Here is a 72,089-nt window from a genome sequence, read left to right as displayed (position 1 = left end):
AAGCCTTCAGTACACAAGAAGGCAGTATGATCTGTACTCGACCATCTTTACTTCTCCAACTGTATATTTAGGTGCTGGTAGCTCGTTTACAGCGAATCGGGAACTTAGGACGCAATGTGAGTGTGTACTGCACCCCTTTAACCTAACTTAACATAAATAACCTAGACGAACCTAAAGAGATCTAGCCTAGCTTTTTAACCCTAACCTAACCTAAAAAGCCTAGTCTAATTTGACCCAACTGACCTAACCCAAGTACTGTAGTGAATCATGACTTAAACCTAACCTACTGCACGAGTAGCTCTCCTAGTTACAATAAAGTGCTGCACAATCATAAGAAAACATAAAGTTACGTTAATTGAAAATATTTGAAAAGAAATATCAAATCAGCTTCAACAAACACGATACATACATCCTTCTTCAGTACTAGATGAGAGACCGCACCTAACATGGCAGCAAAGAAAATTCGACGCCATTATCTCATTTATTTTAAGGCTGCAATAATAACAAAAAAAACTGATTAGAGAATATGTAAAACCTACATTTGTTTACGCCTAATAGGGTGGAAGAGGAAGGAAGAGAGATGGATGAATGAAATTGAAGCTGCTGTCCCAGAAGAGATGCAATGACCAATACACAAACTAACCACAGCTAACTTAACTAAATTTGGCCTAACACACCAAATCTAACGAACCCTAACATTAACCTAACCTAATCTGCACGGAACAAGCCTCACCTGACAATACTATATTCGGTTATACTGTACCTGTATTAGTAATCACCACGTTAACGTCTACAACAAAATAGAGAGATGAATAGATAAATATTACGTTCACTTGACTACATTTACTACTTAATGGAAACAAGACCTATGGTGGCTTTGTTAGGTTGTTCTTGGTTGTAAATGTACTTTAGTTTATCCTCTTCGCCACTGATCTTGTTGTGTACCATTGTTTTGTGTAGCCTCTATGTGTTCTTTGTATACTTGTCCTGTCTATGTACATTTTATACTTGCACTCTGTACATTGGATGTCTGTACTGTCTACGTATACTGTACACTTGCATTGTCTACAGTATGTAAATTGTGTACGAGCATTGCCCATGTACGTACATTGTATACCTGTATTGTGTACATTGTATACGTGCATTATGTACACTATACCTGTACTGTCTATATACATGCTGAATCATTAAAATTTATATGGCAATTTTATTGAATTAATATCTTTCTATCTATATATCTGTTTGAGTCCAGTAGTTAAACAAAAACCCTGTATCTAATATTCCTAGTATTACGAAAGCCCTAACTAGTTACTGGGCAAGTTATGGCATGAACGCGCAAAGAGGGGATGGGGGGGGGGGTGCTGAGGGTGTTACAGTACCCTAATATTTATGGTATAAGGTGCACCAGAGAGCAGAATTAATAGTCAGCAACCGAGGGTAAAATTTGGTTCCCACGGTACTAAGTTATGGCCAAATAAAACTTTACCAGAGAGCTGTTGAGTAATTCATGGGTAGTCTTACCTAACATAGTTTCTAGGAAGGTTTGACCCCAAGTTTACACAAAAAAGACTCGACCAAATCTTACTTAATTTCAATAGTCTTTATAGCTTACGACTGTTTATGAATTGCTACATACACAAACACTCCCAATTTAACATAAATTATACATTTACTTAGCTTCCTGTAAGTTATTTTAGGGGTTTAGCTTTCATCACATACCTCCATAGTTAGCTGTGGTTACATGAGTGTTATCCTGGTACGCTCGTTAACAACTGCTACTACTTCAAGCTAATAACCTACAAAGTTATCCATCCACCACAGTGCTCAACCACACGACTTTGTGGCGCTGGTGTCGAACCAACGTACTCCCTCACACCACTAAGGCCGCCTGCCAACTGAACACTCCCTCAGTGACTCCAACAAGTGTCTGTTTACGGAAAGCTAAAATGAACCACCAGTTTGTGTTCTAAGGAAGAGACCCGCACCACATCTTTTTCAACTTTATTTATTTACTCGTGTCTACGTATTATGAGTCTCTGACACTGCTGATGTTAGAATTTTTTTTTTTTATATATTTCTTTAAAATGATAAAAGAGGAAGGTTATTTTTAGGTTTTCGGACGAAGATATGCCTTCAGGAGGTGAATGGACCGCGACCCACAACATCCGCCCTGGACCTGCGGGTATTTGACATTAGATAGACAGTGAAGTTAAAAGTAAGATAAATAGATAGAAATTCAGCAAAACCTCCATGCATATATTGTTAGATTGATAGACATTTATTTAAATCACCACAGAAGTTTACAGTGACTCACAATACAAAAACAGTGCAGGTATACAATATACAGTATATAATACGGTATAATATCAAACAGTAAGCTGATTCAACCACAGGCAACCCAACAAAGTAACCATGTGCAGATTACCAGTATAGTCATTTGGACTTGTATGACAGTTTTATTCAATAATCACCTGTTTATCACGAGACACATATAACATATACCCCGATCACCTTGTCTAATGTTACACGAACAAACTAGCTGTGACAGATTCAAGGTGGAACAATACTACACTATATTTCTTAAGTTAAATGTGATATTACTCATATTGAAAACTTTACCCATTTTAACCTAAACATTCAGACGAAAATTGAGATTTGTTTATCATAAACTGCAGTTGTTTTCAGTACAGTACGTATTACTGTAATTATTTGTCACCAACGCATGAGAGTTAACTGTACTACATCTACATAATGGCCATCCACTAAGTTAGAGGTGGCCATGTAGAGAATAGATCAGTGGCCTGTGTAGGATCCTTCCATTGTTCTTGATAATTTTGTCAAGGGCTATTTTGACCCCCAGCAGTACTGTTAGTGACTCCACAGCTTGGGCTGGTAGACCGTTCAGTAAGTCTATTACACCCTGTATGAAGAAGTATTTCCTTATGTTCTATATGTTAATTCACTTCAAAATCTTGCCTGCTAATGCCTGGATATTAAAGGCTAGTCGTTCATGCGGGACTTCATCAAACGCCATGGAAAAATCCATGTATACATCACATCCATTGGTAATCCCTGGTCCACGTAGGCTGTTATCGTTTCAAGGAACCAAAGTTTGTCAGGCAAGATTTCCTTATCACGAAACCGTGTTATGATAAGTTTGAAATTGATACGAGTCGATAATGTTGACCTACCTTAATTTGCCTAACAGCCACCCACTAGAGGTGGCCAGTGACCTGGTAGGATGATAGGATCCCGCCATTATTCAATTTAGATTCTCTAGAACTTCTAGATATTTTGTCAAGGTTTATTTTGTAATGAATTTAAACAAAAATAAAGAACGATAGATATCTAGTTGGTATAAATTATCACGTAAGTTCACATTGGTCCAGTATGCCACCCTTGAGGCGTACTGAATTCAAATTATAAAATATATACTGCACCGTATACACTACAGTAAGTACAGGTGTGCACGAATGGCAAAGGTATGTCGCTGAAAACTCATTTCCTAACGTTTGACGTTGACGTTATAATGCTGTTGCTACGCTTCAACAATTAAAGTCTTTAAACGTGTTACAAGATTAGTAATCGCAAGAGTCTATCAACTATTAAAATTTATGAGAAAATTCCTAATGAAGTATGTCTTTCTAAATAGAATTCTCTCGTGCTCTTCAAGCACTTAATATATATCTTATAGGTACTGCAGTAGTTTACTGTATTTAGTTTATAAACTTGAGTTAATAATCATAAGTATGTAATAATCAAAGTAGGAAAGTTTAAGTAACTAAGAAAAAACATAAATTTTATGCCAGCTATCTTTATTACGTAATTTCCGTGTTAAGTAAAATGTAAAATAAAGTTATTTATAAAAAAAATTTTTAATTGATATAAATTTATATTTTATGAAAATAACTGTTGTGTTTTACACAATATTTATGATAATAATTACCGTAAAGTGATAAAATAATAATAAACATATGAGGGGAGCACCATACCGCAAACTTGGTATAGTGTTGGAGTTGACGTGTTTGTTGTCAAAAATCATCTGACGGGTCGAGAGGCTGATGGCAACTCCGTCTGGTGTTACTGAGAAACAACCCCGTTGATCTGGCCATTTGTTGTCCCTCGTTTAATAAAATGGCAGACCAACAGAAATATTGTGAGAAGGTGGCGAGTCTGAGCTTCCCGGCCTATGCTGTGGTGGCTGTGACTGGCAGACATGTTGTGGTTGGTGGTGGAGGAGGCGCCGCTAAGACTGGCATAAGGAATCAGTTTGTAAGTAGTACAGTGTTTGCTGAATGGTAAATCTATTGAAATAAACGATACAAGTGGAGGAGACAGTTATAACCAGAAGGAGTTTATAAAATTCGTTCATTTTTCCCAGAGATGTTTGGATGATAGCATTTAGCCTCATGCAATTATGGTTTTATTTTCCATTAGTTATCGTAAGTTATGTGTTTGTTTAGGATCAAGACCATCTTAAGGCCCCACCCACCTTAATGTAAATGTAAGTATCGTTTTCTGTAATGGAGATCCGGTTAGCAACTTCATATAGTTAAACAACTGTATATAGTTAGCTACGGTAGGTCAGGTTCTGTGCATTGATCACATTTTCTTATTAATGCAGTAGCATGCAAATAACATCTCCAGAAATGTTATTACAATTCTAGTTATAACCATCTCCTCCACCTTTACCAATAAACTTCTAACAGCTTTTGGTAATTCTTTACATTCTTCCACACCTAAATGCCCCTGGCTAATTTAAATGTTTTGATATAGAACTAAAAAAAATTTCCTTATCTGAGAAAAGCTTATATCATTCTCAGCAATTGTAACTTAAGTATTTCATTATGCTAGAATTTAATGTTCAAGTAGAGTTGCTAGTGCTGAATATCTTTCTCAACATTTTATAACTTATTTAAAGGCTTAGTATTTGTTTTTACATAATGATACCCAAATATAAAATTTAGAATAAAAATAATCTTCCTCAATTCCTCTGTATGAGTTGTATTCATAACAGCCGTTAGAGTGCAACGTTAATTCATTCATTAAACAATAACCAAACTTAACCTGACGATCTTAGAACATTTTGCAGTTAATTAATTGCTGCTCTGCCAGGTGTAACATTGTGTACTATACAATGTTTCATAACAGGTTGGTACATATGGTAAGTTCAACCATTTGTAAGATATTTGTTTCAGGACTATTACTGTAATAACTCTTAAAACTTTCTTCTTTTCACTTTTGAGGATGTGTTGGAGCTTTATCACAATGGGACACAGACAGTGGGTGAACGTGTCCTCTCTTATGATGTCGGCGATGACTGCATCTCCAACATGGTCGGGTGGCCCGGAGCCATCACTGCAGCTTCAAACAGAATGACGGCACCGGTCATCTCTCTCGCAGTGGGACTAGAGGAAAAGTGTAATATTATGAAACTGAAGCCAATCCTACAGACTGTTAAAAAAGATGACCTACTCTCTCAACAAATGCCTAAGGCAAAGGATAAAGGTTAGTTTAAATTTAAATTTTATACAGATTCTGGATCATACACACACACACAAGGTACAGTAATGTGAATTGACAGATAGATACAAACACATGGGAAACATATCAGGCTTAAATTGTTGTATCTACATTTTTGGTTCAGATATACTGTACAGTAATGTTAACTGTAAGACATTCATGTCCAGAATATTATTTTTTTCGATATTGAAAGGAATTAAGTTGTGAGAGACAAACATGGCACCAACTTGTTCTTTATAAACAAATTCAGTAAAAAGGACACAGCTTAATGACAGTGTCACGAACCATAATTATGATACCAGTTGGTCCCTTATGAGAATCACTCTACTTTACTTGTAACGAACAAATGAGTAATTTTACATTACCTTTGAAATACTGTAATGAAATTTGGATTACATTGTGAATGTGTGTGTGTTGTATTGTCAGCTACTACATGTATTAGATTATGACACAATTCCTTATGTATGACTTATACAGGCACCCTGTTTATGGTTATTTGTAATGTAATATATTACAGTATTGTATTTAGAAAACAGGTAGAAATTGGCTTTTAGTAGATAGAATGACTGAAGTTGGCTCATGTTGAAGGCCTTGGGCTGGTGTTGAGTGTAGACATTCATCATTATTGAAGTATGGTCAGCTGTTGTTATATACAGTATTGTATTTTCTGTGGATTAATATCATGCAGCTTCAGTACACATTGATACTGTTGACTTTCTCACCAAGAGTGCCTGTGATCTTGTTGTCCCTGATTCTAGACCTATATCCTCCTGTATGGTCTTGTTTTCCCTGATCTAGGACCTTCACCAATGTTCGAAGTTGAATTCTAACATGGCCATGCAACAGTCACTCAAGTGCCACTTATAGTCCAGTCAAAATATGACAAATAGGGGGTCAACCCACCACAAATTGCATGAGAGGGAGGGCGAGGACAATCACCGGCTTGCACTTTGTAAACAAGGCTCCAGGAATTTAATACAATGTAATGACTTATTTGGGTTGGGCGAGTGATTTTTTCAGGAAAGTTGATTATTTTACTATAATATTTTTGTGATGTAAATAATTGGAGAATTATGGTGAAATTGCATACTGTCATGTTGATTGGGTTGAGGGGGAGGGGGTGGGGGGAGTTGTCCAGCCACCCTACCTCCCACCACCTATCCCACACAATTCACTTCACACTCTTAATTTTTCTTATTTTATACTGTAGTTTATTTTATTTATTTCTAATTCGCATTAGAGCACTGAAATTATATTTCCACAACTTTTTTGGTTTCTTATGTAACAATGGCACATACACATCTTTCTCACAGCTTATATGTTGTTACCTAGAATGTGTTTAATGTAGTTTAATTTGCCAGGTCACAGTGGAATAAGGAGGAGGAGGAGAACAACCAGTGAACGTAGTGCAGAAGAAGGCTCAACAGAGAAGGAAGATATAAGAGAGGAAAAAAAGAGAAAACGATCCCTTAATACAACTCTTCGTGGAAATAAATACTTCTCTTTTGATGTGGAGAAACTCTGCTCTACAATCACAGTTGTTAAGTAAGTTTAATTATTGTTTAATGCAACAATAACTGGCCTTAAACGTGTTTATACAATTTTTAGCTCAACAAAAATAGACAAGTACAGTATAACCTGTATGTAAAATAATGTTTTACCTCAAAGGACAACTCTGGAGGAAAAGTACTTTGATTTTTCCTGCCAATAAATAGTGTAGGTTAATCAGCATTAATTTGACGCCTCCATTCATTTATTACAGGAAGAAGTCTGATGACGAGGCTTACCAGAAGTGTTGTGGAATATCTTCAGATAATAAGTTCCTGGTGACTGGCGGTACCGACGGTCACCTTAGGTTTTGGAGTATACCAGACATGACGAAAATAAAAGAAATTAAAGCACATGAAAAAGAAGTAGATGATTTAAATATCAGACCAGATGGCAAACAGGTACAGTACAGTACTTTTCTTTAATAATGATATGTACTTGTATTGTACATGTAAACAAACAATACCTTGTACTGTATAGCTTTTTATGCTCAGGAACTCTGCAGTACCACAAATAACTAAACTAACCTAACATATAAAACCTAACCTAAATAAATTTTTATAGAAGCTGCTTTTTTGTGTTATATCAGATTGCATGATGATCCTGAGACTTGTGTTTTTGTCAGCTGTTGAGTTAGAATTTAATGCTAATTTTATAATATTAAATATTTATCTTGGACTTGTGTTTATTATTTTATTATTACAGTGTACTTTTAAGTCTTCTAATACCAATTACAGTACTGTATACACTTAATCTCCCTTCGTTCATTATTATTAATTCATTCTTATTATTATGACAAGCATGTTCTGCTGTGGTTCTCCCTTCCCACAACACTACCATAAAAAGCCATCTGGTTTACTCCTGTCACCTCACATAACTGTACATTACCCCTCAGCAGCACATCTGTCCCCAAAAATCATGACACAATGATCACCATACATTTATACACACTACTACTTCCTGTGCATCCTTTACCCTACCCTTCCATTTCCTTTGACTTCCCCTCTCTCCTTGACTCATCTTTCTCAGAATTATATACTTTTTTGTTCACGTACACTATCGGCTCTCTCATAGTTCACCGTCCTCTAAACTCTTTCCCTAACATTCATTTCTAACTTCTCATTCATCTTGCCTATAAGAACAGGGTCATCTGTAAACAGTAACTGACTCACCACCCAATTGCATTCTATATCATTATTCACCAAACTTACACACCCGTCTCATTCTGTCACTTGCGCTGGCAACATTACATCCTTAATGTAGTTCTGTTTCCATTTAAAACGAGTTTCATCATTCTTAACAAATTATGACATGTTTCACTCCCAAACAACACTAAAAAAATATCCCTTTTACCGCTTACAGTTTCAGTACTAATGTTTTATTTATTTTGTTCACTTATGTCTGTATATTCAATGTTTTTTCTTGGTTCTGCATATTAGAGTCATTGTTGTCATCATGGTTAGCAGTAAAATATGTAAATTTGTTTTCAAAATTAAATTTAGTAACTCCTAATCTAACTCACTTTATATTTTAGATGTAATGTTATTGTGTACAGCAGGTGAGCCACATTGTCTTCAGCCATTGCTTGCTTGTACAGTTGGGGAATGCTCTGTGTAAGACACCAGGCCACAAGTTTGAACCTCTGAATGTTAGACCTGTGGTAGCGAAGCAGTAGCCAGACACTCGCCTACCTGGTAACTGTGAAAGAGGGGGGAGGGGTATCAGAGTTGATTACATCACAATATCAACAGTCAGTGATAGTGCTTAGAAGATATAATACCACATAAGGTGGTGAAGCTCACCAGAAGTTACCAGTTTGGTGAGTGTCTGACTACTGCTTCACTACTGTAGGTCTCACATTCAGAGGTTCGAACTTGTAGCCGGGTGTCTTACGCAGAACATTCCCCAACTGTACATTTTGTACTGTGACGTGTGTGCTTAATGTCTAGGTATTTTACAGGTAGTGTCCGTGTGCAAGCCTACTCGAGAATGTTGTGTCTGGAACGTCAAAGATGGCAAGAAGTTCATCCAGGTGGCACTACAAACAAATGGTGTAAAATACAAATGTTTTCGTGCCAGGTAATGTTTGTGGAATTATAGAAATATTGTATTACAGTTTAGGCTCGTGTTTGTATGAGATTGATATACAATATACAGACACTCAAAAGTACCTGAATTATCAATCTAATAAGTATATACTCTGTAACTTAGGATTGTATTTAATTAGTATGATGGGACATTAGATTCATCCTAAACTATGTAACCACAGTTCACCTATAAAAGTTCCAAAGTATTCAAGGTAGGTAGAGTAGAGTATTGGGGTTAACAAGAACTGGTAACGAGAGTTACTAAGGTTAGACTAAAGAAGAAAATACAACAGTAATACAGTATACTGTACAGTATAGTGGTCAGAATGTATAGAGAATGTAAGTGAAGGATGTGTGTGTTACTTCTAGTTGTTGTCTGAACCTTTCATGATGCATCCTATACTTGTCTTCCCCCCTCTGTATCCCTGTCCTTTATGGTTTCTATACACCTTGATACATCCTTCACAAGGGTGAGAGAAGTAAAGATAAATAGATAGGTATATAGCTAGATGCTGTGGTTAACTTTACACAATGAACCAAAACATTTTTCACTAGAAGTTTAGCCTCCCCCTATTTTTATTTCTTTGGGAGAACACTTTATAAGTTACCATTCTAACTTGGAACTGTTCACACTTTCAGATATGGTACTGTCGAGGGAAGCCCAAGCAAGACTCGTCTTTTTACAGTCAGTAACCCTATCGTTGGCACCAAAAATCCTGCGATTGTTTCCAAGTGGTGTGGTAAAGCATACACCCAAGAACGGACCCAGAACTTAACTGGGTCATTGAGCAGTCTTTCACTCAGTGATGACGGCCGTTTTCTTGCAACTGGTACTATGAGTGGGACCATTTATATCTTGATTGCCTTCAGTTTACAGGTAATACAGTCTCAGTAACCATTAGGTTGAAAGTTTAAAATTAGGGGCGGGCCTTCTTCCCTTAATTTTGTTCTGAAACAAAGGGGTTGGATCAAGCTTACTAAGTGAGCTGCTCTGTATAGTACACATTGCCAAGGAATGAACACTGTTCTTCAATAATTTTTTATATTTTATCTAATTACTGAACAGTCATTATATTGCAATATTAGTTTGATGTCAGTATATGTGTGATTAATAATGCTTTCCAAGAAAGTTCATTCTACATACAGTATTACAGTACAGTACTGTACGTATATGTGTCACTAAACTGTCTCTCACGTCGAAAAATCTTTCCAGCAACTGCGCATAATAGAAGATGCCCATAGTATGTTCATTACTGGACTAGAATGGCTACCAACAGAAAATAAAGAGTCACAGATGGTGCGAGGATTCTCTGATGCCTCAGTTCTGTCCATTTCTTGTGACAATTCCCTCAAAATTCACCACATTCCTAGACAAGGTAGGAAGACCTTTAGAAATATTTACCAGGAATATTTTCAGTTTGTATATCAGTGCATGCATCCATCCTTGTGTACACACATGAATACTAGGAACAAACACAAGCCGATTCAAATGCTTTCAGGATTATTCACATCTTATGGAGCTTTGTAGTGTATGTGAACCATACTTGCTGAAAATATTAATACAGTAATCATGAACGTGCTAGTACCTTTTTGTTTGTTTCCCAGTGGTCATCTGCTTATTAAATGAATCACTGGTCCTCTGTGATTTTGGGGGGGCTTGTATGTGTGCATGCATGCAATTTTTTTCTACAGTATACATGTGATTTTATTGTTTACTCGAGTGTAAAAATTTAAAAATAATAGATATATTGTACATACAGTAAAGTTCAGAAAGCAACTTCAGGCCATCCTGTCAATCATGTTGTATAAAAAGGCAGTAATTTTTTTTTTTAATTTTTTCTTTTTTTTCTTTGCATCTTATACATTCTGGAGAACTTTTTCCTTCTTTAAAAAGAACTGTTGCTTTAGAGAAACAACACTAACTGCTGAGTCCTTACTATATGTTTGACATGGCTACCATGATCAGGTTTTAATGAAACACCATTCTTGGGTCACCAAAATTAGTGTTCAATGTTTTCAAGAGCTTTTGTAATGTGTCACCTAATTCATAAACAACATATGAGCTAAAAAATGTACTGGATAGCAAAGACTCACAGTATCATTATTATTATTATTATTATTATTATTAACTGATGGTGTGATTTTTTCAGAAATGGTGCCAGTGTGGGTGGTGGCCATCCTTGCTGCAGTTATATTGTGCTGTGCATTTCTCTTAGCCAACTTCTTAGGACTTTAGATCATGTATACAAAGATTTTTTATTTATTTTTTTTTCAATATTTTGTAATAAATTTGTAACTCTTCCTACATATATTTACATATTATATTTTGAACTGTGTGAAATATTGTACTGTAAAATCACAGTAGACTGCTACAATGTGCTGGTCATTTATGCTTGGTTGTATAAGGAAGTGCTCAGCTAAATCTAAGTAGACCTATTAGCAGCCTTGTACTACTTGGAGATTTTTTTTCAGTATTACTCTATTGTTCTTTGTTCCTTTGACATTATATATAACCTATGTCAATTAAGTATACAGTGGTCCCTCGGTTAACGAACGGTTCGATTAACGAAATTTCGGTTAACGAGTTACCTCCCACAAGGATCTTCAATTCGGTTAACGAACAAAACTTCGATTAACGAAATCCTTACGACAAACACGTTTTGTTGTGAGCATCAGCTGATCAGCTGATGGACTAGTCTGCCAATTCAGTAATCTGTTCTATGTTTACATTTGTTTCCAGATGGAGTAAATATCAAGAAAGTTGTGCTCTTTAATATTTTAGCATTTTTTATATTAAAATTATTAGTCATTTTAAAATTTAGTTAACATATTGATAATATATGCAGTACAGGGAACTAGTTCTATGTGTGCCCGTCAGCCGCTTGACTCACCCACCAGGCGTCAGTGTGGCTTTGTTTACAGTGGATTGAACATCAATTTTGTTGGTGTCTTGAATATTTTTGCATTTTTACATTAAAATTATTGGTCATTCTGAAATTTAGTTAACATATTGTTAATATATAGCACAGTGCAGTGTTGATTTAAATAAAATAATCTTGGATTACACCTAGTGAACTTAAAATTTTATTGGTGAAATTAATGCATCAAGCATGGGTCCCCTGAAAGGTGATTTCTCCTCCATCCCCACTTCCTTCACTTCTCCCTTCTCCTCCACCCCTACTTCTAATTCCCATCATCAACCAGGAACCTTCTACATACACACCTCAAAGTAAGTGTACTTTACTGCATTTTTTTTTTTACTTGGTATGTACTTTTCTGTGAACTGGAATCAATTACCCAATATCCCATTGTAACAATGGATTCGGTTAACGAACGACTCTGTGGAACGAATTGTGTTCGTTAACCGAGGGACCGCTGTATTTAATTTTTTCTGTACCTGTGATTGTTGATTATAAAATTTGGGGTTAGACCAAGGTTAACGTAAGCATGTGTGGCCATTTCTTTTTCCTTAATATTCTGGGTTGTGCAGTTGGAAGAAATAGACTTAGAGATGGCCAGTGTGTAATGCCAAATATAGTACACAGAGTGACTAGCTCTGTCTGGGCAGGATATTATTTCTAGTTTATGGAAATTATCGTCCATTAAAAATAAGGTGCTGTTTAGTTACTATGCAGAGAGCCCTTGTCGTATGCCATACATGTGGTCCTGAACAGTGAAACATTGAACAAAACAACACAATACTGTGGTTTTTGTTTTAATCTGAGGCACAACTGTCACTAATTGGACATACTGTACTGTATTTCACTTATTTTTATGAAGGTTTAATACTATTTTAACAGTGAAAATAAAGTTTGCTCAAAATGAGCCAAATTTTAAAGTTTTTAAAGATAATTGAATATGTTCCCAAATTCATCAACAAAGTATATAAGTGAAACATGAGGTGACCTGCAACAAGGATTCGCTGTACTTATACAAGCATGAATCAATAAGATGTGAGTCATATAAATTAAATTATTCATATTTATAATACCTGTACTGTATATAGCTCTGGTAATTATGGTACAGTGTGGAGTGTATGTGTAGATTTTAATTAACTTGTTGATTTTGTCCAAGTCAAAATATTACCTCTGGAATGTTGATAAGGTTTTTTGGTGCTTCTTGATGTGTATGCACAGTATTTACTTCATCTAACAAATTTTAAATTGAGGAGCTACAGGTGTATGTATATTCCGTCATACTTCACTTGCTCCACCAATGTTTATTAATACTGTACAAAACTGTAGCCCACTCTACACTGTGGACAGTCATGCCTAAGAGACCCACATTCACTGTTTTGTTATTATTATTCTTTCCATTTAATTTTCCCTCGGTAGCTTTAGTTCTCTGTATCTATAATTTTTTTTAATTAATGTGGATTTTGACTCAGGATAAATGAACATCAAGTTGACTTTTAACAATTCTAGCTTCTCTGGGTCTAAGGATATGGGCATAAAATGCAGCTAGAACAAATTATAGATAATTGGTTGTCTCAGAAAAATTACTTTGAGGATTTAGCATTTGTTGTTTTCGAACAAAGAAATATCAAATTAAAATACGTATGTTCAAATATGTGAATAAGATTTTTTAAGATATGAGTGACAGTTTTGATGTATTTGTTGTGCATATCTAGTGACCATCAGAATATGGAGAAATGGCATTGTGATGAACTGATTGTAATAGAATGGTAATAAAGAATTGTAACGTCAACACAGCACCGTTGTTACACTGAATTATATTGTAAATTTCATTTCCAAATCCCAGATTTACTATATATTTAACCCTTCTTTTTACAAATTTTTTGTGTGTGGCAAATATTTAACTGTCTTATTAAAAATGAAAAAAAGCATTGTTATTTACACTGTCCCCATGATATTATAGGTTGCCAACCCCTGAGCAAGAAAGGATTTATGTAATCTGGGTCTTTACATGACAAAGTGACCAGTTCTGTGTAGGTTAGACTGTTACCTCACCAAACCCCGCCAGGCTGCACAACGAAACTTTTCATGCCATGGTATAATTGTCCACATTATTGTCACCTGTATTGTCTATTTTAGTGAAATAATCATAAGTGATAATCTAGAATGTTTATTGTAAACTAGCTAGATATAGTAATTCATTTATTTAATTTTCAGAATATGACTCGCATCACTTTGAGTCTTTGAGAAACTTTTTGGTTGATTTTGTTTCTCTTTATATATACTGTATATATATATATATATATATATATATATATATATATATATATATATAAATATATATAAATAAATAAGTCTTATAGATTTAGTCTTTCATGATAATTCTTCTAAAATTCAACTTTAAGTTTGGAGACTCACTTCCAACATGAAACTTAAAACACACTAGTGCTTAAGAATGTTGTTTTTTAATGTTTCTATATAAATAAATATTATACTGTACAAATTTTTGTGAGGAGAGAGGGAAAGTATTCAATAATACAGTGAAAAGTGTGTTGTACATGGCACCTACAGTATGTTATAACCTGGGTGTGATACCGTAATCAGTCCTCTCTCGTCTAAATTTTGTGGTATTATTGACATATATATATATGTATATATATGCTGATAACCACAAGGAAAGAAGAAAACACGAAGTTCCCAAACGCTTTCGTGTAATTCACATCTTCAGGGGTGAGTACAGGTACAGACTGTACTCGCCCCTGAAGATGTGAATTACACGAAAGCGTTTGGGAACTTCGTGTTTTCTTCTTTCCTTGTGGTTATCAGCATATATATATATATATATTTTTTTTTGTGTGTGTGGGAGGGGTGGTAAGAAAGTGTTTATGTGAGATAGTATTCCATTAGTGCAGATAAATAAAAAATATAGAAACATTTGATTTTGAACAAACTTTGAAATGTCATAAGAGTGAAACATTACAGACAATATATAGTGCACAAAGCGATGATCCATCCATTTTATAGACATACACTATGTTAATAGTCATGTAATAATAACATGCGAGTGAAATAAGTGATCAAGAATTTATCAGAAATTGCAACAATGTCTGGTGGTCAAAAAGTTATGTCAATGAGTGAGTCAGTCAGTCAGTCAGAATTGACACAGATAGAGCAAGGTGATACAGCTACAGTAAGAGTTTATAGTCATCTTGTGGAGGGGCCTTTGCTGAAGTGGCCTGGAGTAAGAGTAGTCCTACAGAGAGAAAATAATGTTCAGTAGTATGACTTGTTTGTGTTTATTCTTCTCCCACTTTTGTGAGACAAATCAAGGTGATAGAAACCTCAAAGAAGGGCAGAGAAACATGGAAGTGCAAGACAGAGATAGCAACAAGGAAAGGATAAACAAGAAGTAATCTAACTTATAAATACAGTATAATTTAATCCATTGGGATGTCCTGTTGGTAAAAAGTAAGCTCTCGTAAATCTCTTAATGCTTAATGACAAGATGGCTTACGGTACCTACAATGTAAGAAAATTTTACAGCTTTCACAGTTAAGGATGACAGGTGCAGTGTTTGAGTGTCACCCTCATAAATATTACAATGATCACTAACTCTTGTTCTTTCATGTCATATCTTAGGAATACAGTCGGAGTTTGAATGAAATGTGTTTAAATGTCACAGAATAAATTTGAATCGGGGTGAGATCAATTTAAATTTGAAGAAAATATACATGACTGAATACAATTTATTAAAAGTGGAAACTAGATAGCTCCTGTACTTCTGTCCTCCACAATATGAAAGTCCCCTAATATAAGATTATCATAACTAACATTCACTGCATAAGTATTAGCATTGTGCAATATATATACTGTATACTGTATATATATGCAGACACTTTTGGTATCCTTTTTTTAACTACTAGTTCTCTATCATGATCACTGTATGACAGCCAAACCAAAACATACAGTTCTTTAGCAAATAACTGTAGACTTGTATGGCTGTACCAAATGACTAGAATTGTTGTAGCAAATGTGTGTGTATACCATCTAAAAAGAGAGAGAGAGTGTGTGTGTGCCATTCTGTGTATATGATCAGTATACCATGTTGGGTGTGCACCATCTTATTTGTATATTCGCACAATAAAGTATCTTCATGGCCGAGTCTAATGAATTTAAAAATTAACACTGTGACTCCTGTTGTCTCAGTTGGGTTTTCAAAATCCTTCATTCGCTGTGTCATATTCTCACACAAAATTGTAAAGATACTTTTTTGGAGCGAGTGTACATTACCAGAAGGTGTGTTCAGGACATCATCATCCTACTTAAACACAGTAAATATCACATTGATGGACAGATAAGGAAATACTGTAATACTATTCTATAGTGTTTGAACGTGTGTATAATAATGTGAAGAAATTGTATTATTAGAGGAGCACAAGTAATGTTTGGTAATTATTGCTGTCATTATTATTACTCTATAGGTACTGTATTATTAATATTGTTATTATTACTGTGCATTATAATTATTACCTGTACTGTACTGTATTATTATTTTCAATGGTCTTATAATTATTATTCCAATTGAATTCATCACATACTGTACAGCTGGCCAAAAGTTAAACTGAGCATAACTCTCATACTCCTGAATGAGGCTCTGCTCAGTACAGTATTATGTGATTGATGTTTCTATAGTTATTTATTTACATTATCCTTATTGGACATAATGTATTATTCACAATGTATGACTGGACTAAAGTTAAAACGGACATAACTCTCACATAGTTAAATTAGGTTAAATATTTATTTTTTCGTGCTGCTGAATATAGTAATTTATTGCTGTGTATGCAAATATATACAGTACTTTATATGTATGTAATGATGTGAATCAGGACTTACGAAGAGGCAGATGGTAATTAATACTGTAGGTATTATATGATCCAGTTTGAGACATTGTAATTTGGAGTTCCTTATATACAGGGTAGACCTGTTTTATTTTGCTTATTTGTTTGTTTTACTGTTGGTCTCTCTAGTGAAAATTGTTTACTGTACTGTATGCTGGTCAATACTGAATAGTGAAATTTATTAAATGATTTATTGGTTCCCAAATGTTGTGTACTTAACACATTTAGTGAATATTAAAGTTATTTAATCCTTGGTGTGGTGGGTGTTAAGAAGGACAGTATAGTACGGTACATAAATATAAATTATGTAGTCGAGAATATTTGCAAATTTTGGCCTTTATGAATCACTTGGAGATTAGCCCCAAGTGCTCACCTGAAGTTTTGCCCCACAGCTTAACGAGCCTAACGTTTTACCACTCAATAATTAACTGGGGACTAATCTTCAGGTGATCTACAAAGGCTAAAATTGTAAATGGTTTCAACTACATCACTGATATACACTATATATACAATGGCAATTTGGCAATTCTATTCATAAACAAACAGAATTGTTATTTACAAAGTTTACTATGTAATACACAGCTGGCTAAGGGTATGTGTGACTGTAGCTGCTGTACAGTATAACAACTAAACTGCAAAATAGGCAATTTATTTAAATTTTAGTGAAAATCATAGAAATTGGTTAAGATTCTCAACCAAAGACATTAAAATGTTTTTTACAAGTAAAGAAGTAGTAGAAGACACTGTTTAGGTACATTGTTTGTATACCTGCATTATCTATGTACAGTTGCGGACAAAAAAATATTAGGCAGGGAGGGTTAGGGGGTAGGTGGAGACTCGGCAGCGTCACATTGGGGTGGCGGTGAAGTCTACTCAAACATTCAACTTTTTACAGCTTTTTTGGGGTTGCTTTGGTGTACTGTATTGAGTTACAGTATTAAGAACACATTGTTAGTATAAGTTGTGCCTGCCTCATAATTAAACTAAAAAAATCAATTTGTGGTGTGAAAAGAAAATCACAGACTTTTAACTACCATAAGATGATGGTTCACTCCAATATGAGAAGCAGTTCACCCCTGACTGGCGCCGCCAACTGGCTACTAAGTATAAACAATAGTTGGCAAGCAAAGAGTAAAGGGAGGGACATGAATATTTTGCTTGTTGAGGGGTTGGTCTTTGGCTAGTTTGAGCCTCTCGGCTCAGTAACGGTTGAATACAATCCGTAAGACCTTCAACAGCAGAGGTAGGGACAGCCTCGGCTCTGGTTATGTATGCTGGACTAGTGTCACCCATAAGGTGAGCCTCATGGATGTTGTCGCTGAACATGAGGGAACAGCCAGCCTACGGTAGCATCCAATCAAAGCTGTAAACATCGCAGGAAGCGAGACAAGGATGTCCCGCGAACAGCCTCAGCAGCTCTGGTGCTTTAAACGGGGATGTCTCAAGTGAATTGTCAAAATACTAGATATGTAATAGCAGATCACTTCTTTTGGGCAAACAGAAAGTCAGATGTACAGTAGCTAAAACAACTATCTGTGCAGCTGGGGGTCGATATGCTACGAAATTTTACGTGTGACTAGTGACAGTGTGGGGTATGGGGATGTTTGGTGTTCACTCAGGATGGAATGGCGAAAGGAAACTCACAATGTGCTCTCTGTATACATGTTGTATTGGATGTACAATGCAGCTTGGTGCTGGGAAGGCAGCATGGTTACAAGCGTGATGTAGAGAGAGCTGGTTGGTGAGGGTGCTCAGAGGAGGACAGCTTGTGGGTCGCCATGCTCGCCGGCGGGAGCGAGGACCGCCAGGCAGGCGGAGGAGGAGGAGGTGTTGCTGGCTGGTTGGTGTAGGTAGAAAGAGAGAGATCACCACGAGGTCAGGTCTTAAATAGCGGGGGGTAGGCGTGGCTTAGTAGTTGACCCCCGCTCCGTGGGCGGCGCTGGTTGACCTAGACCACGAGGCACACTGTGGAATTCGTGGGGTCGGCTACTCAGCGACAAACAGCGTTTGTAGGGGAGAAATCCACTACAACAGTCCTCACATACCAAAATTTATCATTCATGGTCTCATATTGTTTCCCGCAAAGTATGTACTGATAGTTGTTTTAGCTACTGTACAACAACCAACTTCATTCTTATAGATCCCACTTTGTACACCGAGTCCTAGACTATCACTCCCACCTTGCTGCCCAGCCCTGCGGGGCAATGCCTGTAGTGCCTGATCAAGTTCCAAGGAGGGTGGGAACTGATTTCGAATTTTCTCATCATTTAATCCGCATAACCCCAGACTCTAGTGCGCTCTAAAGGTGGGCCGGGGGCATAAGACTACGTAAGGAGCCGACTGAGGTGACATTACCAAGCGTTGTGCCTCACGCCTTGCAGCCAATCCCATGACAAACAAATACATAGCACCTGTTAGCTGCCAACTCCCTGGTGAGCATGACTCACCTCCTGCCTTAGGTCTACTGGCGCACCAACATCACCTCCCTGCCTTACTAAGTGGCGTATGAGGCAGTAACAAGATGCAATCACGTTTTGGTGTGAGGAACCGAAGTCAAAGAGGATTGCTCGAATGACACCTCAGTCAACTTTACATACACACACGTCACCAGGCTAGATGCAGAGGTGAAGGACATTGTGGTGATAGCTGCTTGACAGTGTTGCCCATCTGGATATTCTCAACATGCTGTAAAGAGGGGAGCTGGACGATCTCCCTGAACATCGTGTCATCCTCATTCTCATAGCAGTGTTTTAGGATCCACCTTTCATGCCCAACGTTAATCACAAAATTGTGGCCAGAGGAACCTGCGCCCAAGTACTCGGTTCATCATCTTGCCAAAGACGGTGGCGTCGATGATGGCCACCCAATGGTTTCATACATGCGGTCAAATGGACTCGTGGAAACATACGAATACGTGAAAGACATTTTCGTGTTTTTATCAAAATAACGACTTTCCATAACACCTGAATTGAAAAAATCAGAAAATTAGGTTTCAAGAAAATAGATGACTTGACTAATATTACACTATGACGCCATCAACACGTTAAAAGTAGTGGGGTAGTAAAGATTAGAAACAAATGATGTACTGTTCTGATGATTAAGAGTGATGTACGGGTAGTGAAGATTAGGTGACATGTGGTGGAGATGTGGTGGAGATTAGGTGAGATGTGGTTAAGATTAAGTGAGATGTGAAGGATGTAAACACACACCGTGGTAATACTTTAATATCCATTCCATAATTGGAGATATGTTCTCCCTGAAAAAAGTCCCACACTCGACCACTGATAAGTTATTTTATCATACTAAATTCCCGTTGCTTTGTTAACATGGTGTGAATTAGGCTGCCCTCAGTCAGCTGACACTACACTCCCGTTTTATTACCGACAATATTCACACCTCAAACTTTTGTTCACTTCCAAATTGCATGTTTTCTCTAATAACTTTCTACCTTTAGTGTATATACATAATTAGCATATGAAATTTAAGAATACAAAAACAGTAAACACTACGTCAGTTTAACAAAAGAACGCAGTTAATTGCTCATTTCCATTGTGCTACAGTAGAAGCATTGTGTGTGGGGATCAACACCTGCTATTGTACAGTACTAAATGCTTGGATGTTTAACTGGTATTTGTGAACACTTATTATGAAGCAAAAACTCCTGAGATGACACCCTACAATTGTCACCAGATGCTAAATTTTCTCACAAGGTGATAAAAGAGGTAGGGAGGAGCACTTCATATTGTATCCAAGTGGATATTTTGTGATTGGCGCCGCTTGTTCTGTATCATTTGTGGGACGTGTGCATTTTATCTGTTGGTGCTGTATCATAGGTGGGAGGTGACAGCAGATGCTGAATACAGTATATTTCATTTCTAAGTTTTCAGTGAAAAGTGAAGATGTGGCGAATAGTAATAGTGGCGGTGGTTCTCACTTTCACTCGTCAGGTAGGTGCCAATCCTCATGGATTCCTATTGTAATATTGATCCCCTAGAATAACAGAACATGTAATGGCCACCACACCTAGAGGTGGTTAAAGACTGGAAGTCAGTGGCCTGTGTGATCCCCCTATTGTTCTTGATATTTTGACTGCGATTTACGTGTCATCATGGCTTCCAAAGCTTATGATTCAATCGCTCAAACTTCTCCGTTTATTTTTTCTATTGATAATTTAATTGATATACTGTAATGATTGGCCACATGAAATCCACTTTACAAAAATTTAAGTAAACTAAAAATCATCATTCATCACACACATACAGCGAAAATCAATAATTATTTCCAAGTTGAAGAGTGCTTAATTACTAGCAAAATTTTTTTCCGTCAGGCGATATTTTAGAGAGAACAAATGTACTTGTCAACTTGGCAGGTACATTTATTTTTTCTTGTATTTGCCTTCCCACAATGTGTGGCATCTTTATACATTCTTCAATACCTGTACTTTAAACCATACTTTTGGCACTGTTGAATATACCATTAAAGCCCTCCCCACGTTCTCGAATTTTGTCTAATATACTTAATACGTGTGAACAGCAGGCACTGAAATCACAATAAACGCTTTTTAATGTAGTTGGAAAGGATGTAAGAAAAAAGTTATGCAATTGCATCCTGGGGAAGATCGAACTGGGCCTTTATGGCAGTAACTGAGCTACGAGACTGTCTTCCAATACTCTAAGTGCGTGTACTGTCCAATTGCTACATAAAGTTCCTTGAAACGAAGGACAGAATCACGTCTTTCAATCCAGGTGTCACATAAAGGAAGTAAGACAGCCGCGCTCTTTAAGGAGAGGAACCCGAAAAAAAAGGTATTAAACGGCCCCAATCGTTCCCAAGCAGTTGCGTATCAGTGGTATGCCGTACTACTTTAATACAACAAAGTTTAGAGAATGTGCTCCACAGTCCTCTACGGTATAAATAGAGCCTTAGTTTAGTACAAGTGATCGCGGGCCCTTCGTGCCCGGTGAAAGTTTGAATGCTCGTGACAGCGTACAGTGAATGAGGGTGCGCCAAGTGTATAGACTTGCATCGTTTTCTATCGTAAATAATATTGTTAACTAATGCCTTCCTAAGAAACCATCGACATGGGACCAGGTTTGTTCCACTCTACGAATTTTTTGCGATTTTTCCACCAAGTTTGATGAAAAACGATTGTGCCGTTTCGGCTGCCCAGGACACACACACGCCTAGTCCTATAGTATATTAGATACTGTGATGTACTATTGGGACGAACTCCGTTCAAATGCTCACTCATGGAAGTTGCACCGTTATATCCTTGTCCAACCAATTTTTCTCAATCATGGTTAAATTTCAACGTTTCGTTCATATATATATATATATATATATATATATATATATATATATATATATATATATATATATATATATATATATATATATATATATATATATATATATATATATATAGTAGCCTATACAATCGTTTTTCATCAAACTTGGTGGAAAAATCGCAAAAAATTCGTAGAGTGGAACAAACCTGGTCCCATGTCGATGGTTTCTTTAGGAAGGCATTAATTAACCATTTTATTTAAGATGGAAAGCTATGTAAGTCTATGGACTTAGCACAGCCTCATTCGCTGTACGCTAGCCAAAAACGAGCATTCAAACTTTCACCGGGCACGAAGGGCCCGCGATCACTTGTGTGTGTTTGTGTATATAATATATATATACAGGGGTGTGTGTGTGTGTGTGTGGACTCGTCAATCTTTTACTTTATCTTTGGAACAAATCATTAAATATCACATCCTATTCTGTCAATAATTTGCTAGGGTACTTCGCCTTAGAGCAATTCCAAATTTATGTTCCCTAACAAGTTAACACTCGGCAGTACCCTCCTAACACCAGTTAATATATCCTCGCAATGAGCCACATCACCCACCTGGTTTTGGACAATCATTCAATAATGGAAGATCAGAAGAGGAGCGTGTCACCACCCAAGGTCCATCCATAACAATAACTTTTCCTGCCCCTCTATCAACTAACCAATCACAGGCCTTCAAAGGCTGACAAACCTCTCCAAGACAAGTGCCTAACAAGCCATTACCAATAGTTCCAGCTGTTCTATTAAAAGTTAAACCAAATACTGACACAATAGAGGTTCACTTCACATTATACATTTATTCCATCATCTACTTCAGAAGCTCCATTTACAAGATTTATACATTATATTTAAATAACAATTATCACGGGTATTTAATAAGTTAACACTTTTCATCAAAACGTTAATATTATTTCTCATTTAACAATATATCCCTACTTAAAAATTCACAACACAATTATGAATTTGTGACTGAATATACTGTAAATATCGTCAATATTTAGGGAGTTTACTAATTACCAGTGTGTGTTGCAATGTGTGGGGTGGAGGGAGAGAGAGAGAGAGAGAGAGAGTCATACTAAGCACAACCCGCGTGTCTTCCAGTGTGTAGAGGGGCAGGAGTGCCCGTGTGAGTTACGCCAGGCTGACCCAGTCTTCCCAGGGTCTGATGGAACTCGCTGGGACTGTGAGTACGTCAGTCACGGACTCTCAGAAATCCCCACCTCCTGTTGGGCACTCAATCCTGACGTTACCCAGGTGAACGCCCGCACGTTACTTACCTTTCTCTAATTTAATCTAGCTTGATCAGGTTGTAACTCCATCTAACTTTGATTTAATATGACACAAATTTTACAAAGTAATAGTTATTTTTTTATCCAACTTTAACAAAAATTATTGTTAACCTCATCTAAACTAATGTTCAGCTAACCTAATGTAACCAATCGCAATCTAACTTAACATAATTACAAGCCACATTATATTGAAGGAGACTTACATTTATCAATTTATTTATTTGTCCTTTTGAGTAGATCTTCCTGGACTACAACAGTATAAGCCAGGTGACAGGTGACAGCTTTTCGGGGCTCACCAACTTACGAACTCTCTCCCTCAAGGAGAATAATATTGCCACCATCGACAACGGGGCGCTGGCTGGTGAGGCAACTTGTAATACTGTACCTGGAAAATGTTACTTTTGAACTTGTAATGTTTTTAAAGTGTTAATAATGCACTTATAATATATGTAAAATGTTAAAAGTACACTGATGACATAATTAAATATTTATATGTAAAATGTTAAAAGTACACTGATGACATAATTAAATATTTAAAAGTTAAATAACTACAGTATTGGCAACAATCAGATGTGTTGGTCAGCGAGGTAATTTTTTATTTAAGAAAATGTTGATAGGGAACTAATAATACATTTATGGTATCTTACCAATAATAATTTAAGAATAATAACAATGATAGTAATATTAGTAGGAGTAAAATCCTAACAATATAACTTCGAAAAGGGGAAAGAATAATTGTGTTCCTGTAATTAGTTAATAATACCATGGCTGCTGGACTAACGTATAATACTGTACAGTGGTATTCGCTGATTCAAGTTATTTCATCAATATATTACTTTCAGGTCTGAGTCAGCTGGAGTTCCTGGACGTGTCAGGTAACTCACTCACTGAGCCGCCACCTGAGATATGGAGCTTGACCACCCTCACTCAACTCTATCTCGGTGACAACCAACTCACTGATGCAAACAATTACGGTATATCTAACTTGGTGAGTCTTGTCTACCCGTGTTTTTTTTCTACCTCTGTACAGGATGTGACTACAATCTTGCTCAAGTTTTAAAAAAATATTACAGCAAACCAAGGGAGACCAGTATTTTTTTTTTTTTTTGGGTGGGGGGGGAGGGCGAAGGAGTGATTTTGATGCTTAACATACCAAGTTTTATATGTTCTTCAGTGTGCACCTCAAATGTACCGTTAGCGAACCGCAACACAACCAATCGATACTCCACTGCAGTCCAACACATCTTTCGTCACTTTTGATGCCATTGGTTATCCTTGTGGAAACGTTTCAACGTTAGTAACTGGGGTCTGGAAAACATCATATTTGACATACCTCCACAAGAAGATATCTAAGGTCGTAATGTCTGGAGACAGTCGGGAGGCCCAAAGACGGGCCCATTTTGTCCAATTTCCTCAATCCATCTGCCAGGGAGGTTCTTGTCAAGGAAGTTACGCACAATCAAATTCCAGGTTGGAGGCACACCATATTGCTAAAAAAAAACGAATGGTTGCAGTTCTTTCAACTGCGGGACCACATAATTGCCCAGCATTTCAAGCTGCACATGAATCCACGATTCATGGTAGTTAACGCATCCAGACATGTGAAATGTAGTTTCACCAAAACAAACCCTTTTTGAGTACCCTTTATCTACATGGATGGTGTTCAGCATGGAACATGAAAACTCATATAGCGACGGGGCTTGCCATTAGGTGAAAGGTTTAACTTTAAAGCTTTGACTATTTGCACTTTATATGCGAAAAGGTTCAATTTCTTGTGTACAACTTTGTGCACCGTTGACCTTGGTAGCCGCAGTTCATTGAAGTACTACAAATGTAATTTCTAAGGCTGCATTGGAATGTCATTTTGGACATCAGCAACAGTTTCTTCTTAAACACCTGGACCTCCACTTCGAGGCAAGTTATTCACACTTCTTTCTCCCGAAATTTGTGAAGCAAACTCCTAAAGCTGGGTTTAAACGGAGAGTCCTTTCCATTTAAACTTTGCAAACCAGATGGTACATTGGGCGCCCTCCTGTGTAGTCGCCATCTTCATTCAAGTTTCCATCATTAGCAATTGGGCACTCGAATTACAAAATGTAAACCAGAAAAAATCATAACTTAAGCAACAAACTACAAAAATACGGAATGATTACAAAAAAAAGGCAAGGTTAGATTTAATGAGTCAGTGCGAGTTGAAGCAGGGCAGATAAGGTCAAATTGTTAGATTGGGCCAGATTAGGTTAGACTAGGGAGTCATAGTTAGATTAGGGCACATTTTCTTAGACTAAAGTTGGTTAGATTATGTAGAAGTCTGCCTTACAAACAACACTACTGCATGTGTTGTGGTTCCCTTTACAGGTCAACCTAGAAGTGCTGGACCTACATCTTAACCACCTGCCACATATCCCTGACCACATCCTGGAGCCTCTTACCAAGCTTCGGAGCCTTCACTTGTACTGGAACATGATCACTGAACTGCCCATACTGACGGAGAATTTACAGCTGGAGGAGGTGTTGGTGAATGGCAACGCCATCGATGTGTTTCCGAAATATGTGTTCGGCGACCTCACCAAGCCTCTTACCTACCACTTTCAGGCGAGTCAAACTGTAATTAATTACAGAAAGCATAAAGCTTCGTTTCCATGTTCAATCGGTGCTGAAAGCAACATCATTTCAACGTCAGTGTTCAACAATTACCACTGAAAGGTTCTAGCTTGTCTCAGTTTACAAGTGAGGATTATTCTGTGAAAACGTGGCTGACATGCTTTTCACATATATTTACACATACACACATTACAGAATAATGACAATTTCTAGAAAATATTTATGCATTATCTGCAGGACAACCCGGCCTACGACATATGGGCGACGATGCTGCTTCCACTACCAGTTCATAGTCACATCATGATGGGTTATGACGTGTTTGTATGGGCCGAGGATGAACAGCAGGCAAAACTGGTGTTGCAGGGGGCTGAGGGGTGGCTGGTGGTGGATGGTCTACAAGAACCCATTGACCTCAGCACACTATTGAGGATCTGTGCCAATACTACGACACCCAATGTGCAAGGTCGCATCCCTCCATGTTGAGTCATACAATAAAGTTTCCCATAAAAAAATGGGTTTGTACGAATCCCTGAATACAAGGTTATTTGATCACAATATTCCATGGATGCAATCAATTACACTACTGTGAAAATTTGAAATTAACAGAAGTAAAAAAAAAAATGGAAGCAGCAGGTATGAGTACCTAGACGAAACAGAGCAACAATATTGATGCCATAGGAAGATCTAGTGTACATGCCGACAGTACATAGCAATACCAACAACCAGCCGAGAAAAAAAAAACACTGGATGAACGAGGGTGCCATTGAGGTAAAGACCAGCAGGTCAGCAAGTGACTTAAATATTATCCTGCCACTAGGGCACGGACGCGCACTTATCTTAGTTCAATGAGATTGCATCAAGTAATTTCTTGGTCAGAATAAGTGAGAGGTCACAGAGCTTGGCATCATCACTCCTCCAAACCACTTACATAGGCACCGAGGTCTATGTAGGAATGCAGCCGAATTATGGGCTTTAAACACTCTGGACACAAAGTCCTGTCAAGACATTATAATAATATTAATAAATCTAGCGTAAAATTATATCACATGGTAGATTGTGCTTAAGAATAAGAAAATTCTTATAGAATTAGATGGTAGACTTCTGCCATTAAATCCGACACACACACACCTCACATATCCCTTCCGTTAGCTCCGTCCCTCAAGTTTGCCAACGGTGTCAAATACTGCTTGTCCCACAGGTTAAGTACGTAAATGAAAGGAAAACGTTTGTGACACAAAAACATGGGTGTAGTGACTCAGGGTAAAACCTCAGCGTCACCAGGGTTTGTTGACACGCACTCACTGTGAGGAGTGTATGAGTCTGAACATAACGGTGTTCAGGATGATGCAGAAAGTGTTTAGTAAAAAAAACTGTTGCTGGTATAACCAAAGTAAACAAGACTATTGCAGATTACAAGGGAGATACAGTAATAACACGAAAATAGGTAAAACCGGATCCTTAATGGGTGCCAAACTAAAAAGAAAGTTTGGAATGAGATCCTTACCAAGACTGAAAAAATACCCAATACGATAGAGGAAGTAGTTAAGAGGAGCTCTGCTCTGGTAGCAATAAAATTTTAAATGCACTCTATGCTCCCCAGTGAGTTAAAATCCTGACACACTAACTTTATTTAATACTTTTACCCCAAGATTGATGATGATCAAGTCCCCATTTGGAAATAAAAAGATATTAATACCTTTTAATTAAAAAGATGTTAATTGTATTCAAAGCTTTGTGATCACTTACGTAGCTTATTATCGTAGTTTGATAAATCAATATCCTACAGTGAGCTTAACAGAGTGTATGTTGAGTTCTGGCCAGTGTTTATTCTTTTTAACCAAATTATCAGTTTACTAGCCATTCAAGAAGTTTGTCTATCTAGTGTTACTATAGAAGGAAACCGGCACCAGAAAAACCTGTGATTGAGTTACACCCGTAACACCCTTCTCAGGTGTCAAGGCCTAGCAGGGCTTGAGCCCTCAACATATTGGTGAGAAACGTGCGCTACTGCTGTGCCACCAATCCTTTATTTTTTCCCACTAATGCAGACACAGCTACTAATTATAAGGTCGTTTATATATCTGAATGGGCCATAGCTCACGATCTTCAAGAGCGAGGTGCTTCCTCGTCTGGAGTACTGTCATCCCGTCTGGTCCCCGAGATATTCCAAGACTGTCAATTGATTGAAAATGTCCAAAGGAGAGCCACCAGAATGGTGCCTGCTCTACAGAACCTCAGCTACCCATAGAGATTAGAATGACTGCAATTGCCTAACTTATACTACAGAAGGGCAAGGGGCGACTTAATCGAAGAGTACTGTATAAACATCTCGGGGGGGGGGGGATACTACTCGGTTGAATGTACATACCTGGAGCTGGCAGACGCCCGCCCACAAGGGGTCACAGCTCAAGGCTGAAGAAGCCACAAGTCCAGAAAACAGTGAGGGCAAACTTTTTCAAAGTGAGAATTGTGAACTCTTGGAACAATCTGCCAAGTGTGTTGTGACGGCACCGAGTGTGAGCTCATTCAAGGCCAGACTTGACCAACACTGGAGCAGGTTCCAATATATTCAGGAGCCAGGTCATGCCCACTACTTGCCAACAATGCCTAACAGAAACATGAGTGACCACCCAAGCAGCTAACGTGCTGATCAGTGGCGAAGTGGATAAAAGTAGAGTATTAATGACCCCAGCCACCTTGCTTCCCTGGTGAAAAAAATGCAACAGCATTTTGTTTCTCCCCACCCATCTAAACCTTTGGATTATATCCTCTCCAATAAGTTGTCCTGCTTCGTGCACTTTACCCTATGCAACCACTCACCTTGGTATTCAACTCCCCACCAAACCCTACAAACAAATCGGTCCTTGCCGTTTCAACTTTTCCTGCCAAAGGTGAACTAAACTAAATTTCAACTGTAAATGTAGCAACAAGAAATTTACAACACAGCCACTCAAACCTTGGGCAATCGGTCACATCTCTTTTCATTTATATTCTTCACCAAAAGATCGGCTCGCTAGCCGCCCGGTCACGTCTCTGTCACGCACTGTTCGCAAATACTGGGCATGCACCGGCTCCTGAATGTACCTAAACACGATCCAGTGTTGGTCAAGTCTTCTCTTGAAAGAGCTCACACTCGGTGCCGTCACAACACACTGGTAGATTGTTCCAAGAGTTTACAACCCTCACTCCAAAAAAGTTTGCCCTCACGGTTTTCTGGACTTGCGGCTTCTTCAATCTTGAGCTGTGAGGCGAGCGTCCGCCAGCTCCAAGTAAGGACACTCAACTGAGTAGTGCCCCCTGAGATGCTTATACACCTCAACAAGGTCCCCCCTTGACCGTCTGTAGTATAAGCTAGGCAAGTTTAGGCGCTCCAATCTCTCAGGGTAGCTGAGGTGCCAAAGTGCAGGCACCAGTCTGGTGGCCCTCCTTTGAACATTTTCAACCAACTGACAGTCCCTAGCATATCTCGGGGACCAGATGGGGTGACAAATACTCCAGATGGGGAAGCACTTCACTCCTGATTTACCTTCTTCTCACAATGGCCCGAGAACTTCAGCTCATTGTCAACATACACACCTAAGTCCTTCTCACACAGTCTCAACTAGTGCATTTTCTTCATCCCGTTGGGACATATGATGCGCCTCCTTACCGTTGGTACGCCCCAGGTGCATCCTCTTACACTTTGTGACATTGAATCTCGGCAGCCAATTTCTTCGACCATTCCTGGAGCCCACAGAGGTCCTTCTGCAGCTCTTCACAGTCCGCTTGGTTCTTAATTTCCCGAAATAACTTGCCATCATCGGCAAATATTTGTATGGAGGAGTGTACAACGTCAGGCATGTCATTTATGAAACAAACAAACAACAGCGGGCCCAATACACTGCCCTGTGGTACCCCACTTGTTACAGGTACAGAAGACGATTTCGTGCCATTAATCACCACACACTGCTTGCGGTCATGTAGAAAGTCTTCTATCCACGCTAGGACATTTCCCCGAATTCCGTACCCTTCCAGTTTGATTTTCAGCCTTTCGTGGGGTACAATGTCGAAAGCCTTGGCAAAATCTAGGTAAATATTGTCAATATTACCACCCCGTTCCAGAATATGGGTCCAAATATCCAATACCTTGAGCAATTGTGTTAAGCAAGAGCGCCCCGGCATAAAACCGTGTTGGCAATCTTTTACAAGGTTGTTTCGTAGTAGATGTTCCATCGCGGCATCTCTGATAATACTCTCAAGCACTTTACATATTATGCTGGTCAGGCTCACCGGTCTATAGTTGTTCGTGGAGTGACTATCGCCCTTCTTGAAGATAGGACTCACATAAGCCACTTTCCATTCACTGGGGACTATTTGTTCATCCAGGCATTTACAAAACAGGATCTTCAGGGGCTCTGCAAGCTCGTTGCACAGCTCTCTTAGCACTCTAGGATGCACCATGTCAGGGCCGGGACTCTTATGGACCTTTAGCCTGGACAGTTTATTTCTAATACCCTCTTCTGTGAACACAATGTGGGTCAGTGCTGTGTCGAACCGTCTGTCCTCAAATGCAGGAAGGTTAGTTGCATCCTTTCTTGTGAACACTGAGGAAAAGAAGCTGTTCAATGCCTCAGCTTTATCCTGGTCAGAATCTGCATAACTACCATCTTCAAGCCTCAGGTCTGATACTCCTACTCGCGTTTTCAATTTCGACTTTGCATAGCGGTAAAACGCCTTTGGGTTTGACTTGACCTCGCGTGCAACCAGCCTCTGGAACTCCTTTTCAGCCCTCCTACACTCTATCTTTGCTTGGTTTCTGGCTCTTGCATACATCCTCCTGTCTTGTTCATCGTTTGACCCAACCCACGTCTTGAATTTAAACAACTCTTCACTCATCCTAATGATGACAAACCTTCTAGTGATAAATACATTCAAACTTCTCTAATCCAACCACATACCCTCCATTCCATTATCATATGACTGCTATCAAGGACTAACCCCATCTTGCTGATCCCACTTTTCCAAAAAAATTGAACTGCTGTTCTTGCTAACACACAACAATCTCCCTACATTCCCAATCCAACATCAAATTCACCCCAACCTTAGCAACCACTTAAATTCTTTACACGTTTAGTATCCTGTAGCTTCTATACTCCTCAAACAGTTCCAAAAACTCAATATCCATCATTTAATTTCTTACCTCCACCTTCATCTACCTTGTGTCGTGTAATTTACCAAGTCCTCAACAACTTTAAGTACCAGGGTATGGTTTGGTTTACCCCAGTTCTTGCTTCCTAACTCACTCCTTTATTACTTCGGTGAATCCTATTGCTCATTAGTATATCTAAAACTTTTTACAAGGTCTGGCATCAGGCACTTCTTGATGAACCTTTTGGCTACCATGATTCTTTAGTCTGATTTCCACCACTGTATAATTGTGTAAGGTTCATATTCGGCCCACTTTCCTAGCAATGCCCAGTTCCTACACCTTCTCTTACTCCACATTAACAATCTTTGTCTTTCCAATAGCAAATACTCCTTCACTGCTGATAACCTAAACAAAACCTACTGGTTCTACTACTCTAATGGCCATACTATTAAGTCTTCCAGTATATTAAGTTAAGTAGGAATAACTTTGACATATATCTCAATAGGGCACAAATAATTAGTTTACATTCAAAGTTACCTATAAAATACAAACTCGTCTAATGATGATCACAGCCACCCTTTAACATACAAACCAACAATTCAGGTACAATCAACATTCTTAATTTTACACTAACTAGTAACTTTCCCTGGAACTACAGCCATTTCATTTTCAGTATTTGCAAGAAATTAATTAAAAAAAAGGGGCTCATTACACATGCTCTTACTCATTAGAACAGTGAAGCACTTCCACCTACATGGACTATTACTACCCTGTATATAATATTAGCTTCACCCAAAACAATCCCTATCACATATTTTTTACTGCTATTTCTAGTGTACCCAAGAACTGTAATCCATCGTTTGCTATTTTCATCTATCATAACCCCCGTTTCAGCTAAATGTCATCATTGTTCATTTCATTCCATAAACTGACTACCTGTACAGTGTTTATGTTTGAGGCATAACTAAAAAAAATTCAGCACTACACTATGGTATACAAAGTGTACCTCCTGTAATACATCACTACACTATACAGTATTGTATTGTACAGTACAGTACAGAATTATAAATTAAAAGTTCACAAACTACATTCAATACTGTACTAACCATGAAATACCTATCGATCGAGTAGGGATACTTTAATGAATTTAATTCAATTATTCTGTGATCAAATTACATTACGCAACAATTAATTTTTACTTTTTTTTAAGATGCAAAGTGGCTGATGCAAATCATGAACCTTATATAAACAGTACATTATTGCTAAGAACACAACAGCAGTTCCACCCTCTCTTTTAACAAGACTCAAAACCAATACAGTACATGAGCTATACTGTAGTTGTTTAAACCTCTACCAATAATAATGAAGTCACTGTGCAGTAACGCATAGTATTGCTTCTGCAGTGATCATTCCTTCTGAGTGTTACTTAAGTCAGAAGTTTTCCAAATATTATAATCAGCTCCACTGATCAGCTTAAGATCCTAATTCACATAGGATTTCACCACAGCTCTTTAAAATACCTAATTGTCCTCCAGGGTTGTTTAAAATGAGCAAAGAAAATCACAATAACGTTTAATAAATCCTGGGAATTGTTCATTTTTTAAAACTGTATGTGTGTGTTGTGTGTGCTTTGTTTCTGAAAAATGTATACATGTATACTGTAATCAGTTATTTATGACTAATAATTATGTACAATATTTATTTCCAAGAACTAGGTTTGAGTGCATTTCCATTTTTGGGGGAGGCTAAGACAAAATATTTTTTTCCTACTCTAATTACAAGTTATCCAAGTTTGGATGGCTCATGCCTCATTACCAATAATGACACAATTTTGAAAGTACTGTACTGTACTGTACAGCACTGTACTAGTATCCTGGTTTTGTTCAACTGTTACATTAAGCTATGTTTGCAACTCCTCACTAACTGGTTCTTAAAAGTTAATTTATACATAACTACCAACACAATCTGCATCAAAATAGCATTAACTTCAAAGACTCTCATTAGGACTTTTAGACCATTTATTAAAGGTGTACAATTTCAAAGTGGAAATATAAACACAGTCAAAACATGACCAGTAGTTTGTTAGCAATGTTTACTCCCTTAGTGGAGCAGACATGGCTTGTCACAAATGCTTTAAAAATTAAATAGAATCTGAATTTTCTTTTCCTGTCTCTTTGTGACCAGTTCTGCACTACCATTAAAAAATTAAAAGGTACAAAGTAGAAATTGCCAGCTAGTTTACACTGTAAACATGCATACAAAAGTCTGAGTGTTCACCACCAGGGTCCTTCCACAAACTAATTCTGTTGATATTTTCTCATATGTGAACAACTGGCGACTTTTGGATACTAAAAAATGTGTAAAATGAGTTGTCCTTTCTGCTCAAAACAATTATCTTTTTTCTTGTACTGCATCAGTCTCTTTCTGAACTTAAATCTTTTCAACTAATTATCTTATGCACCCATGGTCACCAGTTTTACCAGTGTCCCATAAATTGGCACAAATACCCAGATGTGAGTTGCACTTTCTCTTTCCATGATCATGGAGTGGTCATCTTTAACTCCACTTAAATTCTTACCTATACTTTTTCCTTTATACAGAGACAGCATCACTTCCACACAACTCCCCTCTTCTACACAAAGATACAATTAGAAAAGGAAAATAATGTAATGAGTTTTATATAGATGAAAGTGACTGAGATTGTAAATATTTCAACTTTTTACAGACCATCATTAATCCAGTTTACAGATACACCATTACTTTTTTTTCCAATGCAAACAGGTTACAGAAGCACATGTAAAACTATATCTTATCCAGTAAGAACTTAATGCAAGATTGCTGAACCACTAACTTACCGTAAAATGCACATTGTTAATCTACTTCAAAACTTTCAAAGGATCCAAAAGCCTATAAACCATTCTCATGTCCTAAGAGCAGATTCCGCGCCCTTGTAAATCTTGTACTCAACGATAGTTATTCTCTATGTGTAACATTTCCAGAGATCCAACCAAGTTAACAAGAGAATGGTTCAAGCCTGCGGTGAGAAAAGTTCCACAGCTGACATAACTTACCCATAACAGCCCTGTATCACCTGAACCCTTTTGTTCTGTTTTACTTATTTTTCATTACTTTATAATATTTGGCAGTCTTTGCTTGTCTGCACTAAACACTTATAAAATGTTCCTAATAACTCCGGCGTGAAGCAATTTTATTTTTACTAGGTACAGGTTGTGCGTTCAGGGGCGGGGAAGTTTTTCATTACTCTGTATACTTTCTTTAGTTTTAAGGATTTTCAAATCATGTACAATAAGGCTGTAAAACTTTTCATCATTACCACATTTTTCAAATAAATCAACAATACGCTCATGTTCAGTATAAACCGACTTAGTTAACATATATTCCCAAGTGCTACTCACTACACAGTATTTTCCAAAACTTTTACAACAAAGATAAACCTTCAAAATCCTATTTAGTCATTATTTTTCTGGTATGTTATACAGGTCCTCTTCTCTTTCTCAGCATCATATAGCTGTTGCAAGTGATCTCACTCGCAATGTTTTCTAGTAGTGGGCATCGACAGGGCTCCGGCGTCCTCCATAAGATGAACTAGACAAAGAAGAGATAAAGCTATGTCAACAACAATCACCGCAATACCTTTCCTGAAAATGAAAAATTTTCAACTATGTAATTAGTTTAAGTACCACAACCAGTTTCAACAAAAACACTTTCCCATTTTCTAAGCAATTTCCCTCGATTTTATAAAGAAACCGTCGTGCAATTGGTAAACTTCTTCAAAAACATTTCTGATAATTATTACAACTGCTATTTCATGCCTATAATTAGATTTGCTATGTTATATTCACTTGTAACACTTGTTTTCAAGTCAAGCAGTTTTCCAGTCACAAAATACTTGCCATATTGGTTATCAATTCAAGGTGATATCTCAACGATGCCATACATCATTCTACCTGGAGTATTCCTTGCGAGAGTAAGCCCGGTCTGGGCTATAGTCGCGCGAGTCACGAGAGCGCGAGGTTCGGATGACCTCCCTGGATGAGGGAGGGGGGGAGGAGGCAGGGTAGTAGCGAGAAGAGCTGCCATACCCACCACCAATTGGCGACCGCGACCTGTAACCACGCTATTTATGTAACCGCAATACTGAAACTCCGCCTCTTTTTTTTTAGCGGACACTTCTCAGCTCTCCACTCACTGTTGTCTTCTCACAAACAAAAATAAACAAGAAATAAAACGTTTTATCAGGCAACCCAAGAAGCTAACACAAGTAGGCAAGGAGTTCCATTAAGATGACTTTTTTAGATGAATATATTGCTCAAGCTGGCACACAATCTTTGTGCTTGGATAATTGACTCGTCCGCCCACTTTCCATTTTCAAGAGCTTTTTCTGCAGCTGGTTGGCTATCTTGTCCATAATCAAGGCAGTACATCTTCTTTCCTTTTGTTTTGAAGTGTATGATGGGTTATTTCATGATGCACAATAATGAGACTTCTTCAAACACCTGTACAATCTAGGGCAATAGTAGCTTTTTCAGTAGTTTCCACATTTCTTCAGACATACTTTTTTTTTCTCATAAGAACTTTCTGAACTTGCTATTTTCTATAAATAAAGCCACACAACTTTTATTCTCAGCTCATGCATTACAAGATTATTATATGCCTCCTCTTTGTACCAACTCGGAATTCTTGGTTTCAAACTCCTGATATTTTAATGAACGTAAGCTTTCATATAACTTTCTTTTATCTCCATCTCATCATTTTCTCTGCAGTTTTCCTCACTTTGTGTCAGTAATGTTCATAGATATCTGCACTTTACATTCACTGCCATTCCTTCGTTGGTTATCAGACCAAAACTAAATTCTACTTTCCGAAAAATTTTCAAAATACGACATTCTACTGTTTTCTTGGACTCTACAGGTTTCCACTATCTTAATACGTACAATGTTTTTCTTTTACAGCAAATATTATTTTCAACTAATCTGGCTTGACTGCTTCTTTCATGAAGATTTGTTCTTAAAAGTTTCTGAACAGTTCTAAAAGTTAACGTCTCAAATTTCTTTACTGTCTCCATTCTCATCTTGAAAACTCACGTTTCAATAAATTCCCGCAGCAAAATTTTCTCTAACGTAAACGTAAACCTCAACTTTTCATTGAGTATGCGCATTTTTTTTTCCATTTAGTGTTTTCTATTACTCTTCTTAAAAATAATAGTAAGAACAAAAAAATATAAAAACAAATAAAACGAAGAAGGCACTTAACAATAAAATCTTTGCAAACTGATTCATCGACTTATTCACACAATTCCAATTACGAAACCGGTTTCTTATATGTAATGCTCTGATAACATACTAATACACAGTACTGATAATATATATTTTTTTCACATACCCTAATTCTATACTATTGGGATAGCTTATTAAATGCTAATTGCCATTATCTTATTTAAAACTGCCATAAAAGCCAACACCAATTTCTCATATCGTCTGCCTCTCAACTTTTTTTATGAATAAATGTGCATTCTAACTGCCACCTTTGACAAATTAACTAAGTTTTCTTTAAAGAAGAAAAATAAAAATCATTTAATCAATAACTCCATGCAAGAGGTATTTTCCATTTGTATAACTTGTCAAACTTTATGGGACACCTTATAGGAACTTTTCTGGGCACCAGTTACAAATTTCATATTCCTTACTTCCTTTCCTTGTCAACTTGTTGGGTTGCTCTTAAAAGCATGCAAACTAAATAAGGCACAAGAAACACAATATCAAACAAGAAAACTTCCAAAGAAAAAGTATCTCAGAAACTGGACACAATAGACGTCACTCCATTCTTAGACATCCAATCCACAACTGCAACTTTTTTTCTGAAAGGTAATTTCAACTTAAACCTGCTTTCTTTCTGGTTTCTCTTTGATCTCTTTCCCTGTAATTGAGGATGTTTAAACATAAGATTGGAAATATTGTGGATGAATCTGAAAAAGAAATTTTCATCATAACAGACATTTAGCAGGAAGTTTTCTATTGCTACATAATTTATGTTACGATCCAGGAACTGACATATGATCAGTTTCCATCAAGGATGACTTTATGGCTCAGTTTTCACCAGTTATCAGACAGATTTTGAAAATCCTAAACTGTTGAGCTATTCACGCAACCAATATCTTACTTCTTTTCATTACTATTCAAAATTGGTTTTATCAGTTACTGGCCTTGAATATTTATCGACAGATCCTGCAATATATTGCCAGTGCAGATAGTATTGTCTGTCTTTTATCTAATATCATTACTAGTGACTCGGTGTTTGGCCAACATCATCAAGTGACAGCTCCTGGAGTGGCGAGAGCAGGGTACCTGGTGCGCTGGTAGCCCGGAGAGGCAGAACGATATCGATCAGGTGAATGGCTGACTGGTGAACGGCTGCGCTGGTACTCCTCCCGGCGCGACCCGCTGTAGTTCACATACTTGTCATACTTGTCATCTGAATAGTGGGACTTGTACTTGTCACCAGAGGGGTAGCGAGAGTAGCCGTTCTCAGCTGGCTTGTCATACGACTTTTCATACTTGTCATAGGAGTAGTTGTCGTAGTTGCCGGAGCCTCCACTGTAGCCTCCGCGAGAGAACCCTCTGGAGTGGCTGCCACCACGTGAGTAGCCACCTCCACGGGAATAGTTGCCACCACGTGAGAAGCCTCCACCACCTCTGGAGTAACCTCCTCCACGTGAATAACCTCCACGACTACTGTAGCCACCCCTATCAGAACCCCTGTAACCCCCTCGGGAAAATCCACCCCTATATCCCCCACCTCCCCTTGGATAGTAGCCCTGGCCGCCGCTGCTGTAGCTGCTTGAGTAATAGCCCCCACCACCCCCTCTACCACCTCTGTCATAGCCACCTCGACTATAACCACGGCCGCGACCACGGGCTACCCCTCCTCTTGTGACACGGGCTGATACCCGAGACCCCATAAAATCAGCCCCGTCCATCTGGTTGGCTGCATATTCAGCATCTCGGGCGTCGAAGTATTCCACAAAGCCTGAACCAGGTGGGTCGTAGATTAGGTACACCTTCGCAATCTTGCCAAAGCGGGAAAATGTTTTATCCACTTGGTCCTTGCGAATGTCTTTTGGGAGGCTCTCCAAAAACACTCTTGTGTTATGGCTTTTACTGAAAAAGAAAGAAAGAACAAAATTAATAGTGGAGGGAAAGGTGTGACAAGGGGATGGGAGGGAGAAACTAGCAGTTATAATACCCAGTAATAATAAGTTATCCTCTAGTTTAAATGTCTGATTTTTCTTCTGATAGCTGCTATGAAGGAATCCTTAAATAACAAAGGTATGAAAGAAGTTTTGTTTGACTAGTTTGTTTCTGTGGCAGAAATATGCACCCACAACAAAAAAATAAAAATAAAATGTCAGTTTTTGCGAACTGTTTGCTCTGCTACTTTATTTACTATTTATTTATTTATTTATTTATTTATTTACTTTTTGTATGTGGGAGGGGAGGAAGAGGACCTTGTGAAATTACCAGTTTGTTTTATTAGCAAGTATTCCACGCAACTCCTTATAATTTGTCAACATGACATATTCCCACACTCACTATTTTACATACTAAAGGAAAGTTTCATAATATTTAATAGAAATCGCTGTCCTGTTCAACATTGGGATCATTCAAAACATACAACCAAATGGAGGACAGCTTCTTGGAAAGAAAAAAACATGCTTTGTCCTAAACCTGTGGTGTTAACAGAAAATCATAGTTCTACAGTATAAACAAACTGTTAACCCTCAACACACTAAAGGGCTCGCATGACTTGCTGTATCTTACACACTAAAACCTTCATTTGAGTTTTCCCAATTGGTACCTTATTTCTTTTTTTTTTTATGAAAATAATGGGATTTGTTTCTGGTGAGGCATGACTTGGTTGGCAACAAATCATGAGGCGCCTGCTCCCGATTTAGGAGCAGCAGCAACATTCAGTTTGCCTACGCACACACTCCGGAACCCCCCCCCCCCGCCTTTCAGCCGGGTCATTCCCTACACAATTTGACAGTTCTCTACTACACGCAACAGAGCGAGTATAGATTTTTTTCTTTTTTTTTCCTCTGAGTTCAGCACTTCAAAATGTAGTACTGTACAGTACATAAATCTGTAAGAATAATTTTATAAAATACAGAAAAAAAAAGAAGAAAGGTACTGTACTTGGTTAAGAATGCCCCTTGGGGGTGATCGTGGTGCTGATAGCAGTGGTGGTGCGATGGGGATCAGCACATTAAGGGATAACTTCTTTTTTTCTTTTTTTAGACAATTTATCGATTAATCATATATTTAACACTCTTGGGTTTGGATAGGTGCTTTCCAGCAAGACATTTGGGGTCTGGCCTGTTACTGCACCACATGAGATAATTATACACAGTCAAAGCATGCTTACTATTTTAGATCCACTACAGTATTATATGAGGAAGTAGCAAGGACGAGCTGACGAAAACAAGGTTTTGAGAAAAATGCATTTGAATTTTTTTCCTATTTTGGTCCATAACTCATGCAAATTTTTAGCAAATTTTGTCATTTTTGTAGCAATAGATCATGACTATGTCTGAAAAATGTATAACATTCTGACATTTGGTCAGCTCGTAATGCCTCATATAGTGGCCATAAGTATCACAGTTTACAATTTCTCTGGGAACAAATAAACACATACAGGTAATTAAATTATACTGGTTGACAGACCTCACTGGTTAAACATGTAAGGGGAGGTGGGATCACGCAGCACCTGATAAATTCCTGTCGAGCGTTTTCCTCTTAAAATATTAGCTTGTCCGCCGGGCACATGGATTTGAAAAATTACTTGTCTGGCCCCCAACTTAGGCACAACTGGGATGCCAGGCACCACTAATATGCACAGCATACAATAGGGTCATCAAGACACAGCTCAAGATGGACATCACAACTCTCCACATGTAAACTTGCATCTCTCATCTCTCCTACTAATTAGAGAACCCACCAAGGGAGGAGGGAGAATATTAATCTCTTGAAATAAAGAAAAGGGGAAGGGGATTTCCAAGTACTGTATGGTAGAATAAATTTTTCTTATAGCCTCATTTGCAAGGCAAGGAAATAAAACAGAGATGGTTAAACGTCAGAAGGAATGTTTATGTACCACATTACTGTACAGAAGAACCTCTTTAAAATTGCAAATAGACACTTCACATAAAGGCATTTCTCGTATCAACTTCAATCACAAATTAAAATACATAAATTTCCCCCAAAATACTGTAGAGGTACAGTACACTATATTATACATTACAGGAAACTAGACTCCCTATATATTAAAGAGAAGCCTCCATTTAACGGACTCTCATCTTCACTTCTAATGGACCTCGATATAACAAACTAGCATTTGCATTTTGGCCATTAGATGGAGGTTTCACTGTATGTAAAAAAGAAGAGCTTGGATGAAATTTTCCCCCCACATGTATCAGTTGAATGCAGACAGTATGAAATATTTTTAGGTACAGTGATGTTTCAAAAGTGAAACCTCCATTTAAAAGACTATATGGAGATGAAGGTCCATTATACAGGTATATATATATGAAACCTCCATCTCACGGAGTGTATGGCTGGAAAAGTCCGTTATAGGGAGGTTTCATATACTGTACTGTACTCACGGTGGATTGGTTTAAACCATTTGTTTTATATATACTGTAGTGTACAGTATACAGTATAGTATAAGAAAAATTAATATATGTATTACATTCGTCTTTTTCTAATTTTTTTTTTGATAACTATGTGCTTTCTCCACCCTGCATGTGCATACCCAAGGTCCTGGTTTTCTGTTTCCTTGAAATTTTTGCAATATACAGAATGATCGTGTCTTAGTACGGCATAATCCAACCAGTTTAAAGGTTTATATAATTTTATCAACACACGCCTTTTCCCCCCCTTAAACATGGGTTTTTTCCCACTGTGAATATACAGTATATTTGTTTCTCGTGCTTCCTGTTGTTGGTGTGTAAAAACTGATTACCCACAACAGGTTTGCCCCTATTACTATCTCAAGGATTACAATACAGAACTTAGGTACAGTATAATGTATCTTAAAAGGTATTTCAATCATCTTACGTGTACTGTATAATAATCCTCAAGTTGCTCACCCCCTTCCAGACCTCCACCTCTTACTCTATGTACACCCACCAAAAAAAGTTGTCAGCCCTCTCTCCCATTCATGAACCCTGTGGATGAGACATACAGTGTGCCATCTATGGGCCCAACAATGTGCGATGTCTTGGAATCACAAGTTCATGAGTCTCGGGGTTCATGGATGGAACGGTAGACTGACAGAACATTTTTTTGGTGGGTGTACTTATATAAAATCAACTGTTTACAAAAGCTATAAATTATGAAATGTTAGTACTCCATGTAAAAAATAAATGACATTTCTGTTCTCCCCTTGGCTTGGTCACCCCCTAAGGGTGACCATCAGCCCTTCCTAGTAATACATCACTCTACACTTATGTATTTCTGATGCTGGCACTGTACATCAGACCCAATACTTCCCTTTTTCATTACTGCTGAAGAGAATCTTTTGGTATTTGCTTGGGGTAATAAACTCAGAACAGTTCTGCTTCTTTCAAGGGGGTCTGGCAACAGGTGCTGAGCAGTACATCACCCATGATGACTAGACAGTAACTAAGCCTGTGACATGAGTAGGTTTGCTTATATTCCAACATAAGTACCAACACCAATAGGAAGCTGGAGCAACCATGTCATCTGTGGCCTTAAATGTTGGCAGGAAAAAGCCTTGCACCAAATGATGGGTGCAGCAGCTCAAAAATTAAACGATTCATTTATATAAATCTATAAATCTTTCACAAATGAAAATAAAATAAAATCCCAATTTTAAATTTTAAAAAATATGGACAGTGCAGGTTGTTTAGCTTTATCTGCTGTATTCTCAAATTTAAGAGATTTTAAAAATTTCTAACAGAACTTGATTTATGACCACAAAATTTGTGCAAAATCCTTCTGCCACCAAATCAAGTAATTGACTAAAAACCCTTATCCCTTGAATCATTACACATCTGCATGCAACTAGCCTCTTGTAATTTCCAACAAATCTTCCCTATCAACAAAGGGTACAACTAGTAAAATGTGTACAAATACACAAGACTGCACACCTACACTTGGATTCTTTAGTCTGCTCGAAATGAACTGCTTTTTTTAATACCCCCCATAATTTCTGAGAACTCGCCCAGACAAATGCAACACCACTGTGCCAAAGTTAAAAGTGAGTGTAAAAACAACACTGCATAAACAAGCATATCTTATGAGATCAACAAACAGTACTATTACAAAATATTTAAAGGAAAAGGCTCTGATAAAATTTTCAAGGTCAGTACAACCAGATTGAAGGCTAAATGCACGTAAAAGGTAAACACTGCACACCTTATCCTTTAGTACATTATGCAAATGTAAAAAAAAAATTCTCGGCAAGTACTTTTGTCTGACAAAATATGTTTAAATTCAGTAAGTACACCAATGAAAGGTCTAACAAATTCTCGGCAAGTACTTTTGTCTGACAAAATATGTTTAAATTCAGTAAGTACACCAATGAAAGGCATTTAGACAAGTTTATGAGCTAAATATGACACTACAGTACTAACCTAAGCCTTAAGCAGAGGCTCAGGACTCCATACTTCACCCCCATATGTGCAATGATGGAACACACAGCACATGACCTGTCTACTGATGATAGCTTCTGTCCTTACAGCTAATTTCACTGATGACAAGCCACCATTTCAGGGGTAAGCTGGTCCTTACCATCAACTGCACTGTATTTGTGTGAACACTACAGTACTTTACGATCAAATATAATACAGTAGAAACATATTACAGTATACCTGTACTGGTATTCCTTTCTAACACAAATTTGCATATCACAGTTTATATTAATTGCAACTTATTTTACATGAATAGAATATCCAATACAGTATTATATATATATATATATATATATATATATATATATATATATATATATATATATATATATATATATATATATATATATATATATATATATATATATATATATATATATATATATATATATATATATATATATATATATATATATATATATATATATATATATATATATATATATATATATATATATATATATATATATATATATATATATATATATATATATATATATATATATATATATATATATATATATATATATGAACAGGCTTTGTGTGAAATATAACAGAGTCTAGAACTGCTTTTAGTGTCCTTGTGGCCTAGCCGGTAAGCGTTCCCAAGTCCCACCCAGTAGGTCGAGGGTTCGATTCCTTGCTGGTGAGGTCGTTGATTATATGTTCAAAGTCCGCGTGTTATATGGACTAAAAATGAAGTATATATATATATTTATTATTATTTTTTTCCCCACTGCAATCCTAAGAAAACATTCAAACTAAGCATGCAAATTCCAGCAGAATACAAAAAAAAATGCAAATGAGCACTGTACAGTAGATGCAACTGTTGACAGCCATGAAGGGAAAACAAGCACATGCCTCACAAGAAATCAGTCATTACTATAACTACATAATTCTTTTATATTCTTACATACAGTACATTACATGCTTAATTGTTTTAGTACTACAGTGATGAACAGCAGTGAAAGGATGAACATTCACATACTGTACCTATAAATTCTTATTTAGAATTAAATTTCACATTCTGTACTGTACTGTATACTTATAAGTACTGTACAGTACTTCATATTTTTTTTTTAAATTTTCATTATTTCGTGTAAATTTCAGCCCCAGTACCCCAAAAACTCTTTATTTCATGGGAAAATTAGTTGTGCATACAATACTGTAATACTATTACACATTGCAAAGGTATTCAAGAATGCCCTTGAAACACAAGGATTACCTGGAGTGCAAACCTATCATATGAAATTAATACACATATTGCATCTAAAATGAATACCGGTATCCCCCAGCTTGTGCTTCCAAGAAAAAATTCAAGGGTCATTGTGAAAAGGGAAAATATGTACAGTCTGCATGCATTACAGGTTCCTCTTTTACATATTAAATGCATGCCAGAAAAATTCTACATACAGTACTGTACTGCATCTCAAGATTACACCCAAAGAATCCTAGTTAACAAAAGACCACCTTTATCTGACATACACCCTAAACTAATAAGTGAAAAATCTGACCCAAAGGTACGAGAAAATCACTGTAAAAATGTGCAGCTCCCATCAAATACTTTTATTTTAGAGTAACAAATTTAAAGTAACCCATCATATAATGTATATATGAAGGAAATTCTACCAAATGAGAAAGCACAGTCCGTTGCCTTAGTTTCAGCAAAATTTTCAAAACAATAGTCCATAGGGTAGCCTGTTCATATTAATTAGCTATCCGGTATATAAATGTGAACAAATTCAGATAAATGGTCAAAGCTCCTCCCACTACATGGCACTACAATACCCCCATCACATTATGGCAGAGGTAAACACTAAACTGCATCAGTAGACACATACATGTATCTGGCATAAAGTCAGAGGGTCAGATTGTCCAAGGGGCCAGTAGAGGCTTTTCATCAAAATGGTGGAACCTACACGGTGCAATACTGTACAGCTACGTGCAGAAATCTGTAGTAAAAAGTATTGGCAGTAAGTTTAAATTTAATTTGCATATGGAGCAGATTTTTCTTCTTTATCTCTGTACCTAGCTCCTCCTCATAGAAGATATGCCTCAAGAGCACATGCATGGACTTTGCATGCAGCATTACTGAAATATTGTGGGAGTCCCACAAGAACACAGCATAGATCTACTTAGTCAAGAACAATAACTACACAAAGAACCAAGGGATCCCAATGCCCCACCCATTGAATTACCAACTAATTTTATTACTTGAGCTTTGGCAGCTCCTCAATTAGATGCATCAGAAATTTTGTACAATATCCAGTGGATGCCATTGGTCCATAAAGCTGATCGTTTATCCTACACCCTTCCCTCACACTACCCACACCTCAGAAGGGTTCTCAGTTGCCTTTTAGTCATCATAGAAGACACTCATTCATCCCCATTAAGGGCAGTCAGCTCCATGCTCCTCCCTCCACCCTTTAGTTACTTGGCTCCCGTGGTAAAGGACCTACACTTTGCATGAAAAGAAAGTCGTTTGTAATCACTGTAATGATATACCATAAGACACTAAAAGATTGGCAGTCAAAGAGGATGATATACAGTATATTGAGGCTTGAGAGAATTTAAATGAAAATGGCAAGATGGATATGTAAGGCGATGTTGAGTTAGGACACCCTATTCAGAGCCAAGAGGGTAGCTGGCACTGAGAGCACTGACAAGATATTGCACAATGGTAGGACAATATGGTCTGGGCATGTGTATATAATGGAGAAGACCAACTGTGTCCAAAGATACAAGAGTTTGAATGCTAAGGGGAGGAGACCTAAGGGTAGGACAAGAATGACAGCATGGTTGAGAAAAAATTACCTCAAAGATAAGAAACTAGCATAAAAGATTGTGTAGTTTGGAGAGTTACCATCAGACAATTGTGAGCATTAAGTGACATGAATACTTTTAACCTCTACACTACAGGGATGCCATTTTTTATTTACCTAATGCTCTGCGATTTTTTGCAGCTCAGGAGGCGACTCTAGACACAATGGGTTAAATGGTGTTTGTGTGTAATAAAAATAATTATTAAAATAATGGTAATAAAGTAATTAGTGATTTATTTTTAGTACAGTACGAGGTTATAGGTACAGTATGTTGCTGCTACAGTGCTTTTATGCATCGTTTGAAAGCAATCTCAACTCACCAGCATACCACGCACGTAGCAACCCCTCCACACCACGCACGTAGCTACCCCTCCACACACCACGCACGTAGCCACCCCTCCACACACCACGCACGTAGCCACCCCTCCACACACCACGTCCACACCACGCACGAGCTACCCCTCTACACACCACGCACGTAGCCACCCCTCCACACACCACGCACGTAGCCACCCTTCCACACACCACGCACGTAGCCACCCTTCCACACACCACATACATAATTTGCTTTCATAAATTAAAACTATACAGTACAGTATACACAAATAAAAATAAATGCTATATCATAAGTAACCTCAAGTACTGATGTTATTATAATTATAATAATAATAATAATAATAATAATAATAATAATAATAATAATAATAATAATAATAATAATAATAATAATACAGGTAATGGTTGCCCCTCGCGTAAAGAAGATGGCCTGCCCAAGGGCAAACTAGGAGTGAATTTGTTTAAGGTGTAGAAGCTGTGGCCAACACAAGTTGCATGACCTAGTGTCAAGGAATAGTCCAAGAAGACCGGATAACTCGCCAACTGCACTGGCTAACCATTACCCCGGAATATGATCAGCAAATCGGTTAAAATCCAGGCTCCCAATTATTGCTGGGTAGACAGAGGCAAATGGCGTAAAGAAACTTGCCCATAGTTTCACCCTGTCTGGGGATCGAACCTGGGTCCGCTCGCTTGCGAGGCGAGCATGCTGACCATTACAAACCACAGGTATTGATATACAAGTGCGTGGCTAACAGCATTTACTATATTTATACAATACATACAGTACTGTACAGTCAGTCTCCGGGTTACGTACAAGTTCCATTCCTAACGACATTCTCAAGTCGAACCACATGCCCTACAGGCATACCATACTTACAGAACAATATTTAAAATCCCACTATATCATAGTCTAATTCCTTATATACATCTAAAATCATTTAATTATAGAGAAAAGAAGAAATATAATGACAAAATACAGTAACTGAAGAAAAAAAAGTCATCAGATAAAGGTAGTAGGCAGTGAGGTACTACTACATGGGAAGATATTAGAAGCATAATGAGAGATTTCTGGATAACTAGACGACTCAAAGTCGGGAAAAAACTCCCTCATCCCCAGAATTTTCCAGGTATCGGGAAAACTTTCTTGGAATTTTCCGGAAAATGTGCTCCTTAGAAAGTTGTTCCCAAAGTAGGAATTTTCTGGAAAATAATGACTTTCAGAACAATTTTCCAAGAAAATTTTGATTCCGGCTATTGGAGTATTCCGGGTTGGAGGGATTCTGGCCAGCAGAGATATTACTACGTACTGAGCACATGGTACATTAATAATTATTACACACACAACCTGCACCTTCTAATTGTGCTCTGGGATTATTAATTTCACTAAAAAAAAGGAGCAGCCTTACAGAAGATTTATAATAATTTGGTTATTAAACTCCTGTTCCCATAAGTCCTCCTCCTGTAAGTCAACAATAATACTACAGGTATCCCCCGTTTAAGATCATTCACTTAGTGATAACTGTATTTTGGTTTACCGATATAAAATTTCAAAGACCCTTTCTTGTTTAACGATGGTTAATTTTCGGTTTAACGATGTTCAACCCACTGGGAAAAATTCTGAAAGGAAGTCAGAAAAACTGGGGCTTCTGTGCTCCAAGTGCGCGCCATTACAATACAGTACGTACAGTACTCCATGTGGCTTAGAAATAAACAATATAATTATATACAGCACGTAACTATAAAATAAGGCAAATTAAGACCCTGGATGTATATGTGTGGGAAGTGAACGTACGTATTGAGGCAGTGAGCTACGACTGTGACCAAATGCACCCTCCCTTCCCCCTTATGTGACATTATGACATACAAGCAGCAGCCACACACATCTCTTGAGTCAGTTTGATGACTGCCTGAACTATTGTGTATACTGTACCAATAAATATGAGGAATAAATTCAAATAATAATAAATTACAGTACAGAAGGCCCCTCAAATTCGCGGGGGGGTTAGGTTCTCAAAATGGCCGCTAATCACCAAATCCGCAAATAACATTTGCTGCTGCTGCCATCCCCCCGGGGTAGGGGGGTTTTACATTTTTACTTGTGTACAAAGAAAAGTATACTCCCTTTGTGTGTTTGCCCTTAGGACAATTATTTCTTTTACCTGTATTGTATATATGTGTGTGTCCACACACACACACAAAACACATACTAATAAATAATAATGGGAAAATACTCTTACAAATAATCAGACACAAATGTAGTATAAAAAATGTTGAGTCTACCCTCAAGCCTACTCCGTGCTTTATTAATAACAAAGCGCGGAGTGGACTTGAGGGTAGACTCAAAATTATTAATGTACACTTGTTTCTGATTATTTGTGAGACGATTTTCCCATTACAGTGACCCCTCGTTTAACGAACGCCTCGGTTAACGAAATTTCGGTTAACGAACTGACTTCCATAAGGATCTTCAATTCGGTTAACGAACAAAAATTCGGTTAACGAATTTCTTACGAACCGACCTCAACATGTTTTCGCTTGCACTGATCGGGCAACCAGCTTTAGTATCAGTCCGCCAATACATTAATCGGTTCTAGGGCTTAAATTCCTTACTATTTTAGTAAATATCAAGAAGTTTATACTATTCAATAATTTTAAAAGTTTAATATTCAATTTTTTAGTCATTTTAACAATTATTGAACATAATTGAAGGTATAGTGACTAGTTTAATGCGCGGCATCCAGCCTCTTAACACAGCAAACAGGCGTTAGTTTCTCTCTGTTTTCACTGGAGGTAACATCTTGCTTGAGACTCTCTTCAACTAAATGCTTTTTTCTGTGTTTCCAAGCAAATTATTGGTCATTTTGAAATATATTTTACATATTGACAATATATAATGCAGTGCAGTGTTGATTTAAAGAAAATAATCTTGAAATACACCAAGAGAACTAAAACTTTATGGGTGAAATGGTGCCATGGGGTGACTTCTCTTCCACCCCAATGCCTACTCTTCTTCCTTCTCCTCCACCCCCATTCTAATTCCCATCATCATCATCATCATCATCATCCAGGAGCCTTCTACATACACACCTCAAAGTAAGTGAACTTTTCTACCATTTTTGTTGAATTTAGGAAATTTTCGGTGAGCTGGAACCAATTACCCAAAAACCCATTGAAACAATGGTTTCGGTTAACGAACTTTTTGGTTAACGAACGACCTTCTGGAATGGATTGAGTTAGTTAACCGAGGGGTCACTGTGCAGGTATTATTTATTTCTGTGTGTTTTGTGTGTGTCTACACCAGGGGTGGGCAAAATACTGCCCGCAGGCCAAATTTTGCCCGCCAGATTATTTCTGTAAACCCTTACCCAAGAAACCCATTCATGACCATATGACCTGGACGGCCACACCTCAATATTGTGTCCCACACTGTCCTGGGCGTCCAACACCAACACTAGAGAAGCTCAGTCTTCTCCCTCAAGAGGACGTTACTGTGGTTTTGCAAAATTTTTACTTATGTGTTGTTGCCCCCAAACCATAATTTTTAAGTGAAAATGAGTGAATCTAAGAAGAAGGAAGCTGAAGCAGTGTTGAACATTTAACAAGGAATGGACTTCTAAATATTTTTTTTACCAACATGGATGGAAAAGCAGTGTGTTTAATTTACAAAAAGTGTGGCAGTGCTAAAGAATTACAACTTAAATCACCATTTTGAGACCAAGAATTCCAGTAAATAAAATAAAATTTCTGATGAAGAGGAAGAAACCTAACGAGATGGTTGCTCAATTACAACAGAAAAGTATTTAAAAAAACAATTTACATCCCAGGATGATATTTCAAGAGTGAGTTATGTGATTGCTCACAAAATTACCAAAAACAGCAAGCCATTCTCTGAAGGAGAAGTTATAAAGGAATGTATGATTGATTTTACCTCTATTTTATGTCCAGACAAGAAAAACCAGTTAAAGAAAGTAAGTTTGTCAAGGCGAACAATTGTAAGACATGTAGAGGACATCGCTGAGAACATGTATCGGCAGTTTAGAGAGAAAGTTAGGACTTTTGAATACTATTCACAGGAACTTGATGAAAGTTGTGATGTCACACACAGTGCGGTTTTTAATTTTCATTCGAGGCATCGGCAAAAAATTTGAGATCACAAAAGAATTGGCATCAATGCAGCCACTGAAAGGAACAACAACTAGAGAAGACTTATTAAAGGCAGTAAATAACTGTATTTTGAAATTAAGAGTGGAAAAAAATGGTAAATGTGACCACCCATGGAGGGCCAAATCTGACAGGTAAAACTGTTGGGTTGCTGAAAAAATGTCAATATCAAGTCAGAGAAACAAATGCAGAACCAAATACGTATTGTCTTTCTACACTGCATTATTCATCAAGAAGTCCTTTGTAAGAGTGTTTTAAATTTAAGCCATGTCGCGGACACAGTTGTAAAAGTGGTTAATTACATTCGAGCAAGAGGATTAAATCACAGTTTATTACCCTGCTTGAAGACTCGGAATCTGATCATATGGATGTTCTGTATCACACAAATGTGAGTTTGGGAAAAATCCTGAAAGGAGTTTGGGAACTGAAAGAAGAGATTGGCTTATTTGGGGACATGGAACAGAAAGCTATAGATTTCCTATAGTTGAAGGATGAAAAATGGCTCTCCAATTTTGCATTTGCTGTTGATATCATGGGTCATATGAATGACCTGAATTCAAAGCTACAAAGGAAGGGGGCTTTTGCACATGATTTATACAACAGTGTCAAGGCTTTTATGAATAAATTACTTCTTTTGTTTCGTCAGATAACAAACAAACAGTTTGCTCACTTTGCAACCTTACAACAGATTGCAGTTTGTGATCAAAAAGTAAAGAAGTACTCAATGCAGCTACTTGACTTGCATGCAGAATTTTCACGCCGATTCCAAGATTTCAAATTAATTGAAAATGACCGTCTTTGGTGTCTTCTCATTTGATGTTGACAAAGCCCATTTGACCTACAATTCGAGCTTATTGACCTACAATGTGATCCTCTGCTTTCTGAGCAGATGAAATCAGTGCCTCTTCCCAAATTCTATGCCTCTCTTAATGACTGTGCATTTCCAAACTATAGGCTCATGCCCAAAGAATGTTTGTGCTGTTTGGATCTACATATGTATACCATATATACTCGTGTATAGTTCGAGTTTTTAAGACCAAATTTTTAGGCAAAAAATTGGGGGTCATCCTATACATGCGTAATAGTTTTGTTAGGTTGAACCCGTGCATGATGGGAAGGGCGAGGAGCAACTTTTAGCTTCAGACATGAAAAATATTTACCATTTACTGCCAGTTAACAATGGAAACGTAAAATATGTACCAATTAGTAATGAAAAGTTGTGCAGTTCCTTCAGCAAATGAAGCTCACCAACTTACAATAGGCTAAATTACCTTACAACGTGCTTTCAGTAGTCTATGTTGAAGTTCTTAGCACAGGCTAACTTATCATATCATATACGGTATCACAGTTCTCATTGATCTACAAAAATACCGGTAATAAAAACCGTTTCGATATTTCACACTTAATATAATACCCGGTAATCTACTTCAACCTCCTATTGTTTACAAAGACGCATGACACATCACGCACCACCAACTGTTGAGTGTATCAGCTAGACGGTACACGTGTTTTTCGAATCGTTTTCAGTTAAAAAACTGTTACATCACATGTATATTTTACCTTAACTGTGCCTGAATGAATATAGTCTCAGAAATAAATAGCAGTTTTGCTGAAACGTGATGTATTTTAATGTAAAATAGGATAAAATGCATGACGAAAACAAAAGATTTTACCTAACCTTCCGATGTTCAAGAGAAGTTACTCGTTTTTTTAAAAGTTTTTGGTTAAAATATTGTTATATTACAATGGTATTCTATTCATACTGTGCTTGATATAATGCATTCACGGAAATGTAATATTTTTGCTGAAATGACGTACGTATTACAATGGAAAGTGGGATAAAATCGTGACGAAAACATGACTTTCGCTTTCTTTCGTTCAAAAGATGTTACCGTAATCGCTTTTCGAATGGGTTTCAGTTAAAAAAACTGTTGTATTACAATAATATTCTATCCTAATTGACTTGAATAAATACTACGATACCATATTTCGGAATATTTTCATTAAAATCCATCAAAATAATTTTCCTTGTCATCGTCTGCAGCACCAAACAGCTTCTCCCAGTCCTCTCCTTGAACAGGGCTAGAGAGTACGTGTTTTTTTAATCGTTTTCAGTTAAAAACTATTACATCACACGTATATTTTACCTAAACTGCGCCTGAATGAATATATTATCGGAAATAAATAGTAGTTTTGCTGAAACGTGATGTATTTCAATGTAAAATAGGATAAAATACATGACGAAAACAACAGACTTTACCTAAGCTTCCGATGTTCTTGAGATGTTACTGGTTTTTTTAATATTTTTCGGTTAAAATTCTGTTATATTACAATGATATTCCATTCATACTGTGCTTGATATAATGCATTCACGGAAATGTAATATTTTTGCTGAAATTACGTACGTATTACAGTGGAAAGTGGGATAAAATCGTGACGAAAACAATGACTTTCGCTTTCTTTCGTTCAAAAGATGTTACCGTAATCGCTTTTCGAATGGTTTAGTTAAAAAACTGTTGTATTACAATAATATTCCCTCCTAATTGACTTGAATAAATACTTGAATGGGAATATACAATATTTTTGTTGAAACTACCCGCGTTTCAGTGTAAAGTGTCGTAATAATAAATGGTAAACAATTTGCCTTCGGCACTAGGCGAGCCTCAGTTTATAGGACGTAGAGCATTTTTTACTGAAGGTTTTGTTGTTCCGTTGCCCTCAAAAACGTGGGTCGACCTATAAACGATGAATATCATAAATTAACAATTTCTTGGTCAAAAAATCAGGGTCGACCTATAAACGAGGGGGGGGGGGTTATAGACGAGTATATACGGTATATGTGAGCAGACATTTTTCTGTAAAGAAGCTGAATAAATCAAAACTTAGATCTGCAATGACTGATGATCACTTTGAACAATTACTTTTCACTGCAACAACGGAGGCAACATCTGACTTCAATGGTCTGGTTAGGATATCATCAGCGCTGACATTCATCCCAATGAGTAAGTTAAATATTCTTATCAACATATGAACAACTTCAAATATTATATAATTACATATTGGTCTTTTGACTTGCTTTTATTTACTTATTTTCAACCATTAAAACTTAATTTTATTACTTTTTGATTTATCAAGAAAAACAGATAAATATAAAATTTTATGAATTTTACAAATTTTATTTATCAAGCAGTGCAGCAGTGACAACGTGGATCAGAGACAGCTACAATCAGACCTGGACGACTCCACCCAACCACCACCACCCTAGAGAAGCTGGAAGAAGCAGGATTAGCTGTGATCAGACCTGACCAACTCAACCCTACCACCACCTCCCTAGGGAAGACTAAAGACAACATCTCAAAAGAAGAATTTCAGCCAGCAAGATCGATTCTGTTCTATTACGCTTATCTACTTTAAGTACTAATTATACTGCACCTTAACTCTATATTATTACTAGTAGTATTAATGTCAGTATTTGTATTAGCATTATTATAAATAATAAAAGACACAAGCTAAGAAGTGATGTATTTATCTATGTACTGTATGTTACTTAATATTTTCCTTACCATCCTACAGTATATATATGTTGGGCTCAGAAAACGAAAAGCGACCACAACGCGTTGTAGTAGTTTTCAAAATAACCAGAAAGCGAAACTTTGCATTTGGATTTTACCCTAACTTAACCCAATCCAAAGTAACCTAACCTATAGCAAAATCTCGCTTCTGGTTATTTTCCAAACAACCACATGCTTTTCGGTTTCTGACCCCAACATATACAAATACAAGGCTTTACTTTGCGCAAATATTATGCATTTGCATATACTATACAATCAGAAAATGTATTAAATATGTTGAGTCTACCCTCAAGTCTACTCTGCTTTGTTAATAACAAAGCACAGAGTGGACTTGAGGGTAGACTCTACATTTTTAATATACATTTGTTTCTGATTATTTGTGAGAGGATTTTTCCTATTATGATTTATCTGTATGTTTTGTGTTGTGTGTGTGTCTGAACACACACACACGTATATACTACACTACAGGTAAAAGAAATAATAGTGCTAAGGGCAAAGACAAAGGGAATACAGTATACATTTCTTTGTACACAAGTAAACATGTAACACCCCCCTCCCCCCCAGTAAGCAAATGTTATTAGCAGATTTGGCGATTTGCGGCCATTTTGAGAACCTAAGCCCCGCGAATTTGAAGGGTCTGCTGTATTGTAATAGCTGGAGGTCCATTTTCAAAAACGCCCTTCTTAAAAAAATTCAACAAAATTTAAAACTTTAAGAGACCAACAAGGAAGAAAGTGTTGGGGAATGTCTTTAACCCTTCTGACAGCTAACAACTCCCTAGAGGCACACATATGGAATGTAAGGGTCATGAACCATTCAATGATAGGCATTATAATACAGTACAGTACTTAATGCTTCTCCCTAGGAGTTAAGAGAGGGTTCCCACTTATCCCTCTTAAGGTTTAACCTCAACATGAAAACAAACTTTAAGATAAAAAAATTTGGACACAAAGATGTACAGGAAACTCAAACACCTCCCAAGATTTGAACTAATTCACCCTACTTAATGCAAATAATTGCTCTAAACTATATGAGCCAATCAGTGTCTAGCTTAAGAAGTTATAACAGTTTCATGTATCAAGTTTAGTATCTTTATTCACAGTAGTGTTATTTTTTGGGGGGGTAAATGCCAGACAATTTTATTCAACAGAGAAATCCCTACCACTCAATAGAAGCTGAACTACATTTCTACCCATCTCATCAAAGGAGCAACCATTCTGAAAGATCTAAGGAGAAGGAAGGCATACTGACACCTAGAAACAGTCTCAGGTAAAAACACTAGAGAGCTTGTTCTAACCCGCAACACTAATTTGAACTGTATACTACACTACCAGTACTTCATCTGTAAGTAAATGGCATAATGCAATACCATTTAAACTAGCGAGGCATCTTAACTAGGTCCAAAATTCCCTTTGTACACATGCATATTGAGAAAGAACTCAATGCAAGAAAACTAATCCTCTAACTGAATAATTAGATCATATAAGAGTTACGTATTAGCATGAATGTCTTTTTATTCCAAGTTATTGACTACTTCTGTACTGAATAAAAAGCAAGAGAATGTACAGTATTGCCAAAATCACATAAGGAACTTTACATCCTAAGGGCCTCCCTGTGATATGTTTGTCAGATGCACAATATGATAGGGTTTCAATTCATCCCACACACTGATGGTAACTTTTTCTTAAAGTAGGAAAGGTTTTGGAGATATCCCATATGCGGAAAAGCATGATAAAATGATAAACAATTCTTGATCCCTTTTAATGAATGAACTAAAAAAAGTGGGTAATACTGTAGTCTGAATAATATAATAATCTTTACAATGCTAAGATCAGCCTGACAAGCATTATAGGACAATCAATATACAATGCCATTAAGCCCCTACATGGTGGTATTTGATGGAGAATTAACACCTGTACCCTGTACCTAAGTCCTCAGAATCAGTCATCCAAGATTAAAATAATTCAAATACACAGTTCAGTTTGTAAGGGATCACAAAATGCTACTACAGTCCAGGATCCAATTAAGAGGAAGTTCCTGATACAATTTCTCAAGTACTGTATCTAGCCCTCAGGTCTATATATTAAAAGTAAATTGAAAATTTTTCTTCTTTAATGGTGTATGAAGAGTGAAATCATCATAAAAAAAAATAATAATAATTTATTGTGAAAATTAAATTCATATCTACAACCTAACAGCCTTGGCCACCTCTGGTCAAGAAGTAAAAAAAATAGATTATTATAGTAGGAACAATAGTGTTAAGCCTTTATTCCCCTAAGAATGAATTTGGATTAATAGTTGTGTGGAGGTAAAGCCACTTACCATGTTTGAGAGTCCACTGCTCTACCAGGGTTGTCACTAGAAATAAGTGGTAAGAGAGGTGTGTAAGTAGGAGGAAGTCATGCCACACAGTCAATCTCTACATTCCACATGAAAGGGTATGAACATCTTTTATGATGTAATTTAATTACTAGCTGTTTTATTATCAATATTATTTAAAAATTATTGAATCTCAAGATGACAAATGAAAACTGCTCAAATGGACTTAAACCAAAAATTCACTGCCTGTCACCTTCAAATGACAACCCTGATCTACCGACAAGTGTATCTCCAACAAAGGCAAAGCCTTTTCAGGAATAATGCTGTGTACTGTACATACTCTATGTACAGTACCTGGTGATATAATTACTTCATCAAGGGCAAACCTGGGGAGTAAGCAACAAGTTGCACTAAATTATATATACTGTACAGTATAATCCCAGCTATCTGGTACCTGGGCAACTGGTATATTCAACTAACTGGCACCAAAATGAAATAATAACAATAAAAATTCCTCCAAAATCAGCTTGAATCGTAACTTTGAATACTGCATGCAATGGGGATGAGTTGCCATATTTATTGCTATGATAAACAATAAAATCAATACATAGCATATCATAAAATACAATACAGTAACATATTTTATGTACAAAAATACATAGCTCCTTCCACACACTGAGTGACGCAACACAGTTCAGGCAGTCACCCAGTTGACTCTCAGACGTGGCTGCCGCGCTGGCTATGTATGCCATATCACATTAGGAGAGCAGCCACACAGATATAGCCCAGTAACCCACAAAGGCTCTTCATTTTTCTTATTCTATAGTTTTATATACGGGTAATATAGTTCTATGTTTCTAAGCCACATTAGAGTACCGTATTGGAATAAACAAGGCAGCTGGGCTGACGAGTTGGAGACGTAGTTATAGCCCACCACCTCCACTCCACACACCCATGCTCTTCAATTTTCTTATTTTATAGTTTTATATTACATTTTCTTTATTTCTAAACCACATTAATATAGAATGGAACAAGTGTTAACCCTTAAGCCCCGGGTTAGAAGCTGCTGGCAGTACCCCCCACGCGGGGTTAAATCAAGAAAAAAAATCAACATTTCCAAAAATAAAATAAAAAGTGGCGAGAAAATAGGCGGACGTTCTGGAACGATACCCGGGACCAAAGGGTTAAAGAAGTGCATTTTTCCGAGACATGAGTTTGTGAAATCAGCCTGTAACACTATGCATTATGGGATCCTAAGATTGAGTTTCAATTACTAACCGGAAAAGCTCTTCATTCGGCACCTCTCAATCCCAGTAGGTGCCGGATAACTAGGATTCTAATATACAGCATACAGTTATATCTCCGTTAGCCGGAATCCCTCAAACCCCGAACTCTACGATAGCCGGAAACGAAATTCTCTTGGAAAATCGTTCCCAAACCCGTAATTTTCCCAAAAGTTCAGGCTTTGGGAATGATTTTCCGAGAGGCACATTTTCCAGAAAATTCTGAGAAAATTTTCCCTATACTGTACCCGGAAAATTCCGGGAATGGGGGATTTTTTCAGGGTTTGAGAGATGAAAATCAGGTGCATTCTCTGGAAATTCCGAGAACAATTTTCCGTTACCCGGAAAATTCTGGGGATGAGGGATTTTTTTCCGGCTTTGAGACTCGGAGTTGTCTCATTACCCGGAAATCTCTCATTCCCGGAAGTGCTCTGCACCAATTGTTCCGGCTAACAGGGATATCACTGTACAGTATATGTAAATAAATCATTGTAGGTGCACGTGATCCATGTATTGTATGCTGATAACCACACAGAAAAATAAAAAAATAAACAAGGCACTAATTTGACTTAAATCTGTGGCGAGTCAAGTATGATGCAGCTCAGTTTATCAATGAAGGAGCGTGGGAAGGAGTGAAAATGATAAATAAACATAATTATTACAGTACTCTATTAACTCTCCCATATGCCTTCTACTGTACAGTACTAGATATATATTATAGTATTGTATTGTATTTGGCTACAGTAAGCTCCTCCCTGACTTACGATGGGGTTAGGGACCCAAATCCAGGTCGTAAGTCAAAAATGCTTAAATAATGCATAGAAAATCTAAAATGGGTGTCTCTTTTTCTTCTCAGCACCACAAAACTCTCACTTTTAAGCTTGCCAGCCATTTTAAAGTGAATTACAAACGAAAATTTTGTCTTTGTACTGACGTTGGGACTCGTAAATACTTAATTTGACAAAATTTTGGTACGACTGAGGCAGGTCGTAAGTGCGGGTGGTCGTAAGTCAGGGAGGAGCTGTATTTAATTTTGAAATTCTACCAGTATTGTACAAGAGAACAAACCCTTGTTAACAGTTTTTGCAAATTTACAACTACAGGTACCAAAGTTTTTTTATTAAATCTTTACTTCTATCTTTGTCTTCGGCTGATATACCAAAATCGCACCATCGTTGTATTAAGATGATAAGCATTTGGCATCAAGAATTTAAAGCTGTGCGCCTCAAATCATCTAGGAATGATACAGAATTACCTACACCTCATCACCCTCCTCCTGTCCTCAGTGGCCACTCACTCACACCTACAACACCACACCCTGGTTCACCACCTATGTAAAGGCTTACCACTCACTGCACAACAAAAACCATCTCTTGCATCACAACAGCAACCAGCACTCAGCAGTTGCTAGTTACTCTCTACCTCACCTCATAGGCTCATAACTCACCCCCCTTAATGAGAATTTTTTTTATGGTTTTTCTGGCTTCTAAATTTCATAACTTTTCCCCCACTTTCATGTCATGTTTTCTGCGTATACGGGTACCCTCGATTTCTCAAATGCCGCAGTTATTGGGCTAACTAACAGGTACATATATGCAAAGCAATACACTCCACCAAAATTTCATACTAATTAAAACTTGTAGCCACTTGGTCAAAATGTCTCAATGTCATTACAGTACTTTGTATACACAACATAAAACAATGATAATGATAGGGTTAAACCAGGGGCATGCAAACTTTTTGCATTGAGGGCCATAATAAAATCCATACGATGCATGATGGGCCATAGACTCACTACTGTATATTGCTTTTAAAATTCAGAATTAATGATAAATCTAAAGCCTAAAACAAAATTCTTACTTACAAGTGCTTGATGACATACAGGCCCTTAAAAACAAAGAAAAAAAATGGCAACTCCGAGTCACTGGACATCACAGTGTGATCACTGAATCTTGATACCATTTATTAAACTGATCTTACACTTTTAAAAATTTATATACAGTAGTATTATAACATTATTGTTACATACTGTATGTAATTTCTCATAACTGCTGGATATTCAGTTTCTTTACACCATTAATGAGGTGTCACACTTTATAGGTTGTAGAGGTGATCATGCAGGCCAATATATTGAATGTTATGCCTTGGGTGTGGGGGGGCCGCAGACAGGGTTCATGGTACTTTCAGAAGTGGGCCGCACTGACAGGCTTCAAGGGCCGCAGTTTGCACAACTTTGGGTTAAACTTTAAGATAGAAAATAACCATGAGATAGAAGTATAAAGTAAATGGCCACCTCTACCAGACTACCACTCACCCCACAATTTTTGTTGAATAAGCTTAAAATTTCTAATCTGCACATAAATGTTCTTATCCTGATAGAATTTGAATCTCTAGAGCAGTGGTTCTTAACCTTTTTTGAGTCACGGACCCCTTTGAGAATCTGGTAAAAGCTATGGACCCCCTCCCTAGAAAAATGCACATAAACACAACTTTGCATGCATTGAATATATATTGACAAAAATATAGTGAATATAAATGTTAAATTTTTATCTGACCTTCACAGACCCCCTGAAGCCCATCCATGGACCCCAGGTTAAGAACCCCTTCTCTAGAGCAGTGTTTTTCAAACTTTTTTTACTGTGACCCACAGCCAGAACAACAATTTGAATTGCGACCCATTAAACCTAAGTGTAATGATATGAAATGAGTAAATCAAAGACAAACACTGTTCACAATTTTCCTTTATTTAGCATCGACAAAATTCATGTAAATTTCTCATGATCCATTTATATTTGAATTATATGTATCCAATTGTATGAAAATAAAAATATTCTGATTTATTTTTGCGACCCATTTTTATTTTGCGACCCAATTTATTTATTTCGCGACCCACTGAAGGGTCAGGACCCATAGTTTGAAAACCCCTGCTCTAGAGGGTAAGGGGTAGCAAAGCACAGCACATACACTAGCATGAAACAGTCAATTTGAAAGTAATAAAAGGTTTTATTGAAATTCTGTACATCTGAACTGGTCAAAATATCAACCTGGAGCACAGTACAGTATGTGGGCAAACCAGAAACAACAATACATGTACGTACTGATCTGTTCCATTCTTTCTATTCTTTTACTCTCCTATGATGGCAGATGACAATAATATTAAAGCGGGGCCTTCTCGGATGGGTCGCACTGGTCGGAAAGGTTGTGGACCCCAGGGCCGACCTGATCATCATGAAACTACTGGGGCCTCAACTGACATTTCCACGGTTGCTGGAGGATCGGCTTTTTTCACACTTAATTTTCCCAATATTCGCAACCTGAGATCCAATTTTCCTTCTGTGGAGCACCACCTATTAACCTCTCCCCCTAACCTTTTACTATCTATCTGAACTTCAACTGACCAAAGCAGATTCACCCAAACCTTTTCAAGTCTCCAACTGCAACCTTTATACCTCTGTCCTTTCTAAGGGATGTGTTAGCGCAGGGGTTCTCAACCAGGGGGGAATTTCCCCCCTCAGGTTTTCGGGGGGGGGGGGGAAATGATACTAATATGGAAAAAATAAAGGATTTTCAGTATTATATGCATATTATTTGGAATGCACTTTTTGAGGCAGACAATCTTGGAAAGGAGGGGGGAATGACATTCTGCCATATGGTGAAAAGGGTGCATGGGGCAAACAAGGTTGAGAACCACTGTGTTAGCGCCTACAGCAACACACGTACAGTACACATATAGCTCGACTAATGGATCTTGAATCTTCTCTTTATGATGTCATCTGGCTCAAAATATCTCTAACTAACTATAACTATTCTTCTTTCTTTCCTATACTGTTCTCCCAATTTTACCAACTATTTGGAACTCTTTGACTATCTCACCCCAACACCAAGATCCTCTACCTAGGGGATTTCATTGTACATCACAGAGTGGCTTGGCTCTGCAAGGGATGGCCCAGGTGGAGCTGAGGCACTCTCTTTTTCCTTACTTAATGATCTGAAACAAATAATTAAACACCCTACACGTGTTCCTGATCAACACAATCAACTTACTAACATTCTTGATCTTTGTTTTACCTCTAACCCCTCATACTATTCATACTCAATTTCTGCCCCCTTAGGGTCTTCTGATCGCAATCTTATTTCTATTAATCAAACTGGGCACAACCACCTCCCCCATCCCCTCTAAATGTAAACTATGGCACTATTGGAGGGCAAACTGGCAATTCTTGTGAGAATTCTTCACCGACTTTCCTTGGGTGAAGGTTGCTTTTCCCCTCGGGATGCCTCGGTATGTGCTGACAGCATTGCTGGGGTTATACAGGGTGGTATGAGTGCATTTATCCCATCTTCTACCAAAACTTTCACTTTACAATCATGGTTTGATCGCTCCCGCTCTCTTGCATGTAGGGAGAGAGATAGGGCGTATCAGGTTATGAAGCTATCTCCTCCTATTTCCCACTCCTCTTTCGTTACTTCTAGGAATCGTTGTAAGGCTACTCTTCATAGGGCCAAGCAGAATTTTATAAGAAAGAAAGATCGCTGTCCTGACTAATTCTTCTTCTAGTACAGTAAATCCTTCTGGTCCTTAACCAAAAACATCTGTAATAACTTCTGCACTCCCTCTTTTCCTCCTCTCTTCCTACCTGATAACTCTATAGCCAACTCTCCCCCTGATAAAGCCAATCTCTTTGGCATCTTATTCTCCAACTCCACCTCAGATGATTCCAACTCTATCCCTCCTACTCCTGCTCCTACTGAACCTATGCACTTTCCTATAATCTCCACTCTTAGGATTGCTGGTGTGTGTATATATGTATCAGGAGATTTACAGCAATTTCAAATTATCAGGCAATATCCTCCAATTTGGTTTTGAAAAATTGGAGCCTCCCTCATGGAAGCAGTTTACTTGTCCTTTGCTTAAGACAGTACAGTACTGTATCAAAGTAAATATCTTGATAAAATTCTCAGATTATAAATAACAAATCACTTACATCTATAATTTTATAGCCTGCAAGTATGTGTAAACATCTGTAGTGCAAATGACCTCCAACCAGAAATGAATAACGATATACTGTACTGTATATGAAAGCCTCCCAAAGTTATCAATTTAATTCAAAGCAGTAGGAATATGAGATGAAGTACAGTACATTAAAGATGTTTCGGGAGACCAACTCGATAATGAATATGGATAAATTTAGTACAGCACTGTAAAAGATTTTGCCTATTTAATGAATAAGCTAATAGTGTACTGCTAAACTATACCATTACCATAGGCTTTACACATCAGTGAGTGCCCTGGTCCTGAAGAAATACGACTGGGAATTTTATGAAATTATACATATGTAGAACACAGTATCAGAAAATTACAGAAAATAATATGAAATAGGTGATAATAGTAACCAACGTAAAGATGTCTGGCTTCAAACAGGATAGAAGATGAAGATTTTGAGGCCTACGACAGTGAATCATGCGAGGATACTGTAATGTACTAGAAAAGCAACATCTCCCTCACCGAAATCATCAACAAAAACACTGAGAACTGGAAAAGCAAATTGGTTTAAGATAATGAAACAGACAAGTGTTAAGAACATAATGGAGGAAACTGCAGCAGGTCTATTGGTTCATACAATTCAGCCCTGTTTACACCCAACACATATTGCTCATACATCTCTCCAACCTATATTTGAAGTTTCCCAGTGTGTGTTGAGTTAATGATCCTAGAATATGTAGAAAATTTGTCTAAATCACATGGCAACATGTGAAGAAAACATGACAATACACCTTAATAGAGAGAAAGACTTTATTACTTAAAACATGCATTCTTCTGAACTCACATGGTCATTTAGTAAAAAATACAGGACAGCTCCTCCCCGACTTATGACAGGGTTAGGGACCCAAATCCAGGTCGTAAGTCGAAAATGCTTAAATAATACATATAAAATATAAAATGGGTGTCTCTTTTTCTTCTCAGCACCACAAAACTCTCACTTTTAAGCTTGCCAGCCACTTTAAAGTGAATTACAAACGAAAATTTTGTCAGTACACAGCGCAATCACTGACGTTGGGACTCAAAAATACGTAATTTGACAAAATTTTGGTACGACTGAGGCAGGTCGTAAGTGTGGGTGGTCATAAGTCGGGGAGGAGCTGTACTAATGAAATTCAAGGACTGCCTATAGTTTTATCATGCATTAGGGACATGTTGCCCCCCAATTTTCAGGGGGACTTCACGTACTGCAAGGTTGTAACTGTTACCTACCATTATGTACATAGGATCCAGGGAGTTGAGTTACCTCACTGATCAAAAGCCATTACACTATCTTAAATCAACTGTGTCGTTTGCTTACAAAAATCCCAAGTATGATGAGAAAGTGACCAATCAGTATTTTAAGAAATACAGTAAAGTATTATATAATTATGCATATTACAAGTAAAGTAAAGATATGCTGGAACCATTTATCACCTTGCACACTGAAAACTGTGGCATAATCTTTTTGTGGTTGATACTGAATTTAAAGGTCCAGATAAAAGGTATGGTCATCCGTGACAGTGAAGTTCAGTCATTCAATAGGAGGTGAAGGTTTAATTTAACTTTCACTCAAGATCAGTAAAATGAAAAAATACGGTAAAGAGTATATTACTGTAATGGGGAAAAACCAACAATGGCCTTCCAATGCCATGGTCATCTCTAGGTGTGGTGGCAGCTTGGTATGTTATGTATAAACTAGGCACAGTACCGAGAAAGACGATGGGGTAATATTTCCTTTTTGTCAAGTAACCTGCATGACAATTTTCTTAAGCAGGAGCCATCATGCTTTATGAACACGTACTATAATATTTGCCCAACATTAAAGGAAAAGCTGTCACAAGGACCAGTAGAACAACTATTCTTTAAAATTCTTTGCAGAATTGTCCGTTTCTTATTTTAGACAAAAGGGGCAGACTAATGTGCAAGATGGTTATATAAAAATTCAAGTGTTAATTTAAATGAAGTAACTATGACATTACACCACTTTTAATGAGAACATGAACCAAATTGACCTACAATCTAATTATAATTTAACCTATGACCATTGGGCTTGAAAGGCATAGTTCATGTTACCTTTCATATATGATTTGAAGTCAGTCTCTCACATGTCACACATCAACCGCTCATTGGGCACTTGTTATTCTTAAGTACTATAATGAACTTCATGCTAGGGTCAAGTTTGTTTTTCTAATGCCTGCCCTTTTTTCATTAGAAACTTTTAGTAATTCTGCAACAATTTTATAAAAGTTACTGTATATATATTCAAATAAAACTTTAACTTAGGCAAAAAAAAGTTCAATAAGTTCAAACTTATTTTCTGGGAAACGGTTCTGCGAGGCTCTGCAGTCTCATCTTGTTAATGTTCGACTGCATCTTTACTTCTGTTCCCAGAAATGTGAATGTGACTGCAGAGGAAGACAAATGTGGTGGATGATGAAGGCTAAATGTCTGATATTCACTAATGAAGTCAACTAAGCTTTAGTGATTAGGTCTAGACAGGTCACATTAGGTTTGGTTGGTTCTTGAGTTATGTTTCATGAGATTTCAAACTTTCTTTTTCTTTTCTACAATACATTTGCAGTTTACACAATTAATGACATCTAATTAAACTCCTTGTAAATGTTGTGTAATGACACCACAAGAGAATTGTAAACACATTTCAAGTGAATGAATAGTTTTAATTTGTTTATAAAAATTAGTCTAGTATTATACTCTTTAGCAAAAGTTGCACACAACTATTACATCACCTGGGGAGAGGGGGGACACCAATTTGTTTATTCAAGATCTATAACACACTGTATATGAAACCTAGCAGTCTTAGCCTGTTGTTTTAATTAGGTTACTTCATGTAATCTGGTTAGTTTACTGGTAAAATTTTGGTTTCAGTCATCCCTGTATTAGATATCCAAAGTAATCTAACCTTGCCACAGAACCCCGGAACTATACACCCCCCCCCCCCTCGGATGACCAAAACTAAAATAATTCCAGTTTATTCCCACTCCACCTGCTCCCATTTTATCTACCACCAAATTCCCATTTCATCAAGACCTAGGTTCCCAGTTCATCTACTCTGAAAAGGTCACATATTCCCAGAATGCCTGTCCAGATATAGTGCAACCACAAGCTATAATAGTCATTGATTATGCTTGTTAAAGTAATCCTAATCATCATCAATTACCACACCTTGTGTTACAATCATTAATGTCTATTATTTTCAGGGTTGCATGTCTATTTACATTAAGTTACAGTACAGTATATCTTATAAGAAAATGTCACACACTTTTAGCGTTCTTCCACTATTTGTCTGGCATTCACAACTGATTGAGACTAATGACATTGACTCTTGATTACTGTACTGAAATTGGTCACTTGCAAACATGGTTAGGTTTGGTTGGCTCTGAATGTGACCAAATTCAATAATCTAGGATCAGCCTCAACAGCCTCAATAAATTGGAACAAATGCCAGAAAATAGTAGTAAAGGTCAGTGACTGGACAAATAACCAATGCCTTAAAAATATTAAACTGTACTGTAGAATAATCATAGGAAATACTGTACACCTTTGTAAATGAAGGTTAACCATTCATTTAATATAATCTGGCTCTTCCTTAAAATTTTATTATTTTCTTGGGTGTTTTCAATAAATTCTAAAACATGGAATGTAAATCCAGAGGGGTAGAAGTGAAAGACTTCTTCTGAAATCACCAAAGCAGCAATGGCATATAAAACACATCACTGAATTTTAGCAAAAATGAACTATTAAATACAGCTAAATTTGAGTATTTACCATTCCAAGGCTTACTCCAATTAAAATCAAGCTAAGTTTCTGTGAATTCACAGAAGCACTGAAGGTGAGGCTATGACTTACTGCTTCAAGTAGAGTACATTCCAAGTTGCTTTTTCATTGTTTCCCCACTAGACTCTCATTCTGTGAAGTAACACAAAACATAACAAAGACGCCAAAAATGAGTAACAACTATTATGAGGAGAGCCTAAGAGATGTCTTTATACAAAATTAAAGAAGCTGGCACAGACATATTTAACAACAACCATTTATTCTCTGCTCTTCCACCTAACAAAACTAAATGCAAAAATAAATGGAATTGTTTCCTTAACCTTCACTCAAGATATAAAGTAGCAATGCTGTGTTGCCATAGGTAGTGCAGAAGCACTATCTGTAACTCTACAGCCATTCCCTTACTTTTTGATGGTACCTTCACCAGCTCGTTTGTTGTAATGCATAAGAAACAAATCCGGTGAAGGACACATGGGAGTTATATAAAGAATAAAGCAGACCAGTGAATTGAAGTGAGCCCTAAACTTCTACTGTGACATGCCTCGTCCCTCATGGCATATCCAAGTTTGTCAGCAATCAAGATAATGTTATTCTCCAGTTTCTGCCGTCAACCAAGATATAACGAGTTATTCTCTATGTTACACTTAGTTTCTTTGCTTCCACCAGGTTAACAACACCCTAACAGATATTATAAATCAAGATAAAACCCGCGACCACGTTACAATAAGTGGCGACCCTCATAAAACTTTTAATAATACGGGCATTTCTTTGTAGTTTTGAGGAATATTTCTTTGTCATTTGAAAATTTACCAATAAAGTAAACGGATATCTAAAGCAATGACACAAATACTGTATGTAAAGCATTCCGGTGATAACGTGGTGGGCGAGGCGATGCTGCCACCACGCGCCGCCATCACTATACTCTCCACCCACAGCTACACTAAACATACACATTAAAATAATACAACGGTCTTAAAATATTATATACTTAAACTAAAATCCATACTTAAAGTTACAAGACAAACGGTTGACAATTAATTGGTTTCACGCCCGGCTAACCCAAGCTACTCTTCATAACTCCGGGCTTCATAATATTAATTACTTACTATCAAACTACACTATTCAAATTCAACTTTTCTGGTTAACAAGTCCATCTACAGTATTACAAAGCTTTAGACTAATAAATTAATACATAAATATAATTCTTACTCTTCACTTGTATTACTCTCCATGTTGAAGGGTGCAAATGGCGTCCTTTTCCGCCCGCTCGATGAAAACAGACAAAGGAAAATTTAATGTATAATAAAATAGAATTCATTAATCTCTAGGTTTCAAGTATATTTACATTAATTTATATATATTTTTAAACTTAAAATTAAGTTATCTTCATACTATGTACTCAAACTATATTTTATGTGGTGATGAAGAACATAGTATAGATGTTATTTGACCATAGACTTTGGGCGCGAATTTTAAAAGTAGCGTCTTCCCTCCCTAGCCTAAACAACTATGGTACTTGGTTATTTGAAGTTTAAAACGTATTGTGAAAGTATTGAAAAATTGCTATACTCAAACATTGTTCAGAAAATTAAGAAAATTCATTTTTAAGAATTCCGTATAAACAATGACGGAATTAATTAAAATATGTAAATAGTATTGAGCAGACCCGCGTATATTACACGCATTGTACCCAAGATACCGATCTCATTATTTTTAGCAATATATAAAATAAACATAATTTACTTTTAGGCAAAATACGAGCACTCCTCAGCCATCTCTACAAATGCTCTGGTCTTCGAGAAAAGACAAAACAAACACTAGGCTACTCTTTTTGGAGGAACTCTGATAGATAATTTTCTGTTCCAACATGTTAAAGACCCGGCTCATTACAGAGAGAGGCAAACACCCAAGCCACAGGACCTTATCAGAACAAACGAGGAGGGTAGGGTAGCTTGCTGGAACACCTCGCCCCGTTGGCGCCAGCCACCACGTAACGTTGTCCTTCAGATTTAACTGTTACTTGGTTCACGACAAAACGAGGCTAAGGTTCAAATATTACAAGGGAAATTACGATGGGATGAAGGGGGAGATGAGGGGTATCCACTGGCCTGACTCACTAAGGCAGGGCCGGATTAAGCTTAATGGGGGCCTGAGGCACAGATCAACTTAGGACCCCCTACCCTCAAGGTATATATAAATAAAAAGAACAAAATATACCCAAATTTATCAATGATTTCATCAATATTAAGCTTCTACAAAATAACACATTTAATGTTCACAAGAGACAGAAAGTTGAGACGTTGCTAGGACATCGTTGAACGAAGTTCATGTTTTATACGCTTCAACTTCGAGAATGTTTGGATTTGGGGCCCCTTAGAGTCGGGGGGCCTGAGTCCAGTGCCTCAAGTGCCTCATGGTTGATCCGGCACTGCAAGGTATAAGAACGCAGACACTACACTGAATATCAAAGCTATTAAAATGAACCATTTGATCGATAAATATATACCCAAGACCAAACCCAATGTCTCTTGGAATACAAGGAGACCACTACACATGACCCATGCGGCGGTCGGCAGGAGGATGTACGCCAGATCCAGGAACCAAGCAAAGTCAGAGTGTAGGAGGGCTGAAAATGAGTTCTAGAGGCTGGTTGCAAGCGAGGTCAAGTCAAACCCAAAGGCGTTTTACCGCTACGCAAAGTCGAAATTAAAAACGCGAGTAGGAGTATCAGACTTGAGGCTTGAAGATGGAAGTTACGCAGATTCTGACCAGGATGAAGCTGAGGCATTGAACAGCTTCTTTTCCTCGGTGTTCTCAAGAAAGGATGCGAACAATCTTCCTGTGTTTGAGGACAGACGGTTCGACACAGCACTGACCCACATTGTGTTTACAGAAGAGGTTATAAAAAATAAATTGTCCAAGCTAAAGGTTCAAAAAAGTCCCGGCCCTGACTTGGTGCATCTCAGAGTGCTAAGAGAGTTGTGCAACAAGCTTGCTGAGCCCCTGAAGATCCTGTTCTGTAAATACCTGAATGAACAAAAGGTCCCCAGTGATTGGAAAATGGCTGATGTGAGTCCTATCTTCAAGAAGGGCGATCGTCACTCCACGAACAACTATAGACCGGTGAGCCTGACCAGCATAGTATGTAAAGTACTTGAGAGCATTATAAGAGATACCATGATGGAACATCTACTACGAAACAACCTTGTAAAGGATTATCAACACGGTTTTATGCCGGGGCGCTCTTGCCTAACACAATTTACTTTTATCCTTTTCGCCACTGATCGGCTCGCTAGCCGCCCGGGCGATCGGTCACGTCTCTATCACGCACTGTTGGCAAATACTGGGCATGCACCGGCTCCTGAATGTACCTGAACCCGCTCCAATGTTGGTTAAGTCTTGTCTTGAAAGAGCTCACACTCGGTGCCGTCACAACACTCTCTGGTAGATTGCAACAAGAGTTTACAACACTCACTCCGAAAAAGTTTGCCCTCACAGTTTTCTGGACTTACGGCTTCTTCAATCTTGAGCTGTGACCCCTTGTAGGGCGAGCGTCCGCCAGCTCCAAGTAAGGACACTCGACTGAGTAGTGCCCCCTGAGATGCTTATACACATCAACTAGGTCACCCCTTGCCCTTCTGTAACATAAGCTAGGCAAGTTCAATCTCTCAGGGTAGCTGAGGTGCAAAAGTGCAGGCACCAGTCTGGTGGCCCTCCTTTGAACATTTTCAACCAACTGACAGTCCCTAGCATATCTCGGGGACCAGACGGGGTGACAGTACTCAAGATACTGGATGTTTTGGACCCGAATTCAGGAACAAGGTGGCAATATCGACAATATATACTTAGATTTTGCCAAGGCTTTCGACAGCGTACCCATGAAAGGCTAAAAATTAAACTGGAAGGGTACGGGATTCGGGAAGTGTCCCATCGTGAATCGGAGACTTTCTCCATGATTGCAAGCAGTGTGTGGTGATTAATGGCACGAAATCGTTATGTGTACCCGTGACAAGCGGGGTACCACAGGGCAGTGTAATGGGCCCGCTGTTGTTTCTTTACTTCATAAATGACATGCCTGACGCTGTACATTCCTCCATACAAATGTTTGCGGACGATGCCAGGTCATTTCTGGAAATTAAGAACCAAACAGACTGTGAAGAGCTGTATAAAAATCTCTGTGAGCTTCAAGAATGGTCGAAGAAATGACTGCTAAAATTCAATGTCACGAAGTGTAAGAGGATGCACCTAGGGCGTACCAACGGTAAGGAGGCGTATTACATGTCTCAACAGGACGAGGAAACTGCATTAATTGAGACTGAATGCGAAAAGGACCTAGGTGTGTATGTTGACAATGAACTGAAGTCCTCGGGCCATTGTGAGAAGAAGGTGAACCAAGAAACTAAATTATTAGGTCTTATAAGAAGGTTGTTCAGATATCTAGACCGTCCCTTATAACGATCTTCAAGAGCGAGGTGCTTCCCCGTCTGGAGTATTGTTACCCCGTCCTAAGGTGGGAAACCCGACTGGCACCTGCACTTCGGCACCTCAGCTACCCTGAGAGATTAGAACGCCTGCAATTGCCTAGCTTATAAACATCTCAAAGGGCACTACTCAGTCGAGTGCCCTTACACCTCGCCCCCTAAGCCCCTTAGCTGGCTGTGCTCACTGTGCTCGCCATGTTCCCCCACCCACAGCTTTTTGGACCCCCTTTTGATATTCCTGGATCCGCCCCTAGCATGAACAGTACAGTCATTTAAATCCTGAACCATGTTTGTCAACTGTGTACGCAAGGGAGGTCAATCAATCTGTTAGCTTCCTTACATTATCTTTTCGCCACCCGTCAGCTTGAGACCGTGACCTCTAGTGGGGTGCTCAGCAACTAAATCCATATACTACAATCAGAGTTGTAAAAAGTACCGGACTTTGTTACTTAAGTAAAAGTATTGTTACATTGGTAAAATGTTACCCAAGTAGAAGCAAAAGTATCCAAAGTTCAATCAATGTATTCAAGTAGAAATAAAAAAAATCATCTCATTCATAAAGTACTCAAGTAATGAAAGTAAAAAGTAGCAACAAAATTATTCTCTCAAATATATAAACAATTTGACAATAGATTATAAAAAACTAGTTAACTCCATTCCATAGCCTGGATGCTAAGTAACAATCAAGCTCCTTCAGTTGGGGAGTTTGTGAATGATTGTTGCGTCCCTAGTGACTGAGTCTGACTAAACTCACCGTGAACTGTCCTTCGATTTTTTTTTACAGGGATTAGCCCACCCGGACACAGGTCACTGACCCACATCGGGGCCTCGGGGGCCAAAATGTAATAATAATAATAATAATAATAATAATAATAATAATAATAATAATAATAATAATAATAATAATAATAATTATTATTATTATTATTATTATTATTATTATTATTATTATTATTATTATTATTATTATTATTATTATTATTATTATTATTATTATAATAGTTCATAGTAAATATTTTTTTAATAAAAGTACAAAATTGAAAATAAAATAATAGTAATAATAATAATAATAATAATAATAATAATAATAATAATAATGAAAAAAGATCAAGAGTGAGAAACAATATATGTATGTTGTGTTGTCAGTGTAAGAGAAATAATTGAGACCCTGAAATTGTGTATAAGTGAGGCAGAAAGTCAGATCAGTAGCCTGGGACTTGGTCACAAGTT

At 37.5% G+C, this 72,089-nt stretch overlaps 3 protein-coding genes across 6 annotated transcripts; 2 read left to right on the top strand and 1 right to left on the bottom strand.

The window, feature by feature from the left end:
- Positions 1-4,013: 4,013 nt before the first annotated feature.
- On the top strand, positions 4,014-11,802 carry LOC121855534 (prolactin regulatory element-binding protein-like). The gene is made up of 8 exons (XM_042350514.1): positions 4,014-4,272; positions 5,247-5,508; positions 6,885-7,068; positions 7,286-7,472; positions 9,032-9,150; positions 9,798-10,035; positions 10,372-10,534; positions 11,309-11,802. Exons 1-8 carry the CDS (start codon positions 4,135-4,137, stop codon positions 11,392-11,394), a joined length of 1,377 nt encoding a protein of 458 aa, XP_042206448.1. The 5' UTR covers positions 4,014-4,134; the 3' UTR covers positions 11,395-11,802.
- Positions 11,803-20,721: 8,919 nt separating this feature from the next.
- Positions 20,722-26,838, top strand: LOC121855532 (leucine-rich repeat-containing G-protein coupled receptor 4-like). Its single transcript, XM_042350512.1, has 6 exons — positions 20,722-20,921; positions 23,414-23,566; positions 23,839-23,962; positions 24,444-24,589; positions 25,960-26,196; positions 26,443-26,838. Exons 1-6 carry the CDS (start codon positions 20,874-20,876, stop codon positions 26,686-26,688), a joined length of 954 nt encoding a protein of 317 aa, XP_042206446.1. The 5' UTR covers positions 20,722-20,873; the 3' UTR covers positions 26,689-26,838.
- Positions 26,839-33,337: 6,499 nt separating this feature from the next.
- On the bottom strand, positions 33,338-67,652 carry LOC121855565 (glycine-rich RNA-binding protein 10-like). 4 transcript variants are annotated; one of them, XR_006086814.1, is made up of 5 exons: positions 67,588-67,652; positions 56,281-56,316; positions 37,699-38,511; positions 35,248-35,460; positions 33,338-34,939 (listed from the first exon to the last, which is right to left on the bottom strand). XR_006086814.1 is itself a non-coding variant. In XM_042350563.1 (5 exons), exons 1-5 carry the CDS (start codon positions 67,608-67,610, stop codon positions 34,894-34,896), a joined length of 1,077 nt encoding a protein of 358 aa, XP_042206497.1. In that variant the 5' UTR covers positions 67,611-67,652; the 3' UTR covers positions 33,338-34,893. The 4 variants fall into 4 exon arrangements, 3 of the variants coding, with proteins under 3 accessions (XP_042206497.1, XP_042206500.1, XP_042206498.1); XM_042350563.1 differs by having other exon boundaries at positions 35,302-35,460; XM_042350566.1 differs by lacking the exon at positions 35,248-35,460.
- Between the last annotated feature and the right edge of the window lie 4,437 nt (positions 67,653-72,089).

Source organism: Homarus americanus, unplaced genomic scaffold (assembly GCF_018991925.1).
Source record: "Homarus americanus isolate GMGI-L3 unplaced genomic scaffold, GMGI_Hamer_2.0 scaffold48406, whole genome shotgun sequence".
Lineage (NCBI taxonomy): Eukaryota > Metazoa > Arthropoda > Malacostraca > Decapoda > Nephropidae > Homarus > Homarus americanus.
Note: the sequence above shows the minus strand (reverse complement) of the source record. Positions and strands in the feature narration are given on the sequence as shown.

Coding starts and splice junctions, on each gene's coding strand:
- LOC121855534 (XM_042350514.1), top strand. CDS start 4,135: ATGGCAGACCAACAGAAATATTGTGAGAAGGTGGCGAGTCTGAGCTTC. Junction 4,273..5,246: donor CTGGCATAAGGAATCAGTTT/GTAAGTAGTACA, acceptor TTCACTTTTGAG/GATGTGTTGGAGCTTTATCA. Junction 5,509..6,884: donor GCCTAAGGCAAAGGATAAAG/GTTAGTTTAAAT, acceptor TTAATTTGCCAG/GTCACAGTGGAATAAGGAGG.
- LOC121855565 (XM_042350563.1), bottom strand. CDS start 67,610: ATGGAGAGTAATACAAGTGAAGA. Junction 38,512..56,280: donor GCAGTGGACTCTCAAACATG/GTAAGTGGCTTT, acceptor TTTCTTTTTCAG/TAAAAGCCATAACACAAGAG. Junction 35,461..37,698: donor CCGGGCTACCAGCGCACCAG/GTACCCTGCTCT, acceptor GCGTGGTTACAG/GTCGCGGTCGCCAATTGGTG.
- LOC121855532 (XM_042350512.1), top strand. CDS start 20,874: ATGTGGCGAATAGTAATAGTGGCGGTGGTTCTCACTTTCACTCGTCAG. Junction 24,590..25,959: donor ATTACGGTATATCTAACTTG/GTGAGTCTTGTC, acceptor TTCCCTTTACAG/GTCAACCTAGAAGTGCTGGA. Junction 26,197..26,442: donor CTCTTACCTACCACTTTCAG/GCGAGTCAAACT, acceptor CATTATCTGCAG/GACAACCCGGCCTACGACAT.